Source organism: Notamacropus eugenii, chromosome 1, assembly GCF_028372415.1.
Source record: "Notamacropus eugenii isolate mMacEug1 chromosome 1, mMacEug1.pri_v2, whole genome shotgun sequence".
In the NCBI taxonomy this organism is placed as follows: Eukaryota; Metazoa; Chordata; class Mammalia; order Diprotodontia; family Macropodidae; genus Notamacropus; species Notamacropus eugenii.
Genome location: NC_092872.1, coordinates 48353209 through 48420549, shown reverse-complemented (window position 1 = coordinate 48420549; position 67341 = coordinate 48353209). Strand labels below are relative to the sequence as shown.

Below are 67341 nucleotides of genomic sequence, written 5' to 3'. Positions count from 1 at the left end.
TCATGTACCATAGTTTATTCAGCCATTCCCCAATTGATGGCCATCCCCTTGATTTCCAGTTTTTGACCACTACAAAGAGTGCTACTATAAATATTTTTGTACATGTAGGACCCTTTCCCATTTTTATGATCTCTTGGGGATACAGTCCTAGAAGCAATATTGCTGGGTCAAAGGGTATGCACATTTTTGTAGCCCTTTGGGCATAGTTCCAAATTGCTCTCCAGAATAGTTGGATGAGCTCACAGCTCCACCAACAATGAATTAGTGTTCCAACTCTCCCACATCCTCTCCAACATTTATCATTTTCCTCTTCTGTCATGTTTGCCAATCTAATAGGTGTGATGTGGCACCTCAGGGTTGTTTTGATTTGCATCTCTCTAATCAAAAGTGATTTAGAGCATTTTTTTTTAATTTTTTTATTTAACTTTTAACATTTATTTTCACAAAATTTGGGTTACAAATTTTCTCCCCTTTTATCCCCTCCCCCCCCAAACCCAAGCATTCTAATTGCCCCTGTGACCAATCTGCTCTCTCCTCTATCCTCCCTCCCTGCCCTTGTCTCCGTCTTCTCTTTTGTACTGTAGGGCCAGATTCTTAACCCCTTAACCTGTATTTCTTATTTCCCAGTGGTAAGAACATTACATTTGATCCTAACACTTTGAGTTCCAACTTCTTTAGCTCCCTCCCTCTCCACCCCTTCCCCTTGGAAGACAAGCAATTCAATATAGGCCAAATCTGTGTAGTTTTGCAAATGATTTCCATACTAGTTGTGTTGTATGGGACTAACTATATTTCCCTCCATCCTACCCAGTCCCCCATTACTTCTATTCTCTTAAGATCCTTTCCCTCCCCATGAGTGTCAACCTCGGATTGCATTCTCTTCCCCATGCCCTCCCCTCCATCCTCCCCCCCACCCTGCTTGTGCCCTTGTCCCCCACTCTCCTGTATTATGAGATAGGTTTTCCTATCAAAATGAGTGTGCATTTTATTCTTTCCTTTAGTGGAATGTGATGAGAGTAGACCTCATGTTTTTCTCTTGCCTCCCCTCTTTATCCCTCCACTAATAAGTCTTTTGCTTGCCTCTTTTATGAGAAATAATTTGCCCCATTCAACTTCTCCCTTTCTCCTCCCAATATTTCTCTCTCACTGCTTGATTTCATTTTTTTTTTTAAGATATGATCCCATCCTCTTCAAATCACTCTGTGCACTCTGTCTCTATGTATGTGTGCTTGTGTGCATGTGTGTGTATGTACTCCCACCCAGTACCCAGATACTGAAATGTTTCAAGAGTTACAAATATTGTCTTTCCATGTAGGAATGTAAACAGTTCAACTTTAGTAAGTCCCTTATGACTTCTCTTTGTTGTTCACCTTTTCATGGTTCTCTTCATTCTTGTGTTAGAAAGTCAAATTTTCTTTCCAGCTCTGGTCTTTTCATCAAGAAAATTTGAAAATCCTCTATTTCATTGAAAGACCATTTTTTCTCCTGAAGTATTATACTCAGTTTTGCTGGGTAGGTGATTCTTGGTTTTAGTCCTAGTTCCTTTGACTTCTGGAATATCCTATTCCATTCCCTTCAATCCCTTAATGTAGAGGGTGCTAGATCTTGTGTTATCCTGATTGTATTTCCACAATACTTGAATTGTTTCTTTCTAGCTGCTTGCAATATTTTCTCTTTCACCTGGGAATTCTGGAATTTGGCCACAATGTTCCTAGGAGTTTCTCTTTTTGGATCTCTTTCATGCGGTGTTCTGTGGATTCCTTGAATATTTATTTTGCCCTCTGGTTCTAGAATCTCAGGGCAGTTTTCCTTGATAATTTCATGGAAGATGATGTCTAGGCTCTTCTTTTGATCATGGTTTTCAGGTAGTCCAAGAATTTTTACATTGTCTCTCCTGATTCTATTTTCCAGGTCAGTTGTTTTTCCAATAAGATATTTCACATTATCTTCCATTTTTCGAATCTTCTCGCTATGTTCTGTGATATCTGTCTTTCTCATAAAGTCCTTAGCGTCCATCTGTACCATTCCAGTTTTGAAAGATCTGTTTTCTTCAGTGAGCTTTTGAATCTCCTTTTCCATTTGGCTAATTCTGCTTTTGAAAGCATTCTTCTCCTCATTGGCTTTTTGAACCTCTTTTGCCAGTTGAGTTAGGCTAGTTTTCAAGGTGTTAATTTCTTCAACATTTTTTTGGTTCTCCTTTAGCAGGGAGCTGATCTGCTTTTCATGCTTCTCTTTCATCCCTCTCATTTCTCTTCCCAGTTTTTCCTCCACCTCTCTAACTTGATTTTCAAAATTCTTTTTGAGCTCTTCCATGGCCTGAGCCCATTGGGTGGGCTGGGGCACAGAATCCTTGATTTCTGTGTCTTTGCCTGATGGTAAGCATTGTTCTTCCCCATCAGAAAGGAAGGGAGGAAGTGTCTTTTCTCCGAGAAAGTAGCCTTCAATAGTTTTATTTCTTTTCCCTTTTCTGGGCATTCTCCCCAGCCAGTGGCTTGACCTCTGAATATTCTCCTCACACCCACCTCGCCTCCTGGTCCTCCCAGCCAGCGTTTGGGGACTGAGATTCAAATGCTGCTTCCCGCCTTAGGGCTTTTGGCGGGGGCAGGGCTGCTATTCAGTGTGAGAATTAAGTTCAGATGGTCAGGTCGGGGCAGGGCTGGCTCTCAGGCTCAGTTCCCTCAGGGGGTTTATGCACAGACCTTCCACAATGGATCCAGGCTCCCGCCCACTTGGGGAGCCCCTGTCTGCAGCCGCCTCTCAGCTTCTATCTCCCGGGGGGGGCCCGAGCCATGGGGACACCCCACTCCCCTCTCGACCCGCCAAAGAGACTCTCTCACCGACCCTCGTCACCTGTGGGTGGGGGGGCTTGTGCCACCGCTGGATATCCCGTCCCTGAAGCCTGCTCGGATCTGTACCTCTCGGAGCCCCGGCTGCCGCAGGTCTGGACTGGGCTCCGTGTCTGCAGCGCGACGGACCTTTTGCGAGAGGTCCGCAGGTCCCTCTGTGGGTGGAGGGACCCGCGTGGCCGCTGGAAATCCCATCTCCACAGCCCGCCCGGATCCCTTCCCCACGGTGTCGCGGCCGCCGCAGGGCTGCACTCAGCTCCCAGTCCCGGCGCCCAGTCCACAGCGCGAAGGACCCCCCGCGAGAGGTTTGCAGGTCTCTCTGGAACAGAAATCTCCCTCGCTCCAATATTCCGTGGCCTCTGGGTGCAGAATTCACCGTGAGTTGGTCCCCTCTAGCTGTTCTGTGGGTTGTGGGTTCGGAGCTATGTGTATGTGTGTCTTTCTACTCCGCCATCTTGATTTAGAGCATTTTTTCATATGATTATAGATATCTTTAATTTCTTCCTCTGAAAATTGCCTGTTCATATCCTTTGACCCTTTATCAATTGGGGAATGACTTGTATTGTTGTACATTTGACTCAGTTCTCTATATATTCTAGAAATGAGGCCTTTATCCCCGAGATTAGCTATAAAATTTTTCCCTATATACTACATTCCTCTGAATTTTGGTTGTATTGGGTTTGGTTGTGCAAAAACTTTTCAGTTTAATGTAATCAAAATTATCCATCTTGCACTTCATAATGCTTTCTATCTCTTTAGTCAAAAATTCTTCCCTTCTCCATAAATGTGATAAATACACTATTCCTTACTCCTCCAGTTTGTCTATGGTATCAATCTTTATACCTAGATCATGCACCCATTTGGACTTTATTCTTGTGTACAGTGTCAGGCTTGGGTCTAAGCCTAGTTTCCACCACACTGTTATCCAGTTTTCCCAGCAATTTTTGTTGAACAGTGAGTTCTTGTCCCAGAAGCTGGGGTCCTTGGGTTTATCAAACAGGAGATTGCTATATTCATTGCCTACTGTCTTGAGTACCTAGCCTATTCCACTTGTCTACCCTTCCTTTTCTTAGCCAGTGCCAAGTGGTTTTGATAATGGCTGCTTTATAATACAATTTGAGATCTGGTAGCGCTAGGCCACCTTCCCTAGCATTTCTTTTCATTAGTCCCTTTGATATTCTGAACCTTTCATTCTTCCAGATGAATTTTGATATTATTTTATCCAGTTCTAGAAAATAATTATCTGATAGTTTAATTGGTATGGCACTAAATAAGTAAATTGATTTAAGTAGAATTGTCATTTTTATTATATTGGCTCGGCCTACCCATGAGCAACTGATATTTTTCCACTTACTTAGATCTGACTTTATTTGTTCAAAAAGTGTCTTATAACTATTCATATAGTCCCTGAGTTTGTTTTGGCAGGTAAACTCCCAAATATTTTATAGTGTCTACCCTAGTATTAAATGGGATTTCTCTTTCTATCTCTTGCTGTTGGACTTTGTTATTAATATATAGGAATGCAGAAGATTTGTGTGGGTTTATTTTGTATCCTGCAACTTTGCCAAAGTTGTTTATTATTTCAAGTAGTTTTTCACTTGAATCTCTGGGATTCTCTAAGTATATCATCATATCATCTGCAAAGAGTGTTAACTTAGTTTCTTCTTTGCCTATTCTTATTTCTTCAATTTCTTTATCTTGTCTAATTGCTGCAGCTAATATTTCTGGTACCATATTGAATAATAGTGGTGATAATGGACATCCTTGTTTCACTCCTGATCTTATTGGGAATGCATCTAGCTTATCTCCATTGCATATAATGCTTGCTGATGGTTTTAGATAGATACTGCTTATTATTTTATGGAAAGTTCCCTTTATTCCTGTGTTCTCCAGTGTTTTTAATAGGAATGGGTGTTGTATTTTGTCGAAAGCTTTTTCTGCATCTATTGAGATAATCATGTGATTTTTATTAGTTTTGTTGTTGATATGATTGATAATGCTAATAGTTTTCCTAATATTGAACCAGCCCTGCATTTCTGGTATGAATCCTACCTGATCATAATGTATTATTTTCATGATAAGATGCTGTATTCGTTTTGTTAAAATCTCATTTAAAGTTTTTGCATCTATATTCATTAGAGAAATTGGTCTATAATTTTCTTTCTCTGTTTTCTCTCTTCCTGGTTTGGGTATCAAAACCATATTTGTATCATGAAAAGAATTTGGGAGGACTCCTTCTTCCCCAATTTTTAAAAATAGTCTATATAGCATTGGAATTAACTGTTCTTTAAATGTTTGATAGAATTCACTTGTAAATCCATCTGGCCCTGGAGATTTTTTCCTAGGGAGTTCATTGATGACTTGTTCAATTTCTTTTTCCAATATGAGGTTGTTTAAGTATTCAGCTTCCTCTTCTGTTAATCTGGGCAATTTCTATTTTGTAAAATACTCATCCATCTCATTTAGATTGTCGAATTTGTGGGCATAAAGTTGGGCAAAATAATTTCTAATTATTGTTTTAATTTCCTCCTCATTGGAGGTGAGTTCACCCCTTTCATTTTTGATATTAGTAATTTGATTTTCTTCTTTCTTTTTTTTAATCAAATTGACCAAAGGTTTATCAATTTTATTGGTTTTTTCATAAAACCAACTATTAGTTTTATTAATTAATTCAATAGTTTTCTTAATTTCAATTTTATTAATCTCTCCTTTGGTTTTCAGTATTTCTAATTTGGTATTTACTTGGGGATTTTCAGTTTATTCTTTTTCTAGCTTTTTCAGCTCCATGCCCAGGTCATTGATCTCCTCTTTCTCTATTTTATTTATGTAGACATTCAAAGACCTAAAACTTCCCCTAAGAACTGCTTTTACAGTATCCCATAAGATTTGGTAGGTTGTCTCATTATTGTCATTCTCTTGAATGAAGTTGTTGATTGTTTCTATGATTTCTTCTTTAACCCATTCCTTCTTTAGGATTAGATTATTTAGTTTCCAATTGATTTTTGGTTTATCTTTCCATTGGCTTTCAATACATATAATTTTTATTGCACTATGATCTGAGAAGGATGCATTGATTATCTCTGCCTTTCTGTACTGGATTGTGAGATTTTTAGGTTCTAATACATGTTCAATTTTTGTAAATGTTCCATGTACTGCTGAGAAAAAGGTATATTCCTTTCTATTCCCATTCAATTTTCTTCAGAGATCTACCATATCTACCTTATCCAGAGTTTTATTTACCTCCTTAACCTCTTTCTTGTTTATTTTGAGGTTAGATTTATCAAGGTCAGAGAGGGGGAGGTTGAGGTCCCCCACTAGTATAATTTTGCTGTCAATTTCTTCCTTCATCTCCCCCAATCTCTCCTCTAAGAATCTGGATGCTATGCCACTTGGAGCATACATGTTTAGTAATGATATTGCTTCATTGTCTATGGTGCCTTTTAGCAGGATATGGTTTCCTTCCTTATCTCTTTTGATTAGATCTATTTCTGCTTTTGCATTGTCTGAGATTAGGATTGCTACTCCTGCCTTTCTTACATGAGCTGAAGCACAATATATTCTGCTCCATCCTTTGACCTTTGTCCTATGTGTATCCCCCCATTTCAAATGTGTTTCTTGTAAACAACATATTGTTGAATTATGGCTTTTAATCCATTCTGCTATCCATCTCCGTTTTATGGGAGAGTTCATTCCATTCACATTCACAGTTATGATTACAATCTGTGTATTTCCCTCCATCCTCTTTCCCACCATTTGTGCTTTTAGCTCTCCCATCTCCCTTCCCCTCCTCAACAGTTTTCACTTTTCACCACTACCTCCTGCAGCCTTTCCTTCCTTCTTTTAGCCCCCCTCCCTTTTACTCCCCTTTACCCTTACTGCTTCTTCCCTCCCTTTTAGCTTCCCCTCCCCTTTCTTCCCTCTTCTCCTCCTACTACCTATAGAGCTAGTTAGAATTATATACTTAAGTTTACTGTTCCCTCCTTGAACCAAATCAGATGAGAGTATCTCTCAAACAATGCTCATCTCCCTCCCCTCTTTCCCTTTACTATAATTTTTTACTTCTTCCTGTGATGCAATTTGCCATTTTTTGCTTCCTCTTTTTCACACCTCCTGTTACAATCCCTTCACATGTTTAAATCATATTTTTAACATGACATCATTTACTTTATACCCGTTCCCTCTATGTATATCCTTTTTATATTTTATAATAGATGTACAATTCTCAAGATTAACAGGTATCATCTTCACTTATAGGGAGGTAAACAGTTTGCCCAAATTGAATAACAAGTTTTCCTCCCCCCACCCCATTTACCTTTTTATGACTCTCTTGAGAACTGCATTTGAAGATCGAATTTTCTATTAGGTTCTGGCATTTTTGTCAGGAAGGTCTGGAAATCCCTTACTTCATTGACCATCCCTTTGCCTGAAATGTTATGCTGAACTGTACTGGGTAGTTGATCCTTGGTTGTAGTCCCATCTCCTTTGCCTTACGGAATATCAGATTCCAATTCCTTCAATCTTTTAATGTAGAAGTTGCAAGGTCCTGTGTGATCCTGACTGTTGCTCCTCGATATTTGAATGGTTTCTTTCTGGCTGCCTGTAGTATTTTCTCCTTCACTTGATAGTTCTGGAATTTGGCAACGATATTTCTTGGGGTTTTGAGTTTGGGATCCCTTTCAGGAGGTGAACAGTGGATTCTTTTGGTGATATTTTGCCCTCTGGATCTAGCACTTCTGGGCAGTTTTCCTTGATGATTTCCTGGAAGATATTGTCCAGACTCTTTTTTTCATTGTGGCTTTCTGGCAGGCCAATAATTCTTAAATTTTCTCTCCTGGACCTATTTTCCAGGTCATTTGTTTTTCAGTTAGATATTTTACATTTTCTTCTATCTTTTCATTCTTTAGATTTTGTTTGACTGATTCTTTCTGTCTCATAGAGTCATTAGTTTCTTCTTGCCCAATTCTAATTTTTTATCAAATTGTTTTCTTCAATTAACTTTTGCATCTCCTTTTCCATCTGTCCAATTTTTCCCTTTAAGGAGTTATTTTCTCCAGTTAATTTTTGTACTTCCTTTTCCATTTGTTCAATTTTCCTTTTTAAAGAGATGTTCTCATCAGTGAATTCTTTTCTTATACTTTTAAACTCATTGGCCAGTTTTCTTCTATTTCCTTCTTCAGCTGTTCCAAAAGAGCTGTTTGTGCATGTGAGCAGTTCATAGTCCCTTCTGAAGTTTCAGATGGAAGTACAGTCTCACTACTGACCTCTTTGGTATTTGTGTTTTGGTCCTTGGCCCCATAGAAAGATTCTTTGGTTTTTTCGCACTTGTTTTGCTTTTTCTTGTTCATGATGGGGATTGTGTGTTGTGACTTTTGGTTCTTTCAGTTAGAAGCTGCAGAACTTGGTGTTGAGCTGACTTGTGTGAAAAAGCTAAGAGCAAATGTCTTTTTATCTTTTTGCTTTGTGTTTCCCTGATCTGCCCTGGGATTAGCTTGTTAAGTGTGGGGGAGGGGTGGTCTGGTCACGGGAGATCTCCTCAGCTGAACTGAGACAAAGGCAAGCTCAGGGGATGGTGATCCCAGCAGCCCTATTGTCTTCCCATTTCCCCTGGAGTGCTGAGGCACAGCTAGATTCCAGTGCGAGTTTCCACTGCCCTGGGGCCCCTCTCCTTCCAGTTTGCCTCTGGAGTAGGCAGTAGGAGGAATCCCCTTAGGTATTTTCCTAGCCTCAGATGTTATGAGACTATTTGCCTCCTCTACAGTTCCCACTGATCCAGGATTTTTCTGGGGAAATATTTTATGGTTATTTCAAGGTCATCAAGCGGGGAGGAGAGAGCATTTACTGATCACTCCACCATCCTGGCTTCTGGAAGTTCAAGTAGGTGACTTACAGACATTTAATCTGCTGCTGCGGCTGATATCTAGTGCTCAGCGCTGTCACTCACTCAGCTCCACTGGTCTCTCACCCTGGGCTGCTGCGCCACCAGTTCTGCCTGCTACTGTCTCAGGTTTCCCCAGGGCCCTCCTACTCTGCTGCACTGGACATGCTACACTGTGCACTGTGGGCTCACCCCCGTGGAACAGATCCTTTCCATGGACCTTCCAGTCTGTCCTGGGCTTTGAATCTGTCACAGTCGGTCTCCTATTGGATTCTGCACCTCCAAAATTTGATCAGATTCTCTTTTTAGAGGTATCTGAAGAAGTTTGTCTAAGAGCTTAGGTGAGTCATTGCTCTCACTCTGCCATCTTGGCTCCACCCCTAAAGCCCTGCTTTTGCATTCAAGATAAAATAATAATCTTAAGGAAGAAACCCTTTTCAAAACCTGAGGGAAACAGTCCTGAGAGAAACAGAGTAGTGACTATTCTGGAAATGTTAACTCCAAATTGTATTTTAACATATTATGTTCTTTCCCTTGTTCATGATTCCCATAAATGTTACCTAAAATTGTCTTAGGCCAAAGAGACAAGTCAGAAGGCATAGTGTGGTTCATTTCATTCCCACAACTCCCTCAATAGGGAAACTGTGCCATTTTGTACATCTCTCTAAATTAGAAATGATTTGGAATTAAACTAATCTTAAATTAAAGTGTTTCCAGCAGACTGGTGCCTAAACACAGTAGAGTGTTGATGTTTTTTCTTGGACAACCTTTAGGGAAGTAAATGGGGACATGGAGAAAAAATTGGAACACCCCATCCAGGAACAATGGCAGAAGTTAATTTATCAAGGTTTATGGTTCCAGAAGGGGAAGGAAGAGAAAGGGCAAAAAAGAGGTTCTGAAATGAGGAGTTTGTGGAGATGGTAAAAGAGAAGGGAGATAGAATATTCCATTTACTTTTTCCTCACCTCATCCTACTTACCCTCTCTACAGTTTCTGATCCTAGATATTCTTCATTCTGGACTTCTTTTATTGTTTCGTTTTAAATTTTTATTGATGCTTTTTTTTTGGTTCTCACATCACGTTGATGTCACTTAACCTTGTTTGCCTCAGTTTCCTCATCTGTAAAATGAGCTGGTTAGAAGGAAATGGCAAGTCATTCCAGTATCTTTACGAAAAAACCCAAATAGGCTCATAAAGAGTCAGATACGACTTAAAAATAACTGAACAAGTAAAAAAGCCTAAAGAAATTGAATATGAAACTGGGCTTTAGAGGGCTATTTGGAAATTTGGAAGCTGACAGACAAAAAAGGGATTCTGGCAGATAATTAAGGACTTGGAGTGCCATCTGGTGTCTGATACAGAGATTGCACCCTGAGTAGCATTTTGAAATATGCTCTGTTTGTACCTTTACTCTAGTTAAAGGGGCCATGCCCTGGCTACTGCTAAAACAGGCCTATTCAATAAATGGCCATTGCCTCACCCTAAGTGAGTACCAAAGACCTTGACCTAAAGGGGCTCGAGGTCTCCCAGTGCATCCTGGGTCATCTCCAGTTATCCTGATGATGGCTCAGGAGGAAAAAGTGAGGCTGGTGACCTGCACAGCCCTCCCTCACTCAAAATAAAGTAAAGTGTAAGTCATGTCATCTTTTCTCTGATGGCATGGTCTTCTTCAGCAATGAAGGACGAACACAACCCTATTTAAACCTACCTGCTACACAGCTTATGTAGTTTGTCACCAGGGTGGTGGCAGTGTGAAAGGAGAGGAGGGAATATACAAGAGATGTCATGAAGATAAAATCAATAGGTCTTGGCAACAGATCGGATGTTGAGGTTGGGGGGAGGTGTGAGAGAGTAAGAGCTTCTGGTTGTGTGGAGGAGACTATAACACCAGTAAGATGATGCCATGACTTGCAGATGAATTGGATTTGAGGGAAGGAGGGCTGTGCAAAGTCACCAGCCTCACTTTCTCCTCCGGAGCCATCTGGGTTCAGTGGCCAGATACAGATTAGTAGATGGACCTGGAAGCAGTAGGAGACCTGGCCTTTTTAAGCTAAGGTCTTTCTGAGTTCTCTATTTGACTGAGGGAACACCCATTCAGTGATTAGGGTTGTTAAATAAAAGAGCCAAGGGATGACCCCTTTAGTAAAAAAAAAAAAAAGTCCAACTGAGAGGGGAGACCCTCAGAATGAAAGAATGAGGAATAATACCTAGTTTCCAAACCTGAGTGGTTAGGCAAATGAATAATGGTTCTCTTGATGGTAATAGGAAAGATAGGAAGCAGGTAGTTTTCAGGGGGAAATAAAATAAGTTCATTTCTGGACATGGTGAGCTTAAGATGTCTATAGGACATCAAATTTTAGATGTAATTATGCCTGTGTAGACAAGACTTCCTTGGCCACAGCATCTTTTCAGCTTTTCCCCCTTCAGTTCTACCCCACTTGGTTTAAGGAGTTACTTTAATTCCTAACAATAATTCATGATTTGTCAGATAGCCCTATTCCCAAACCCACAAGTTATTCATTCATCTATAGATAAATGGAAGCTTGACTACAGTATAAAAAGAGAGGTAAAAGAAAATATAATTTTTGAACATCAGTGCCTTTGTAACTGATCTGATAAGATCTGACATCCCAACTAATCCCACCTAATCTTCTGTGCTTGGTTTTCAACAAGAACAACCAAAGACCTTCATAGAGAAACGTTCCAAGTTTCCCCCAGTTTGAATATTCCAGGGGAAGGTAGACTACCTTTAACTACTAAAGCAGTTAGTGCTCATCTCCTAGCCACCAGTATCACCCTCAGGGAATGTAGTGTTTCTTCATGTCACCTTATGAGACAATAACAGCTACTACTTGAGAATTCCTCTCCAAGTACAAGTCCTTGAAGGTTATCTATTCCTTGATGTTTTCTCTCACTGGTCTCTAATATCTGTCATCTTTTTTGGGAAGAATGGTGACTCTATCTCTATTTATCTCTGTCTCTCAGTGTGTCTCTATGTCTATCTCTTGGTGTCTCTTTCTCTCTCATTGTAAAACATTAGGATAGCCTCAAGCACCTCCATTTATGTTACATACCTAGAGGCCATCCCAGTCTTGTATTTCTTCTTGTGTTTTTTCTGAGGTCTAAAATCTCTGGGTCCTTAAATTCATAACATAGGGGAACAGATTGATGAGACACTGGGAGTGGTGAGACCTAGGTGTGGGCATACAAATTCCTAGAATTCATTTCCTTTTCCATTGCTCTTGGGAGTTATTTCCTATTGACCATTCTGGGGACACGAAGCAGCTGAACTGGAGCTCCCTGCCTGCCATCAGTGGACTTTGGGATTGGCCTCCCAGCTGCAATCCACACTGCTGTGTGGGGGAACCACATTGTGGGTGACGGCAGCAATGGATTGTGGTTGCTGCTGTGGTCTGAGACAAGAACAGTTCAGCCCTTGAGAGAGACTTCCTGCCAGCTATGAATGTGGGGAGCAGGGAATCATTGATGATTCCCTGGTGGATGTGTAGAGGTAAAACAGACCCGTAGAGCAGAAGGAAAGAACCAGTGTCTTTCCTAAGACAATGAAGTCATTGTGGTCCTTCATCATTCCTGAATAGTTCATGTTTCCAACCTTTCCCCACAAGCCATTAAAATGTGGCAAATACATCAGAGATCCATTGGAGCATACACTCAAATTGGTAAAAATCCAGTTGGGAAAATGAAAACTGTCTTCTCTCTGTCTTCCTCTGTCCTCCAGAACTGAGAGCCTTGGGCTGCCAACCAAACAGTCCAGGACATCTTGAATTCTTGGCTCGGTGTATTTGTTCACTTTAGTTCTCTTGTTCAAAATCTACACACATTCATGTTTCCAAATTCTTCTGTACCACTACTCTTAAGTGATACACATGGATTGTTGGACTCAGATGATGCCAACAACCAACCATTACTCACACAAGATACTCTGTCTCCTGAGTATGGGCATTTGGGTTGGCTGTCTCCCATGCCTGAAATGCTCTCCCTCCTAATCTCTCCCTCCTGGCTTTTCTGGCTTCCTTTGAGTCCCAGATAAGAGCCTGTCTTCTACAAAAAGCCTTTCCTGATCCTCCTTAATGCTAGTGCTTTCCCTCTATTGATATACTCCTGTATATGTGTGTGTGTGTATGGACACATAAATATGTACATATGCATATGTATATATGTATAAATCTTGTCCAAAACTGTTTACCTATAGTATCCTCCATTAGACTATGAGCTACTTAAAGGCAGGGACTGTCTTTTGCTTTTCTTTAGATCTTTTGCACTTAGCAGAGTGTCTGGCACATAATAAATGCTTATTGACTGAATTCTTCCAAGTCTTTGGTGAGGTCTTCCATCACAGGCATATATATTATATATATTTATATATGTACATGCATGCATACATACACATATATATATACATGCACGTCCTCCATTTGGGCACATTGAGTATCGCACTCATGACTATCATTTTATAGATGAGAAAATTGACACAAATAGGGTTAAGTGACTTGCCCAGAGTCACACAACTAGTCAGTGTCTGAGGCCAGATATGAACTCAAGGATATGAGTCTTCCTGACTCCAGGCCCAGCACTCTACCCACTTTGCTATCTATCTGCTACTTCTTTCAAATCTTCATCATGTAGTTGTTCCCACCCGTAGCTATCCTAGAACAAGTAGGGTATGGAAGATTGGTCCAATGCTACAAAGTTTACATCTTTATAAGACATGTTTACATGTTTATAAGACCTGTTTCAGCAAGCTGGAAGAGTCTTCCCTTTCAATAATGTTAAGGCATCATAGGAATGAAAGTGGGAAACAGAATGACTTGGCTACCATAAGGATCAGGCTGGATGGACCAACCTTTGGAAAAGTATAAAATTATGTTTATGGGAGAAATCTTTCTTGCTAATTATCTTGCTATGATAGCTAATTTTATCTTTTACTTTGAGCTAACATCTGTCTTTTAGACAGCTGGTAAAAGAAATACATTGGTGAGAGCTTGTGAACTACAGTTTTGAGTGGATGCTAATTCATGTCCACAACTGTTCAAACTTACTTTGAATGTAAGAGTAGCGTTCAGCAGGCCCATGTGTAAAGGGTAGAAGGTGCACACTATACAAAGAAAATACTTATTGAATTTTTTCCAACAGCCTCCTTTATTGATGAGAAGCTTTCTCTGCTAGGGAAGAGACCATTAGGCCAAGATCCTACTCTGGATGCCTAGCTTTTTCTGCTTTATAGATCACCTGCTGCTGCTTCCGTCTTCTCCTTCTCAAGGTGTTTCTTCTGGGGACCCTGGAGCAAGAGGAAAGGAGAAGAGGAGGAGGAGAGAAAAAGAGAGAGAGAGATTGCTATTCTCAATGTCATCTAACTTTCTCACACATGTCCTCATGTGCACACACATGTGATATATTCAGTTACATAGGAGACATCATATACTTCTCTCATCATTCATTCAGTTGTGTTCATTCACTTTTTCATTGATTCATTCACTCATTGACTGTGCTTCATCATTCATTCCCTCACCATTACAGACTTGGAGGGCTCTTCAGCGCCTCCCTGCTGGAGATCCCAAGCTATAGGTACCCTGGGGAAGAACCCAAATCCCTTTTCTGCCTACCCTCCTCCCCCAGGGCTAGGTTAACAGCTTCTCTTTCCTTTTATAAAGCAGGGACATACAAACAAGGGTCTGTGTTTATGGGAGAAACTAGATCCCTTCCCCTACTGTTCTCTACCCTCCGTTTATCTCACTTGCTTGATTCAACTGAAAACTAATCTCCCTGGCCTTTGGTCAGAAGCTAATGTTAGGAGAATTCAGAAACTGAAAGGATTCTAGTCCTTAAAAGGTTTCAGGGGCTACAGAGAGTTTTCAGGTCAATGAGAAGTTAGAGATCTATTACTCGAGGGGTCAAGTTCTGAGAGATAGCTTACCATGAAGGCTCTCTTCTCCTGGGCTGTCTGGAATCTTCCATGTCCAAACTTTGAGGTGGTATCAATGAATTTTAGCTCAATGTTTTCCAGAGCCCTCCGGCTCTGAGGCACCAGGAGGGACTGAAGGAGATAGAGGTGGGAGACACATGAACTCAGACTACAAGGTAAAGAAGGTTAAGGTCACAGCCCCCAAGATCTAACTCTGAACTCTAATCTATGATATGAGAAATTGTCCCTGGACCTTTCTCCTGTTCCCATCCCCCTCCCAACCCTGACCCTGTCTTCAATAGTGGGTTTAAAATTTCCCTCCCTGCTGCCTAAATATCTTTACCAATCAAGGACCACCTCCTCCAGGAAATCTTCTCTGACCATTCTGGTTCTCACTTATCTCCCAGTTCTGAGCCCCTAAAGCCCTGAGTCTGAGCCTCTCAATTGTACCCTCTCCTGTCATGTTCTGTCACCCCTATCTCTGTGCCCACCTCACCCCGCCCCCCCACCACCTCAACCCTCAACTATGAGGTTGGGGCCTAGGTCTGCTTCTCCTCTGCCTCCCAAGTGTGAGGACTGGAGACCAGGTCCTGGTCTCCTCCTCCTCTATCTCCTTGTAAGCCTCAAACCTCGTAGAATGAGGTACATGAGGTTCTGATAAAGACAGACAGGACCAGCTCATGCAACCCCTCCCTGCCCCAAGGTGGGCGTTCTTGCTTTCCTGACCTTTCGGAGAGTGATGACACGCTTCTTAGTCCCAGCAATGCAACCTTTCAGCATCACGAAGTCATTATTCACTTCACCATAGTGTGGAAAGCCCCCCTAGGACAAATTGGGCACCAGAATTGGAGCCAGAAGTAAGAAGGGGGCAGTGTCCAGTTTGAGGAGAGGGGAGGCCATGGCTGCTCAACTTCCCATTTCCTACCCTCCCTCTACCCCTTGGAACACAGAGGCCACAGAGACCTGGGGGACAGGGCACAAAGGTTGGGCTTTTCAGACAACCCAAATACTTCTGCCTCCCACCTTCACCCTCCAATTGAAGATTCAGAAAGACAAAGATGCTGGTCAATGATCAGTGCCAAGATAGAGACAAAAGGTCTCAGTCACTATATGAAGCAGTAGATTGTCTCAGGATTTGGGGAGAGGGGTTTCCACCCATTCTGCCACTCACCAAGGGTGTGATGGATTTGTCTGTCACATCATAGCTGGTAGATGCATTGTTCTTAACCACTTTCCCATCCTTCACATGGATCCCTTGGCCAATTCGGTAGATCTAGACATGAGGGGAAGCTAGTCAGGCCCCCTCAGAAGTTAATCACTGGGCTTTTCTCCTCTACTTGTTCTTTAGAGGCTGGGAATACTGAATCCACAAATATGCACAATCACTGCTCAGAAGGGGATTATCAGTTCACTTTCGGTGTGTTGCTTACTAAATATGGACCTCCAGTCCAGTTTTTCCTTGCTCCATCTAGCTCTCTCTTGGACTCACTCTCTCTGAGATTGATTATTGAGTAAGGTGGTATTACAAATCCATTTAGTACCAATCTGAGCCAAAAACTCACAAAAGAATAAATAAATGAATGAGTGAATGAATAAGTGTCAATGAATGAGCTAATGTTAAAGAATAAATGAATGGGTGATTCAGTGAAGAAATGAATGGGTACATGAATAAATGAATGAATGTATAGAGGGGACAAGAGGAAAGCTACAGGAAATGGCTTAGAAGCTATGGACACCTTCTTATTGAGCTCTGTCCGGTGATGGTAACCTTTCTGACCAGCTCGAGCTATGGAGTAGCCCACCCTCGCAGGATGCCAAGCCCCAATACAGGCCACTTTACGAAGTCCCTTGTGTGTTTTTCGTGGGAGTTTCTTGGCATGCCAACGGCTGGTGACCCCTGGAAAGAGTAAGAGAAGGGGTCTTTTTTAGGAGCCCCTAGTGGGCCTGCTTCACTGACAGGATCAGTGGAAGCATCAATGTTACAACACCCACCCATCCAGTCAAGTGACTTCAAAGGAGCTAAGTTGTTCCTCAGGGGTCAGCTCAGGTCTCTCCTCCTCCAAGACATCTTCCCTAACCACTTCAGTTTACACTGATGTCCCATTTTAGCCACACATTCTGAGCCTCCCTGCTTTGTTCTATTTTTATTGTGTGAATTTTGCCTCCTATTTTGGGCCCCTTAGTGCAAAGTCTCAGTCTCCTCCTTCTCTGTCTGACTCCACTAACCCCATAAAGTAGGAATCAGGATCTCCTTTCCCTAGTTTAACAACTTCAGGTTAAGAAAGCATAGAGGCTCAGAAAGTACTGATTTACTATAAGACTGGCCTCCTTTCAGAAGCCTTTCTTGTTTCTTTCACTCTGCATCAACCTCATTTCCCCACAAACCAATAGTTGCGACATCACCTTTCATGCCACGGCCTTTTGTAACTGCAATCACATCGATCACCTCACTCTGGCTGAAGACTGTGTGCACAGACACCTGCTTCTCTAGCCGGGCTCGTGCCCATTCCACCTTCTCAGCTATGGTACCACCATTCAACTGGATCTCCATGATGTGAGCCTTCTTCTGCTGGAATGGCAGCAGCTTCATCTGTGCCAGATAAATCCCAGGTGGTGCCAACCTGATTATACAGTCACTTCCCATTCTCTATCATCCAAGGGCATCTTATACCCTGGGCATTGTAGGCAGGAGTCCCCTCCCCATATAAACAGCTAGATTTGCCCCAGCATACATTAGAGGGTGGTTACGAGTTTTAGAGAAGGATACTTCACTTCACAGAAGAATCCTGTTAAAGGGAAGATTTAAAATTGTAGTATTCAATTTATAGGCAACTTTCTAGGAAAAGCAAGACCTCTGCTGCAGCCAGAACCAGTGCTTAATTCCAAACTGATTTGTTCTGTTATGGCATCACACCCTTTGATGACTACCAGCCTGGAGTCAGAGGAAGTAATTTTATTTTAGCCTCAACCAAAGCACAACAGAATTCAGAAAGTACATCTGTTGCTTATTTTAAAAGTTATATCATATTGTGAAGGATTACTATTGTACTATAAGAAATGACAAGGGTGGTTATGGAAAAAAATGGCAAAACCTATAAGAACTGATGCAAAGTGAAGTGAGAAGAACCAAGAGATCATTGTAAACAGTAACAGAAATCCTGCAATGATGATCAACTGGGAAAGACTTGGCTCCTCTGATCAATACACTGATGCAAGACAGTTCCAAAAGATTCATGATGAAAAAAATACTATCTACCTCCAGAGACAAATAATGAACTCTAAGTGCAAACTGAAGTACAATTTTCTTGCTCTTTTATGAGATATAGCTAATAAAGAAATGTTTTGCATGTTTTCACATGTATAATTTATATTGTTTTTCTCAGTGTGTAGGGGAAGAGTGGGAGGCAGGAAAAGAACCTGGAACTCAAAATTGAAAAAGAAAAGATAAAGAAATAAAAACAAATATAAAAGAAATAAAAATATATTTTTATAAAGTTATATCATGCATATTCTGGGTCACAATGACTTCTAGATTCCTAAATTTTTCCAGCTGTCCCAACCAATTCTCTTGCTCCTACCCCTCTACCCCCACTCAGTGTGGATGATCTTGTGTTGCCCTGTTTCCACTCTCCTTTCCTAAGCTTTATAAACATTTTCACTTGGCCCTTAAACTCCACTTCCTTCTTTCCTTTCAAGGAATTGTATATCTGTTTTAGAAGTGGGGAAACTGAGGCTAAAAGCTATAAAAAGGACTTGTCCTAGGGTCCCTGCAGCTTAGCTATGGGCATAAAAACCCTAGCCCCAAAACAAAGTTTGTTTCTCATCTTAACCCACAGAACTACACAGCTTGGCAAACGCCTCCCTTGAGCTGAGACTCACTCACAGGCTATTTTTAGGCTGACATTTGAAACAAATGCTGAGCTGAGAAGGGCCCCACGGGGGCTCAACACCTGCCCAGAATGGGAACCTTCCAGAACTGCAGCCAGACTGACCTGGGTGTGGACAATGACACGGATGACCTTGCAATACTTTTTCATGGATGCAAAGTCTTTCTGCAGCCTCTTCTTCCCATCTTCATCTCGCCATTTCTGGCAGGCCTTGGTGAATGCCTTCTTCTTGCTCTTGTACCTAAGGTTAGGAAGGGTCCCACTCACCCCATCAATCCCATTCAGTGGTCACTTTAGTCCCCATGGTCAACTGAGCCCCAGTGTTCATTCAGGAGTGTATCCGTCCTACCTGATGGTTACGCCAGTTTCCATGGTCACTTGTCCTCATGGTCAACTGGGCCTCGATGTTCATTCTAAACTATAACCACCCTGCCTGATGGTCACTCCACTTCCCATGATCATTAGTTCCCATGGTCATTCTGGTCTTTTGAGGGAACACCAACTTCAGGATCCACTCTAACCTCACTGGTCCCTCCAACCAAGATTCATTCATTGTCCCCCTTCCCCAAGGTTGCTCTATCCCAAGGTCACTCTATCACAAGGGCACATTGGTTCCTAGTCATTCTGGCTTTGATGGTCCCACTCACCAGTTCTTGTAGAAGCGGCGCCGGCATTCATCACTAAGATGTTCTGCAAAGATGGTCTTGAAGCTTCGGAGGCCCCGAGGAGTGGCCACATAGCCTACTATTCCTACCACAATCACTGGTGGGGTCTCCACAATGGTTACAGCCTCTACCTCCTCCCTTTTGGACACCTCTGGGGGAGAGGGAAGGTCAGGTGATCTGAATGAGAGCCTGTAATCACAGCTCTAGAGGGTCACTATGAGTAGGTGAGAGGTATAGCATTGGAGGTAGAGGGGACTCCTGGCCCCAAAATGTATTCATCACCTGTAAAATATGGGTTATACTAGAAAATCTTTAAGCTATTCATATATCTCTAGGACTGCCACTCAATGGAAAGATGAGTTAGACTTGTTCTGATTAACCCTAGAAAAACCCCAGAAGGAAGAACTAAGACTGTGTAAAAATTACAGGGATACAGGTTTCAACTCAATATGAAAAAGAAATCCCTGACAAGCAGAATGGGCAACTGCAAGAAGTTGCCAGCTAATCACTGAAAGTTTTCAAACAGAGGTTAAATAGCCATTTTCAGGGACACTATAGAGGTGATTTCTACACCAAGTGGGAGATTATATCAGATAAAGGAAACATGAGGATGATTCCACCTTTCAGATGCTGAGTCTGATACAGAGCTGAACAAGCTTCTGGGGAAGCGAGAGCTAAAAGACTTATGGTACCTTCTAAATGAAACTGCAAAAGAATATTAGCATTTGTCAAAGCCACGTGAAACTTTTACATAAATTGATCATGCATTAGGGCACAAAGGTATTGTAAACAAATGTAAAAAGCAGAAATAGTAAATATTTACAGATCATAATGCAATGAAAATAGTCATTGGTTCAGATTCTGAGTCTGAAAGGCAAAGCCATAATGAGCCTTTAGTGAATAAGACTTTGTTTGCCCCAGGGTAACAATATCCAGGCTAGGTGTGAGGGCACATTTCCCCCTTCGTTGACCTCCATCATTTGTGTCTTGATTCACAGTCTTTTACTGATCATTGATACTGTAGGGTACCATCCCTTGGCCCCCATCCCTGGTGTTTCATTACCATAGTATCCCTCTCCTTGAGCCTATCTTCTCCCCCTGACGTGCCTCTAGGGGTGAAAATTGTACTCTAAGGGATAAGAGACTAGAGTACAGTCTTCCTTCCCAATGTTACTGCAATAAGACTAGCCTCTGGACCCACTAGTTACCCACCTATTTCTGTCCCTAAGCAGAATAATTTCCAGGCAGAATATAATTCCATGTTATAGCTCTACTACAAAAGTTTGACTATATCTCAGTTAAGTAATGATCCCTTGCTCTCCTACCCAAGCCCTCATTATTTACTCACTGAGGCCAGGTCGGTGAACTTCACGCAAAGTGTGAGTCATGCCAGCTTTGTAGCCCAGGAAGGCTGTGAGATGTACAGGTTTACTGGGGTCATCCCGAGGCCATGTCTTCACCTTCCCTCGGTGTCTCCGGCTCCTCTTTTGGGGCAGGAAGCCCAGGTGGCCATGACGAGGGGCTGAAAACTTTCTATGTGACTGGAGGGTCAATGAAGTGGGCAAAGAGTCATTATGGGAACTCTGTGAGAGGAAGGTTCACTTTCCTCCCCCCCCCCACCTTATCTCTGTATGCAGGGTACAACTGAGTGAGTAAGACACAGTTGCATCCTTTGGCAGGGAAGGGGAAGGGGGTAGGACAGTCCAAGGGTTCTTCAGCCAGAACAGAGAGGGACATTTTCAAGGTAGGGACTGGGGCTGGGACTAGTTGTGCCTAGACTAGATGTGTTTTGGAATCTCCAGAACTTTAAAAATCCTCATTTTCTTCTCCAGCTTCTTCAGACAATGAGGGAAAGAGATTAAAATGAAATGAAGTCTTCAAAAACAGAATCCATCACCCCATTATACACTGACACAATTGCATCCAAAGGCGGAAACATATACACAGAGACACAGAGATACCCACAGCCACTCACATACACAGATACCTACACACACAGAGGCAGTAAGATAGAGTAGGAAGAGCCTAAACTTAGAAGTTAAACTTGGACAAGTGACATCTTTTTAGGATTCAGTTTTCTCATATAAATGCGGGTATTACTAGGAGAAGGTTTTCGCATGAAGCAGTCATAACTACAGTGGGGTGGCTGGAACTTTTCCCCAGGACACTGAAATAGTGAGGGGGACTTTTCCCTACGGACAACTTCCTTCCAGCTACCACTGCATCGGTTCCCACTAGCCCTTCACAACACAGTGCAACTGTCCCCCTTTGCGGGCTCCTGGATGCCATCTTTCAAGGCTCCCATCCTTCTTATAGGAAGCCACTGGGTCCCAGCCAGACTTTCTGCCAGTCTAACCGCCCTCAATCAGAGCATGATTGCACTCAAATAGAATGGACTGTTCTCTGTACCACTGCCCCCACCCCAAGCCTATAGCAACATGTCTTTTTCTTTCATTTAATTTTCTTTTTTTTCTCAATTATATGTAGAGAAAAAATTTTAACATTCTTCTTTTAAGTTTTGAGTTCCAAATTCTCTTCCTTCTTCCCTCCCCTCCCCCCTCCATGAGAAGGCAAGCAATTAGTCATAGATTATACATGTGCAGCTATGGCAATGTTTCTAGTTAGAGTTCTGACATGGAAAGCCTAGACAGATATTCCCATCTACATCTATGTGTGACTGATTTCCTAAGCTTCATGAGGACAGCAATGATCTTGTTCCACCTTTATCTCATACAGTGCTTTGCACAAACGTCAATCTCCTAGGATCTATAAAGTCCTCCATGTTGGTACCCCCTCTGCTTCCCCAGTCAGAGGCAGTCCTCTGACAATAAATAGCTTTTGAGAGGGGAGTAGCTGAGACCTTCATCACCTTGTGACCACAGACAATTAGCTTTTTTGAATTGCCAGGTCCATCCATTAAAGTCTTTCCAGCTTTAAAACCTTTGGCTTTATGCCCAATGGCACAGTCTTTGAGAACCAGGGTAGTCTACATGCAGAGGAGGACATTTTTACTGGCACTTAATAAAGGTTTGTTGAATTAAATAAGCATTGGTAACATCCACACACATCCCACCCAGCCACTGTGCCTCAAAAGACTAGGAGTTTTTATTTAGGGCCTCAATCCCACCCAGATTGCTCCTGCCCTCCCTGTTGCAGTTAGTAAAACACCCACAAAGATCCTCAAAATCCTAGCCTCCTGGATCCCAGTCTTCTTCTGGGCTAACCAGGCAAAGGATCTCCTGAGGCAGCCCAGTAGCACCAGGTCCTATAGTTCCTCTACAGAGGACCTGCTTTGTCACTGCCCGCCCCCACTCTATCCCCACCATATGCCACTGCCCCAGCCTAAGTGCAAACTGACCATGGCCGCCTTGCAACTTCTTGCTGGGCAGAAGGGCACCTCCCCGACTGGCTGCTGACGGCTTCAGATGCCCCAGATCAGACACAGGCACAAATTTAGCTCCTGGCTCTGTTCTCGATGAATTCATTTCACCCATGATGGACAGAAGGGCAGGCCAGGGGCAGGGCACCTGATTGAGAGGCACGGCCTGGGCTATGGGGGGGGGGGGGGGTGCAGAGGGGAGGAGAGTTAGGAGCAGCAGGCCACTGTACCAGTCTTCAAGGCTTAGCCCAAGGCAGGAGGGGTTGTGGAGTGATGCTTTGGGGACAGGAGTTGAGGGGTACAGTGGGAGATCTAGGGATTCCTAGATCTTCCTCTAGCCCCTGCTTTCTGGCTCAAACACCTGCACTACAGACCATGCCAGGCAGATTTCATGCAGAGGAGCTCCACCTGACAGGCCTTGGCAACACTGCCCCAAAGCTATTAATAGGCTTTAAAGCTATAAGGGTGTTTAGAGATTATCTAGTTCAAATCCCTCATTTTTCATCTGAGGAAACAAAGTCCTGAGAGGTTAAAAATGACTTGCCCGTGGTGGTAAGAGGCAGAGCCAAGATTTAAAACCATTTCTTCCAGCTCCAAAGTCAGTGCTCCCTCTTTCTTTTTTCCCAACCAAAACGGAAGAAATGACTGATACATACAAGTGCCACAATGAGCCCCAAAGACTCTGCTCACACTCTGGTGCAGGTCCTCATCGCCTGGAACCCGGATTGTTGAACTACAATCACAAGTCTACCTGCCTCAAGTCTCTACTGTCTCCCTTCTATTCCTCTTTATCCTGTATGTAACTTGCTTTGTATATATTTGATTTCATGTTGTTTTCCCTATTAGATTTTAAGCTCCCTCAGAGCAGGAACTGTCTTTTACCTTTCTTGTATCCCCAGGGCCTAGCCCAGTACCTGGCACATGGTAGGTGCTTAATAAGCGTATATTTGTTGAAAAAAGCCAATTCATTTACCAACTATGTGCTATGCTGAGTCACAAAGAAACCAATTCACCTACTAGATGCCAGACACTGGGCTAAGTGCTTTACCAATATCATCCCATTTCATCCTTACAATAACCAGAAGGGGTAGGGGGTGTTACTGTACTCATTTTACATGTAACCCATGTCCCAAAGCCCATTGTCATGGGATTCACTCCATATGAGTACAGATGAATGCCCTGCCCTGCTTGAGGGACTGGACAGAGTTAGAGAGAGGTGAGGTCATCAGTTCTCAGTGAGTCCTTCTTTGGATGTTAATTCTCCAATTAAAAGTCTTCTGTGGAGTCTGCTTCCAGCTTTGAGAGTGATGGAATAGGTCAAGCCTATTTCATGTTGCTAAAGGAAAAGACTCTGGGAAGACACAAGAGGAGCCAACAGTCTCTATCATGTTTCTATTTCCAGATTGCTACTCTAGAGATTTTGAGGAATTTCCTCTTGAATGAGTTCTGGGATATTGTCTTTGGTTGAGCTAAGTTATCTTGCTCCCAATGGGGACATCTTCTCTGATTTCTGTTTTGCGATGATTTGGATAAATGGGCTTCCTTGCTATGATCTATGTGTGTTCACTGGGGAGCTGGTATTCTGTGGGAAAAGGGTACAGCCTTGGAAACAGAGCTTGGAATCACCTTGTCCTAAATGACAGTGATCAAAAGTTAAATGAATCCATTCGTATCCCCTAGATGAAGCAGACAGATGAACTTCTATCCTGGTTTCCACTCTCCCTGAGGAGATCAGAGTGGTGACCTCTGGTCCCAATATCCTGCTTCTTCTCCAGTCAGGAAAGTCTCACTTGGAGAGGGGGGAGGGGAGAGGCTAGAGCTGTCTATTCTATTTCTCTTCAAACCATACAAGGACAAGCTCCTGACATACATGGTCCTTCACCACACCACATTCATCACATACAGTTTTACAAACTGAGGCAAGCAAAAGTTAAGTCACTTGATCAGAGACACATCGCTAATAAATATCTGAGGTCAAATTTGAACTCAGGTCTTCCTGACTCCCAGGCCCAGCACTCTAACCACTGTATCATCTAGGGGCTTCTACAACTGTGAGCTGATATCAGACACAGAAGTCTTGCACTAAAAGATGGAATGACCTGGGAGGGGAGGAAAAAGGCGGATTAAAAGAGAGGTAAGAACCTTTAATCAGATAGTAGAAATAGCTCGGGATTGGGGAGGGTAGGAGAATGGGAGGGCTGGCCTAGTCCTGGGGAGCCAATGTTCTGGGCCAGAACTGAGTCAGGCTAGTCCAGTGGTTCAGGCTTGGGGTTAAAACAAAATGAGACAATTGTAGATCATTTAACATTTATCAAAAGAAGTTTTCTTAATAAAAACACAGAAAGGATATATAGCAAGGATGTTGCATTGATTCCACTAGACTCAGATCCCCTTCCCTCTGCCTTTTCTACAATGGAGTATGTTTTTATTCCCTCCATATCCAATACCCTCCCCCCATATCCAATCAATTATCAAGTCTTGTAGCTTCTACCACTACAACATTTCTTGCCTTCAAGCAACGTGAGCATTCCATCAGGAGTTCTTCCAGATGCCTTCAAGCCTTAGGGACCCTGATTCCCCACATGCTGGGCTATTATGTGTAGATGACCAGGAATCTACAGGAATGTTACAAGCCTTAATCTCTTGAACTAGTTAAGTCTGAAGACAGTGTAGGGCAAAACTAGCCTAGCCTGTCTGGTGCATCTATGGCTCCTACCACAGGGTGACATCTCTAAAGACTTCAGCCAAGTGTCACCAGAGGGTCTGGCATTCCTCATCTCTGCTCCCATATTGTCAGGCCAGCATGATCAGTCTATTTGGCCCTTTCTATGTTCCAGCCTGTGCATGTTTCTTCCTCCCGTTGGCTCTCATGGCGCTAAGTGCATTCGATGTCCTTTCTGCTACACTATTGCCACTGACCATGGCACCCCAAAAGACATCTACCCTCCTTCCCCATCCTACCAAAGGAAGGCAAACCCCCAACACTCTTTTTTTCCACATAGGCACTGCCCACCCTTGCTCTCAGTGACTTCCTTTTGGAGCCTCCCATAGACAGCTCTGAACCTGTGACTAGTCCTGGAGTATACAAATATAGAACACCTCACTTAGCTGGGTTTTCTTTTTCTCTGAACAGTTCCCCCCCTTTGAATGCATGTGGGGTTAAGTAGTCTCAGCAGATGAACATGAAGATAGTGCCAAAAATTATTCAGTTCACATTTAAAAGAGATTTGGTGTGCTTTATAGGAAACATTCTGGAGCTGCAATGGAGATACTGAGACTGAGTGAGCTGAAGGCAGGGGGTTGTTGATTGAGGAGACACCCCTCCCTACACACATACCTGGCAGTAACATAAGTTGATTCTGAAGACCAAGGTAAAAAGAAAGTGGAGATATGCACATGGCATGGCACCAAGCTGCAGACTCTGGGTGTGGACTTTTTTTGGGGGGTCAAGGGAGTGGTTAGTGTGCAGTGAAGGCATGTGAAAGAACTATTGATGGCACGCTAACATCACTTGAAGACAAGAAATGTAGTGGTAGAAGCTATAAGACTTGGCAGTTGATTGGATATGGGGGAAGGTGAGGTGATAAAGAAAGAAGTCTTCTTTCTCTAAACCCACAGAACTAGATGAGTGGACAGACACTGAGGAGCTTGCGATGGAGTCACAGGGCAAGAGGAAATGCTTCCAGCATGGCCAGGCTTGTCATCTCAGTTGCTTTTGTTTGTCCTTCTTTCTGGAAGAGGAACATGACATCAAGGAGGTGATGCCAAGACATGCAAGTGAATTGGATTTAAGTGAGGGAGGGCTGTGCAGTCACCAGCCTCACTTTCTCCTCTGGAGTCATCTGGGGCCAGTGGCCAGATACAGATCAAGACACCTGGATGTGGTGGAAGGTCTTGACCTTTTAAAGCTAAGGTCTTTAGCAGGTCTCCGTTTGACTGAGGCACCACCCATTCAGTGATTAAGGCTGGTAAAAAAAATGAGGCAAAGAATGATCTCTTTAACCTAGCCCAGAAAAAAAAAAATCAAACTAGGAGGGAAAGACCCTCCAGGTTTCTCGCCAAAACAGAAGAAACAAACAAATAAAGGAACAAAGGAATCTAGATCAAAAGACTGATGTGTAAGTATGGTAAGGATCTCAGGACACTGGTGTATTTTGCAAGATGAATCCCTGAGCACCACAGATAGCTGGGCTGAGGGTCATTCAAAGGGATAAAGATGGGGAGAGACCCTGTGTACACAAATTCCAATGGAAGACAAGGAAATTCCTGAACTTTGAACTCAACCCTGATGTCCCCTAGGTATCTGCAACTCAACAGGTCCAAAATAAAACTTATCTTTCCCCCAAGCCCTTTCGAACTTCACTGTTATTGTCCAAGACACGACCATCATTCCCTCAGGCTCACAACCTTGGTGTCCTCCTCAGCTTGTCACTCTCCCTCTTTCCACATATCTTATCATTTGTCAAATCTTGTAATTTCTTTCTATGAGATAACTTTCACATATCCCTTTCTCTCCACTGGCACAGCTCCCACTCTAGGTTAGACTCTCAACTGCATTATTGTAATAGCCTTCTCTGCCTCACATCTCTCCCATTCCAATTTGTCTTCAGCTGCCAAAATGGTTCCTCAGCTATGATATTCCATTTCTCATCTCTGTGCCCTTGCATCTCTGGGATACTTTTCCAACTAACCTTAAACTTTCAGAATCTCAAACTTCCTTTAAGATATAGCACCACCTCCTCTAAGAGGTCTTTCCTCATTCTTTCCCACCCCCAATTTTTTGTGCTGTCTCCTCTAAGGCCAACATGTATTCTGTTTTTATGACAGACATTCTAATTTATATACGTGATATCTCTCATGGGATAAACTTGAGGACAGGGAATGTTTTAGCTTTTTCTATGCATCCCCAAAGCTGGTATATTATAATAATTCTGGTTACTTGTTTGATTGATGGTTAATTGGTACTTTGCATCTTTCATGTAATAAGCCCATCCTTGGTCCATGATTTAGCCTAAACAAGCTTGCTTTTGGTTATTTTTTTTTAGGGGTGAAGTGTTCTCTTGTGATCAGACTCTCTGACACTCTCCCTACCCTCAATCCAATTCAACTGAATCCAACCAGAGCCATAAGTAGCACACAACAACTCAAACCTTGCTCCCACCTTTAGAGGTTGCTGATTGGACTTGAAGTCCCTTCAGCACTTTATTTTGCAAGAACTGTTCTCAGAAAGCTTCCCCCTTCCCTGACCCATGATGTCCCCAGATTCTCCGTTTCCTACCTCCTCTCAATTGAGTACCTGCTTTGCGTCCCCTGTTCTGGAGCAGTTTGTGGTACCTGGAAAGCCTGGGAAGACCTAGGGCCATGTCCTACTTCTCACCATACACTGTGTTACTTTGGATAAATTACTTAGGTGGTATAGTAGATAGCGTGGTGGGCCTGGAGTCAGAAAGGCACTGAGTTCAAACAGGAGCTCATATATTTATTAGCTATGTGACCCTAGGCAAGTCACCTAACCTCTCTGTGCCTCGGTTTCCTCATCTGTAAAATAGCACTTACCTCCTAGGGTTGTTGTAAGAACCAAATGAGATAATATTTATAAGGCTGTCCTAGAAGGCCACATGTGACCCTGAGGCTGCAGGTTCTCCACTCCTGGCTTATCCCATGTAAGATCTGCAGAAAAACAAGCTGGAGGAGAATACACACGGCAGCACTAGATGAAGTCGTGTCCATGAAAGTAGAATTTAAGTGGCTCTCTTGATTCCCACACAAACCAACTTCATTTTGTATCTAGCCTTCACTATCTCGTCAATTTCCCCCTGCCCATTCACGGGGGGGGGGGAGGGGGGGGTCACTTCTCTATAAGGTTTATCCTGCGCAGCTCTCAGAGCCTCTCCCTCCTCCCGTGATTCTCCCCAGTTTACTTTGTATCTATCTTGTCTGCACCTAGATGTCTGCACGTGGTCTTCCCCCAGGCTGTGAGTTCCCTGAGATCAGGGACTTTTCTGCCTTTCTTTGCATCCTCAGGGGTGACTTCAGGACCAGGTACTAACAGGCACTTGAAAACCCCGTCATCGTTGATGGATTACACCGGCTTTGTCCGCGGTCATCTGCGCGTTGTCTCAGCTCTCAGACTGTCAGCTCCTGGAGGGCAGGGACCGCAGTGGGGTTGGTGCATTTGTGCTTGTTTTGGTTTTTCAGGTGGTGCCTTTCTGTTCTTCGCACTAACACGGTGCTTGGCACATGGCTGTTTGATAGATGCTTGTTGATTTGACAATAAATTACAAGGAAGTTGCTGATGGGCATTGGCAGAGGGAGTCTCTTACAGCCACGATGAAATCATAGGCCTAATTCAGAAAAAACAACAAAATCAAGCTAAAATCCTCACCCGAAGACCAGAGCTTAAATCTCTCCGGTCTAGCGTTCTTACTATCTACCCAGGCTCCACCCATCAATCGCTGCCGAGGCGCACGGACTACGATTCCCATAATGCCTGCGCGGCGGGGTGGGCGGGACGATGGCCTCCAATGCGCAGGCGGGCTCGTGGCCCCGCCCCTTGTCCGGTCCCCTCTGACTGTCCTTTGCTCCGGACCTGCTAGGCCGCGCGCGGGTCCCGCGGAGGGAGAGCTGGGGGAGGGGACGCGGGGACGGTCTGGGCGTTCTGCGAACTAGCGAGCGAACCGGAAGCCGAGGCCTAGAGAACCCCCGCAGCGCCCCGTGACTGAGCCCGCAGCCGCGATGTCCAAGGACTGGGACAAGGATGTGTACCCGGAGCCGCCGCGCCGCACCCCGGCGCCCGACCCCATCACGTCGCTGCCCAACCCGGTCACCATCCTGACGGACGCCTTCAACTTCGTCGTAGACCTGCCCGTCACCCGCCTCCGAGGTAGGGCGCCCTCGCTCCCCCGGCCCCCAAAATGGGCCGCCCCTCCCCCACCTAGTGCCTCCTCTGCACGGTCAGGGGGGGCGGGGAACCCTCCTCACGCACGCGCTTGTACGCGTGTGCGCGCCTGGGGGGGGGAGGGGAAGGTGCTGGCTCTCGGAGAACCTGGAACAAGGTGAGCTAAAGGGCAGGATGAGGCCGGTAATGTGGGAGCAGGCCTGGAGCCGGAAAGACCCTCCAGGGCCGAGGTCGTGTCAGACGCCCCAGGCAGGGTTCTTTCCACCGGACCCCCAAACTGAGGCAGGTGGCAGAGAAGTGCCTTGGCCAGGGGTCACAAAATTATCCAGTGTCCGAACACCTTGACTCCAGATCCATCGAGTCCCCTAGCTGCCTCCGGCATATACCTGGGACACAGGATACCTGTTGGGGACCAGAGGGAGAGAAAACTGGTGATGCAGTGACCACATTCTGTCACTTCAAGAATTGGATGTGTTAGGGTCCTTTTCATCCTTACTGTCCTTTGGTGGCTCTGCCCTCGGGGTACCTTCATGCTTCCTGTGCTGTCTCCTAACCCAGGGACTCCCCAGTACAGAAGATGGGATTGTGTGGCGCCTGGGAGGTAGCTGCCCCAACCCTTCAGAGACACAGCTTCTTGTGGGACTCCATGTACTCTGTACAAAGAAAGCTCACAGCTGCTTGCATTTGAGGCCCTTTATAAATCTTCAAGAAGTGTTTTCTGGTAGGAGATAGAGATACAAAATAGATTTAGTGTAGGTCCTGCTCTTAAGGAGTTTTAAGTTTCATTGAATGTCGGGCAGAGTCAGCAATCTTAAGTGGCTACTATTTTCCAGGAGGTATAAAAAAGGCAAAAAAATGAACAAAAACGTCTCTGCCTTCAGGGAGTTCATAGTGTAATGGGATTGGGGGTGGAGGAAGGGCACACCAGCAGCAACATGTCAACACTATGTACAGGCAAGTTATGTATAGGAAAAATTGGAGATCCTCAACAGAGGGAACCACTAGCACTGAAGGGGATCAGGAAGGGCTTCTTGTAGAAAATGAGAATCTTGAAGTCAGGGAAGCCAAGAGGCAGAGATGAGGGAGGAAAGAATTCCAGGCATGGAGTGGAGGTAATTAATAGTAAAAGAGATGATGCCAGAATCGATATTTTATGCTTTATTCCATAGACAATGCAGAGCCGCTGATGAAGGCTTTTGAAATAGGAATGTCATGATGAGGCTGCAGTGTGAATGATGGTTTGGAGAGGCAGTGACTAGTGGTGAAAAGAACAGGTATTGGTGTAGTCTAGGTGAGAAGAGATATGTACAAACTTTGTGACATCAGTATGTCATCTTAGTGTCTGCTGTTCGCAGTGCCCCTGGGAATCTGAGGCTTAGTCACTGAAATAGTCTTTATTTGGTGATGGGGTTTACGAAGACCAGACCAAGACCTGTAGTCCCTGCTGCTTTGGAGAGGCTTGAGGTTGGGGGGGTTGGAGCTACAGTAGGGCTTAAGCTGAGCAGGTGTCTGAGCTCAGTCCTTCACTGCCATGGTGAACTCCTGGAAGGGGAAGACCACCAGGTTTTCTAAGGAGGAGTGAAGAGGCCTGAGTCAGAAAAATGGTGTAGGTTAAAGCTTCTCTACCTATCTGCATTGAGACTGGGGGTAGCCATTGCATTTCCAGGCCTGGTAAGGTAGAGAAAGCTAGCCCTAATAAATAAATTTTTAGAAATAAATTATATACAAAGAAAGTAAAAATCTTACTTAGAAGTCCCGTTTTCATAGACTTCAGGTTTAGTTGGGCAGTTATTCAAGAAATGTCCCCAGAGTAGCTTGGTTTGGGCTGCACCTGGCCCCATAAGACATAGCAGAACATTTGAGGCTTAGCCCATTAACTAGAAAGAAAAAGGATAAAGGAAACCTGGCATCTTAACTTCTCCAAAAGTAGGCTTTTTCTTTTTTTAACTCTAAGCTTCCTTTTACAGGTATTTTGACTCCTCTGTTTGAACAGTGGGATTTGAGTGATAATGCTAGGTGTGATGTAAGGAGAGGAAATCTTCTGCAAAGGCAGTACAAGAAGAATTTATTTATTCGACCCATTAAGGAGCTGTTCTTTGGAAGTGAATTTCCCATGTTACTAAAGAGCACCCCTTTTGAATGTTCAGAATTTTTTTGAACATTTGAACTATTGGCTTGGAAATTTTTCTAAATTAAGCGATATAGCACTGTGCATGGAGGGCTTCACCCAGAGTCAAAAAGAGCTGGACTCATCTCTCTTTTCACATCCAGCTTGGGATTATTGGCAGAGCACTTAACCTGAGCCTCAATTTTTCATCTGCAAAATCATGATAACAGTTACCTCACAGGGTTATTCGTTATAGGGCTCAAACCTATATAAAGTGCTTTGCAAACTTTAGAGCTGTGCAAATGTCTTTTTATTAAATTGCCAGTTTGCTGGGGGGGTTTTTTTACTGTTATTTTTTAAATATATTCATTTTATTTATTTTTAATGCTCTACAATCACTACCATAAAACTTAGATTTTTTTTTTCCCTCTACCTACCCCCCACGGCTCCCATCCCTCCCCAAGATGGCATACAATTCTATATAGGATCTACACATATGTTCTTGGTGAATACATTTTCATTATAATCATGCTGTGTAGAAGAACTGAAATAAATGGGAGAAATATCAAACCAAAACATAATACACATACACACACACACAAAATGATCTGCTGCATTCTGCGATTGACTTCCATAGTTCTTTCTCTGAATGTGGAAGGCATTTTGCCTTAGAAGACCATTGGGAATTTTTTTTTTTTAACGTCCTTGCATTGCTATGAAGATCCAAGTCTACCAGAAAAAACTCCCGCACACTGTGGTCGCTGCTGTGCCCAAAGTTCTGCTGGTTCTGCTCCTTTCGCTCAGCATCAGATCATATAAGTCTTTCCAGACCTCTCTGAAGTCTTCCTGTTCATCATTTCTTATAGCACAATAGTACTCCATTACATTCACATACCATAATTTATTCAGCCATTTCCCAATTGATGGACATCCCCTTGATTTCCAGTTTTTGGCCGCTCATTTGCTGTTTTCTTAAACAGATATCTTTGACAGTGCCTTGCTCAATATTTTAATCATTTTCTTTTTTTTTTATTACTAGGTCGTTGTTAAATATGTCACTGTCTGCGCCTGTAACTTTATCTGTGCATGGATTTCCTCTCCACTCCCAACTTCAACCCATTTGAATTGGCAACTTACAGTCTTAGTTGGTGGAGCCACTGACAGGTTCCAGGTGTTTGGGGCTATAGAGTTCAGTCATCCTCTCAGGTGCTATTGGGTCCTATAATGTGACCTAACTACTGTACTCCTTGAGAGTGCAAGTCATTTTATTGTAATCTGCCTTGCTTCCTTCCACTTTCAGACTTGCAGCTGTCACATCTTGCTTTTCTCAGCATCTGCCGGTAGCAGTCCTTCACATCCCTTTTATCTGTAGTTTGATCCACTGTAGGTCGGGAGATATGTAACCAAAATTGTTAGAAAGACCTTGTGAGACCTGACTGTGAGGAAAGTGCCACAATCTGTGTATGGAGTTAACAGCATTCATTTTTGTTGTTCAGGTTTTTTGTGTCATCCTTGTTTTGAGTGAGATATACCATGGTATAATACATTCCAAAGCAAACAGGAAGGACTTTTGGAATGTTTGTGGATCAGACTTATCCATTTGTTAAGATAATTGAGATTTGTCTGTACTTTCTTGGTTTTAGAGAGCGTGGGGCTTTTTGGTTGTGATATTCAGATCCATTAAAGTTAGGGATGGGGAAGAGGAGGAAGGGGAGCAGATGAGAAGGGGGGAGCAAACCGACTGCCTGCAGGATGAACACAGGCAATCTGATGGAATGGTATCCCACATCCCAATGTTCAGTTGAGATGTAAAGTAGGATTTGATGACTAGAGATAAGATATGGTCATCTTCAAGCCCACTCAGCTTAGTTTCTTCATAAAATGACAGATGTTCATGTGAACCCCCTTTGTTGTGGGGGCTTCTCAAGTGTTAATGCTGCACCCCCTGCTTACCCTAGATTAGTCTACAGAGTGGGGAAAGAGAAAAAAAATCATGTCATCTTCCACCCACCTAAAAAGCCAGAAAACTTCTAATCATTTCTGAGCTGGGATCCAAAGCAAATCCATTCAACATCTATGCTGTGCAGGGGAAATGGGGGGAAGCAGGGAAGAGGGAATAGGTAAGTAAAATACAAGGCATTATTTTACTTTATTAATAGAAATAGGGAACAATGGGGACAGCTGAGACAAATGCTCTAGGAGTATTTGAGAAGAGGGAAATACTATTAATTGAAAAGACATCAAGAGCCTCGGAATGATGAGAGCTTGACAGATGAGAGAATGAGAAAGTGCTAATCGGGCACTTGTAGGAACCAAGGGTGGGGGATGGCCTTTGGGAGGCCTAATAGTAATCACTGAGTAAAATAAGATTAGCAGCTGAAATGTCAGGCTAATATTTAATTACATATGTGTACGTAATTTAATAGCTAATATTTTATACTACACATTTAAGAGTACCTAGACTCCAGTGCTGCATGAGAATTTTCTGTAGAAACTGATTAAGGATTTAATGGACTTTTTCTCTTGCAGAATTTATCGAGCAACAACATGCCAAAAATAAGACCTATTACTATCATCGACAATACCGCCGAGTACCAGACATAACCGAGTGCAAGCAGGGGGATGTTGCGTGCATATTTGAAGCAGAAATGCAGTGGAAGAGAGACTAGTACGTATGCCACTTATTGTTTCTACAGTACCCCAGAATCACCCTTTACACCTTCATTATATTGTCCTAATCAGTCACAGCATGCTGCTTATAAAGATACCCTACAAATATGTAATTGGCCCTTTGCTCAGTAGGTTTCACTATCCTACCCTGGACAAGGTATATAGTTTGGGGAGGTGGATGAGTGAATGTTCCTTAGCTGCATGAGCCAAGAAAAGTAAGTCACCCATTTCTCCTTTTCTTTCAGCAAAGTTGATCAAGAAATTGTTAATATTGTTCAGGAAAGACTGAAGGCCTGTCAGCAGAGAGAAGGAGACAGCTATAAACAGAACTGTATGAAAGAACTCCAACAGTTCCATGAGGTTGCAAAAGCTTATCAGGATCGATGTGAGTGATGGGGTCCATATATATACACAAGCTACTCTTTGCCTCAGTGGTCTGTGGGTGGAAGTTAGCCAGCAGGAATGTGATTTGATGATACATCAAGTATGATGATTCACTGTTAGGAATCATAAGACTGGGTAGGTTTTAAGCCCTGGGTTTTGCCTGGTGTGGCACAACTTTTTACCTCTAACCTGCTTGACAAATCAAAATCCTGTGGTCCTAAATCCTATAAGCTTTTCTGCCTTCACAGATCATGAACTTGGAGCCAATTCATCTGCTCGGAAATGTCTTGCAAAGCAGAAGCACCGAATGCTTGCTGAGCGGAAAGCTGCCAAGGAAGCTGCAGCCGCCTGACTTAGCAAAATTTGACTGATCTCTATTCCCAATAATAAAAGTCTTTGCAGTTCTATCTGTGTAACGTATTTTTATCAAGCCCAAAAGATTGGCAAATGGGGGTGGGGTGTAAACCACTTCAGTCTGGCCTCCCTCTCCTCCCCAATCAATAATGACCACTACAAGTATCTAGTTCAATTTATGGTTCAATTTATTTGTTTACAAAAAACATCTATGTGGTTGCCACAGCAGCTGCCTGGGTCCTCTGGACAGACACTCGAGTGTGAGTCTTCACAAGATGGTCGGTGAATTCCTGCAATTTCAAAACAAGCTTCATTCACTGTACTTACTCCTGGGTACAACACAACCTCCAGTTTAGGCAAGTTAGTTGTCAAATCCCATAGAAACAGATAGACCACAGCAGGTCAAGCTGTTGTCAAAGGGAATTCTTGTTCTTTCTCCTGTGTACGACAGTCACACCATGCTTGGCCAAGTGCAACTGAGCAGAGCTAAGGAGATGGGGAATTATTTCCCAAATTGTCTCAGTTCTACTTCCCCCCCAAGTTCCCATCATATCATACCTGATAAGGAGACTTAGTGAACACAGTCTCCTTCCACAGGTCTGGGGTTAGATAGCTGTATGTTTTGGAGATGGCATCAAAAGTAGCTTTAGCTGTTGAAAGAAGTTACATGTAATTAACTAGCCACCTAACCCAACTCATTTTAGAAAATAAAAATCTTCCAAAGACTTCACATGCTCAGTGAACGGAACCACCTTCAGTTCACCTTTTCTGCTCTGAATTCACAAAAAGTTCTTTTCCAGTTCTCCAGAGCCATACTGTTTAAGTGCCCTTAGGGCTGTCAAGTCTCATCTCACTTTTGGCTTACCCATTTTGTAATCAATGATAACAATGGCATCAAACAACATTAACCTGACTCCTCACCACCCCTCCCCCCCATTTCCAAATCCCAATCCTACTCATGCACGTGTGCTAACATAGAAGTTTCAGCTTTGTTCACTGCTCAATTCACATGTTATCTACACAAAGTGTCTTGACACCCCCAAATTAGTCCTCCAATTTATGTATACGCCTCCTCTACCACAGAATGCAAGCTCCATTCTTCACTACAAAGAACACTAAAATCTCTCATTGGGTTTTAATAATCTCATCTTTGTTAGTGTAACTAAGGGCAGCTAAATGTTATTTTAAAAACCTAAATTCCTTTGCCAACCAGTGGTAAAGCTATACTGCCAGCATGAGTATTTTAAAAGCTCACTCACCAAAGTTGCCCAGAGTGGCAGTACATCCTCTTGCAGAAGTGTAGCAGTCATCAATTCCAGCCATCATCAGGAGCTTCTTGGGCACAGGAGCTGAGACAATGCCAGTGCCTCTAGGGGCGGGGATCAGGCGCACCAGAACTGATCCACATCGCCCAGTGACCTGAAGACCAAAGAGCAATTCAGTGATAACCCACCTCTCCTGTCATGTGGCAACAGGCTATACAGCCCTTTATTATACTCCTATTTCTTACCTTACAGGGCACCGTGTGAGGCTTGCCAATCTTGTTCCCCCAGTAGCCACGTCTCACAGGAACAATGGACAGCTTGGCCAGAATGATAGCACCACGAATAGCTGTGGCTACTTCCTTGGAGCATTTGACACCCAGACCAACATGGCCGTTGTAGTCACCGATGGCCACAAAAGCCTACAGAGAAACTGCTTTTAGAAGGACCTCTTAAAACTCCCTCCCATATATAAACATTAGCTGGGTGGCCAGATGCCCTGTATTTAGTTGACTATGACTGCTTAGTAAGGAAGAACACCAGGATGGCAGAGAACTTTCCCCCAAATAATTTGGAGATGGGGGTATGAATTTCACTGCAAAATCACAAATATAACAAATTTCAGCCAACTGTGAGGGCCCATAAAATGAAGCGTGGGTTGAATTAACCCAAGAAGACAAATTACCTTGAACCTGGTACGCTGCCCAGCTCTAGTTTGTTTCTGAACAGGCATGATCTTCAGAACCTCATCTTTCAATGAAGATCCCAGGAAGAAATCTATGATCTCAGACTCCTGTGGAAAATAAGATTAGGTTAGATTCCTAGTGGAGACAGTATCTAAGTTTTTATACACAATTCAAGTTTTAAATTGGATAAAGTGATTTACACACTGGCTCCATGAGATCCTTGGGAGTTGAATCCTACCCTCATTTTCAGGTTAAGAGGCTAGACCTCATGTAGATTCAGTGACTCAAATATATATATACGTACTATATGTAAATATGGACACCACCGTATTTTTAAGAAATAAGGTCTCTGAAAAACCAAGATTTCCTAAACAATTAGCGATTGAGGCAAATACACTTTCCCCCTTGTTAAAATGGGAGATGTCATTTATACGGTTAAAGTGAGGATAAGTAAATTGTCAGTCAAGGCAGGGCTAGTCCACTACCCCTTACATCTCCTGGCCACCAGGCTAGCACACCTGTGCTGTGGTTACCTTCCTTCCTTACTACAAGCGGCCTCTCTTGGTGAAAAGTGGTTGGAGGGACTATGAAAAATGTGTATTTGGGGAGGGGCGTTGGGGAGATTCCCTGGTAGAGACCCCCGGAAGGCCACTCCCCACCTCCCCTGTACCTTGATGGGAAGGGAGAACAGGTAGATCTCTTCCAAAGACTTGATCTTCATGTCCTTGACCAGCCGGCCCAGCTTGGTGACAGGCACCCACTAGACACACCAGGAGAGCCGTAGGTTACGGGGGGCGCTGGCCATCCCCCCTCCACCCCCGGCCCGGGGCTGCCCGGCGGCAGCCTAAGAGCTAGGCGCAGGCCCCGCAGCGCAGCAGGGACTCACCTCCTTGTCTTCGGCCTTTCCTCCCCGGGCCCCGCGGCCGCGGCCCCGGCCTCGACCGCGGCCCCGGCCCCGACCTCGGCCCCCGCTGCCGAAGCCACCGCGGAAGCCACCCCGGCCTCCGACTCCGGGGCCCCCGGGGCCCCCCGCACCTCCCGCGGCACCGGCGTCGTCCGCCATTTGCTGTGAGAAGACACCCTGGTCAGCGGAGCTGAGAGCGGGGGCTCGGAGATCCCCTTCCCCCCCACCCCAAGCAGAGGCTCGGGCCAGCATCGAAGGGCGCCCGAGCGCTGCGGACCAACACCCGCCGGCGGGGCCCGGACCAGGAAGGAGGCCCAACGGATGCCGGGCCGAGCCTCCGCGGGGCGCCCCACCGCACCCGACAGGCCCGGCCCCGGCCCGGCCCAAGCTGGGACGCGTCCCCCCAGGGAAGGGCGGCGGCGACCCCCGCGGAGTCCTCCCAGCCCTCTCCCCACCTCTCCTCTCCCCTCCCCCCCAAATACCGCAGCAAGAAAGAGCCACTCACGTGTTCCCTAGAAGTAGAAGGCCGAGTGAGACGCAACGTAACCTTTTATATGGAGCTAGTTCTCGCGATAACTTCTAGACGGAAACTCCGGTTCCTGAATTACTCAGATTAACGGAGAGGCTTCTGTGATTGGTTGAATCCGGCCCCCTCCAACTTTTCTGCCTAGGTGTGGCCTAGCACTCCTGCCGCCACTAAGGCTTCTGACCCGGAAGCAGATCCCTGGGACTCCGGAACCGCGTTGGTTAGCAGCATGGGTATAAATTTAGAGGAAGCGGGCTCTCCTGCTTCTTTCAATCCGAAGGTGTTCCTCCTAGCACGAGTGTGCTGTACCCGGGAGGGCCGTGGGGGAGCCGCGGCCCACGTGGCTCGTCTCCGGTAAGGAATACCCCGGCCAGGCGGGGAAGGGGGAGCTGAAGGCAGCTAGCTTCAGGGCTCCTGCCATCTCGCGCCCGGGCCTCCGCGGTGCGCTCGTCTGTCGGGAAGGGGGTTAAGCCGGCGTCGTCTGAAAATCACCCGCAGCCTGCTCCCATGGCCACGGGTGAGACCACGGCGCCCACAGCCACCGGGGGTCTTTAAGCTTATCCCCCATAGACTGAGTGTGGGGGATAAAACCCAGGCCCCGACAAATGCTGGCGCGTGATGGGGGGGGGTCGGGCGTGGGAGCAGCGGGACCTCTCCACTAACCCTCCTCTCCTCCTCAGGCCCAGCTCTTGGAACGGCCACCTCGGGGTCCCGGTACGAGCACGGAAAGCCCCTCTGTGGGGAGGCGCAGGGAGCCGGCCCGCAGCGAAGTGGACCGCCGCTGACACCGACCCCCTGCTGTCCCGTCCCCCGCCCCCCGCCCCCACCACGATCCACATACTGGAGAAGCGGAGTGAGGGGGTAGGGAAAGAGAGGTAGCTAAGATGGCAATGAGCCCCAAGTATCCAGTTCATGACAGATCTGGGGGGGCAGGGGTCAGACGAAAAGGAAGTGGATCCTGCTCTGTGGGCTCCACATACTCTGCAGGAGTCAGGAAGACCTGAGTTCAGATCCAACACTGGGCAGGTAACTTCGCCTCTGTGTCCTTAGGAGGCAGTTAGGGACTTGCTGGGTGTGGAGTCAGGAAGACCTGAGTTTAAATTTAACCTCAGATACTCAAAAGCTCTGTGCCCTTGGCAGACTTCCTTAATCCACTGGAGAAGAAAATGATGAACCACTCCAGTGTCTTTGCCAAGAAAATCCCTTGGACAGTATGGGTCCAGCAGGTGACAGGGTCACGCAACCGAACACAGATAGAAATGGGCTGGGAAGAGCACACGCTACTGGGTTCATCAGGAATCTAAGAAGTGGTGGGCAGTAACAACATTCCAAATGGAATGTTTTGTTTGGCCAGAATATGAAAGTGGGAATAAGCCAGGAGAGATAGAGTGGAAGTGAATTGTGAATTACTGAAAAGCCACACAGAAATCTTGTTTATTCTGGAGACACTAGGAAATTACTGAAGCTTCTTGAACTCAGGGAAGTGATGTGATATCTGTGTTTTGAGTAATATCAACTTGATACTTGTGTGTAAGGAAGAATTGAAGGGAGGCAGGGACATAATTTGGGCTTCTGAGTGAGAGTACCGAGAAGGGGATGGATGTGGAACAAGGTCAGATATGGATGTATGAACCAGAGGGTAATGGGAAAGTTAAGGCTATTTGGAGGAAATAATTCTTACTTGGCTATTTTAAGTTGAAGGTGCACATAGGGTATCCAGAGCTAATTAGATAACCAAAAATGAGTGTAGAGAAATTTGGTATAGAAACCCAGGATACTTGTACAGAAAGTCTGGCTTTCTTTGAGACTGGAGGAAAACGGAGAGGGGATGTATAATGGATTAAAGAGCTCACCTCAATCACTCCTATATGATTTCTAAAGTTCCGTTTTGCAGTAAATGTTTCCTTGAAATCCATGCGGGCAGGGATCAATCCTTTGGACGGTTTAGAGTACATCCCCAGTATAGTACAACTGTTTGTTTAATGGATAAATAAGGGGCCAGCCATTTGGATTGAGTTACATGGAAGGTGAACACTATAATTTTGTTTTTGTTTTTTTTGTTGTATTTTTTTTACCTAGGAGACTAATAAAGCTCAATTAACCAAGTGTCATTTTGTGTGTGTGGTATATGCAATTTGAAAAGCTTCCATCTCACTGGCTCTGGGTTCTTGTTATGATTGCTGCCATCTTAAGAGTAATTTGTAAGTGACAACCTTTTACATTTCCCCATTAGCAAAATGAGTTATTTCTCATGGCTCTCAGGAAACAAAAAGACACTTCATAAGTGCAAGTCTGACTGTCATGCCCCTATTCAATGAACTTCAGTAGTTCTCTATTGCCTCCCAGTTCAAATATATGATCCTCTACCTTATGTAGTCCTTCATAACCTGGCCACCTCCTGCCTTTCCATCTTAGACCTTATTTACCACCATGGACTACTGAAATCTTACTAACTATGCTCTTTTTTCTTTGTAGCTCTTAGACTTAGCAGTGTCTGGTACATAATAAGTGCTTAAATGCATGGAGGTTCCAGGCTCCTTTGGATCCTGAGTACAAATTGTAATTATCCCTTTATAGCCTGGCAGTGGGGATGGGGGAGGCCTAGAATTTTTAAAAATAGATTCCTAATGGGAAGGTTCCAAACACTGGAAATCTCCAGCAAAGGTCATTGATCCAAAACTTATTTTTACCAATGCCCAGAAAGGGGGAAGAACTCTGCAAAAAATCATAGGAAATTAGCAGATAGTTCTAGAACTCATTGTGTGCTTGTCATCCCCTGGCAGAATAACAGTCATTCATTTAGCAATTAACTTGGCTGTTCAGTGCTCCTAGACTTGGAGTTCAACAGCTTGTCATAAGTCTGCAGTGGGAAAAAGTCCTGAATTTCCAGGGCCTCAATTTCTCAGTAAAATTAAGGACTACATTGTCTCTTGGAAGAAACCTGAGTTCAGTTTTTTCATCAGTGAAAAAGGTTAAAAACCATCACGGTCCTCCGCCAAAGAGTATGAGAATCAAATGAAAGTATATACAGTGGAGAAGCAACTGATAACAGACCATGACTGCAGTCTGATCCTGTCCCCATTGTGGCCTTCTGGTACCTAGGGAGAAAAGACAGGAACACCCCTGACTGGGTCCTGATCAGCCTTTCTGGCCGGGCTCTGCCCCTAGGACTAGGCTGTGATTGGTTGATGGTAGACAATGAGACTGTGATGTCAACCTGAACTAGAGGTGTGAAATGGGGTCTGAGCCTGGCTTGGCTCAGTAGTGCGGCTGCCCAAGACCACGAGCATGGTGAGTTCATGCCTTCTCCTCCACTTCTGTTCTCTGTGAAGGGGTGACACACATATTTTTCAGTGTACATTACACCATAGTAAGGGCAAAAGAAGGGAGAATTGTTGCCTGGGGGCCTGTTCCTTTGGCTCCAGAGACCCTAAGTAGCACCTTCCTTAGGGGAGGTCACTAGAAGCTTAAACAGAGTGGTAGTGGGGGTCTATAAGCCCTGTTCAACCCATTAAAAGTCTCCCCAGATTCTTGTCTGCCTTAATTTGTCTCACCTTTCCCCAAAAAGACATCTGGGCTCTAGGCCTGGCTCAGTCTCAGGCAGCAAAGTGACCTCTGGTAAGTTATTTCTCCCTCCGAACTGGTTTCATTCTCTTTATTATGTTAATGTATATCCTTTGGGCTGTAGAAAAAGAAAAAGCATGATAATACTATAGTGCTGAGAATAAATGGGATGTACACTTAGGCAGCTAGATGGAGTTAGGGAGACCTGAGTTCAAAGGTAGCCTCAGACATTTGCTAACTGTGCGACTCTGGGCAAGTCATTTAACCCTGCTTGCCTCAATTTCCTCGTCTGTAAAATGAGCTGGAGAAGGAAATGGTAAACCACTCCAGAAAACCCCGAATGGGGTCACCAAGAGTCGGACACAACTGAACAATACTCCTTAGGAAGCCTGAATCTGGTGTTAAGAGAAACTTTACTAATTCAGTTGATGATCACTGCTAGTCTGTGTTTGAATGAATGGAGTGTATGAATGATCTGGCCCGAGGGTACAGGCTTCCAGAAACTCCAGATTGGCAATGTGACCATGACCTCAGCACTCAGTTCTGGAGCATGTGATTTGGGCTTATCCAGGCCCCCGTGGTGTGCTGGATGACTAAAGAACAGGTGGGGGGGTGGGGGTTGACCAGAAATCGAACACTCGTTCCAGTTTGTCCCATTTTCCTTCTTAGTAAACAATTGGTTATATGGCCAGAGTGCCTGTTTTTTAGTGAAGTTACTTAGCATGCCTTCAAAGATTATAGAGCACTCAAGGGCTGAGTTCCTTCTGGAAAAGGAGGGAGGACTCTTGTATTGACATCAGACAACCAGCCTCTTGCTGATGCCCCAGTGGGCAGGTTGGGGAGGGGAAGAGAAGCCAGGTGGGAGAGAGGATCCCATCTTCTCCTGGTCACTAATCCTATGTCTCTGTTCTGTTCTTTCTTGGGTTGAACTTACAGAGTGGTGGATATGATCTCAACCTCTTTGCCAGCCCCCCAGACTGTGCCTTGCTATGTTCTGTCTGCCACGGGGTCCTCAAGCGACCAGTGAAACTGCCATGTGGGCATATCTTCTGCAAGAAATGCATCTTAACCTGGCTGGCTAGGTAGGATATGCAATCTCGCTCCCAACTCAGTGGGAATGAGTGTAGGCATTTTTACCTGTGTCAGTATAGGTGAAAATAAGGCAAGGACATGATTAAAGATAAACTCCACTTTAAGAAAATCCATTATACAAAAAATCCTTTTTAGGAAGGTCCCAGACAATGACTACCTCTTCTCCCCGCCCCAGCCATTCCCAACTCATTTCCTTCACCCTCCTCTTCCCTTTCCTTCCAGTAGTGAGGAGATATTTGAGACCATTGCTCCCTCAATGAATTCTGCTAGCTAATAAGCTAACACATTACAAAGGGTCATGGGAACATTTGTCCAGAATACTCTGTAGTGGGTGGGTATGGATTATTTCCTAAGGAACATGCCTGGTAAGCTGGTCTGTTGACTCTCTATCTCTTCCCCAGACAAAAGACATGTCCTTGCTGTAGGAAAGAAGTGAAGAGGAAACTGATGGTCCAGGTGCACAGACTCAGAAAAACCATTGGCCGCCTGCAAGTCAAGGTATGGCAGTACCCATCAAACAAAGCAGGAAGCAACTTCACTTTTCAAGAGGTTGGGAAGGGGAAGAACCAATGTAACTGTTGATGTCAGTCCCTTGATCATCCACACTGGGAAAGGACTGAGGGCATAGATCATTCAAAACCACTACTTTCCATCCAGTATTTGGAGGCAGATTGGTTTGGTCCAGGAGAGGATATTATCAATAAGAAGTGGCTGAACTTAAATTTAAGCTTCCCAGAGCTACTTACTGATCTTTTCCATCTTTTGTCTCTTGTTTTTCTTCTTTCTTGTCACTCTGTTTCCCTCTTCTATTTTCCTCTCTCCCCTGTCCTCTCTATTTCTCTCCCCTGCCCCCATCTCTACCTTTCTCTTCTCTGTCTTTCTTTGTGTCCCCTTACTCTGTCTCTGTGTCTGTGCAGTGCAAGAATTCCCAGGCTGGCTGCTGTGTCACCTGTCCCCTATCTCAGCGTAGGATCCACCTGGATTCCTGTCCTTTTGAGCTCACCCCTTGCCCTAATGCAGGCTGCATGGCTAGGGTGCAGCGGGCAGCCTTAGCAGAACATGGCCGGAGTTGTGGACACAGGCAACAGCAGCGCTGTCCCCTCGGCTGTGGGACCACACTCACAGCTGTTGAAAGGGAGAGCCACAACTGCTACCGTGAGCTCCGAGAGGCATGGGGCCGCCGGAGAGCACAAGGCCGGGCCATAGTCTCTCGCCTTCAACATCGAATGAGGCGGATCCACCGGGCCACCAGCCTCATCCGAAGGCAGCTGACCCGGCTGGAGACCTTCCTGGAAGAGGAGGAAGAGGAGGAAAGCATGGATGTATCCAACATCAACACCGAGACACCTAGGGCTGCTGTGTAACGCCTGCCCAGCTGGATGGTCAGGACTCCTGCCCAGATCCCCTCCCTTGGGGTTGACCTTCTCCAGGGAAAACTGGGGAAGACCAGGCTACTATGACTGTAAATAGAGAAGGATGAATAAAGGTGAAGCCCAAGGGGTCCCAAGCCTTGTTCCTCAGCCTTGCGATGCGCCCTACACACACACAGGGTATCCCAAGTTACATTTCCCTCCAAGGACTCCCATCTCCTCTGAGAAAACTACTTCATCCCCATATCTTGCAGCCTTGAGCAGTACCCCTCTTCCCCAGGAAACTGTCTATGCTGCCCAGAGGATACCCCAACAATATTATCTATAGCTGTCATTTACTCTCCCATTTAAGTTTTACAAAGTGTTTTGCTTCATTCTCACTCAGCCTTGTTAAGTAGATGACATCATCCTCCTCATTTTACAGATGAAAAAAACAAGTTCAGAAAGATTAATTTGCCCTTGATCACATAGTTATTAAGTGTTAAAGCTGAGGTTTGAACCTAGGTCTTATAGTTCAGTAGCCCTGAAACAGCTTTTCCTTCTTCCACTGCCCAGTCTACACTGCTGAGAGAGTCCTCTGTGGTCTAAAAATTGTCCTTGAAGCTCCAACACTACTCTGAGGCACTACCCTGTCTACACACTGTGCCCCCCCCCCCCCCCCAAACTCTTCTGGAGCATGTGTCTCTTTGAGATAATCCCCAAACTCCATATATTACTAGGACCTCCATGGCCCAGTCTCCACTGCAGCCTATTTCTGTTGCCATGAGATCCCCCTTCTCTACAAGGGCTCCTCCCCATGTAGATTGCCCTAAAATAAGGACCCTAAGAGCAGACTAGCTGGACAGTGCAGATAACCTCCAAATTTAGAGATTAACAGAAGAGTATAGTAAGAAACGTCAGGGGCAGGGGTGTGTGAGAGATTCTAGTATGACATGACAGTAATTGAATTAATGAAGTAGAACCAGGGTCTACACTGGATATGAAGGAAGAAGATCTGACCTGTCAAACAATATTTGAAGTATTGTTAATGGCATGTTTTAGAGCTGAGCTGGGAGAGAATGGGCACCACCCCTCCACGCCCACCCCCAGGAGCATGGTTGGGGTTTGGAGGAATATTAAGAGCTGGGGTCTGATAGAGTCTAAGAAGGAAGACATTAATAAGCTGGAACACATTCTGGAAAGGGTGACTCATAACGCTGGGCGAAACCATAAAGCCAGGGGTTAGCCTTTTTTTTCCATGGATCCCTTTGGCAGTCTGGTGAAGTCTATAATCTCAACGTCATGGTCTTCTTCAAAAATGAAGGACAAACGCTGATTGTGAGCAGGCACAGCTACCTGAGTGGGAACCCAGCTCATTTTCTCCCTTCTATCTGTCTGACCCTCCTTTGGGGATTTGGAGTTTACTAGCTAGATTTCCCTTCCTTCCTTCCTTCCTTCTTTTCCTTCTCGTTCCCAAAACCTTAAAGCCAGTACACTCTGAAGCCCATGGGCTGGACAACAATGATTATCACTAGCAACAGTTTCTGTTGATTTAGTTATTTTTCTTTTGTTCATTAAAAGGGTCATTCCCTGACTACTTCTTAAAGAGGCCTATTCACTCAAGGTGCTACCTCCCTCTGAGTACCTGAAAAGGCCAGCCTAAAAAGGCCAAGGTCTCCCATTGCATCCTGGGCCATCTCCAGTCATCCTGATGGACCGGGTCACTGGACCCAGATGGTTCAGGAGGAGAAAGTGAGGCTGGTGACCTTGCACAGCCCTCCCTTACTTAAAGTCAAATGCAAGTCACATCATCATTTCTCTGATGTCGTGGTCTTCTTCAAAAATGAAGAACGAACACAGACAGAATCTCATTGTTTTTAAATGCATAAAATAAAATACGTACGACTAAAAAGGAAACTAATTATATTGAAAATGGTTCTCCAAATATTTTTAATAAGTTCACTGAAACTAGACTGAGGGGGTGGAGCCAAGATGGCAGAGTAGAAAGATACATACACTCTAGCGCTTCCCCCACAGCCCACAAAACACCTGTAAAAATAACTCAACAAATTCTAGAGCAGCAGAAGCCACAGAACGACAGAATGAAGGAGATTTCCAGCCGAAAGTAACCTGGAAGGCCAACAGGAAAGGTCTATCCCACAGGACACTGAGTGGAGTGGAGCCCAGCCCTGGCAGCACAGCATGGGGAGGAACAGGACCAGAACAGGCCTCCAGGGCAGAATCCCCAGCAGGGAGGGTCCCAGATCCCTTAACCCACAAGCAACAAAGAAAGCTTCAAAAGTCAGTGTGGGAGGGCTTTCCCACCTGGGCAAGAGGGGAGCAGGTCCCCCCAGCACTGGCCTCAGGAGGTGGCAGAGGCAGTGGCGGCAGCAGCAGCTGGCAGCAGGAGGTTTTATGGTGGCTGCAGAAGCAGCCTGAGTCCATTGTCCAAGCAGCTCAGCTTAAAGCCTCTGGGGAAATTGAGTAGAGGATCTGAATCTCAGGCCTGAGCATGGTCCTGGGAGAAGGAGGAGCACTAGGACCCTCCTCTTGACAAAGGATTCAGAAGTCAAGTAACTGGCTGGGAAAATGCCCAAAAAAAGGGGAAAAAAAAAAGACAATAGAAGGTTACTTTCTTGGTGAACAGGTATCTCCTTCCATCCTTTCAGATGAGGAAGAATAATGCATACTGTCAGAGGTAGTCAAGGCTTCTGCCTCCAGTATCTCCAAAATGAATATGAAATGGGCTTAGGCCATAGAAGAGCTTTTTCGAGTCAGCAGCTTGCTAAAAGACAACCAAAAAAATGCTGAGGAAAGTTACATCTTTAAAAATAGGCTAACTCAATTGGAAAAAGAGGTTCAAAAAGCCAATGAGGAGAAGAAGACTTTAGAAGGCAGAATTAGCTTCATGGAAAAGGAGGTTCAAAAGCTCACTGAAGAAAATAGTGCTTTAGAAATGAGAGTGGAGCTGAGGAAAGCTAACGACTGTATGATAAACCAACAAATTACATAACAAAACCAAGAGAAAGAAAAAATGGAAGATAATGTGAAATAACTCATTGGAAGAACAACTGACCTGGAAAATAGATTTAGGAGAGACAATTTAAAAATTATGGGACTACCTGAAAGTCATGATCAAAAAAAGAGCCTAGACATTATCTTTCATGAAATTATCAAGGAAAACTGCCTTGATATTCTAGAATCAGAGGGCAAAATAAATACTGAAAGAATCCACCAATCACCTCCTGAAAGAGACCTAAAAAGAGAAACTCCTAGGAACATTATGGCCAAATTTCAGAGTTCCCAGGTCAAGGAGAAAATATTACAAACAGATAGAAAGAAACAATTTGAGTATTGTGGAAATACAATCAAGATCAAAAAGCATGTATCCCCAGCGTTTGGAAAATCTCACCTATATCCACAATATTCTTCAGAGACTGGCTCAATAATCTACAGGAGTTGATTTCTCAGTGAGTAAATAGGAAGAGGAAATCTTTTATATAATACACATTTTACATATCATACATTTACGTAGCACCATTTTATATAATATATAATTACTAAGTGTTTTACTTCATTCTCCCTCAGCCCTGTTAAGTAGACGACAGCATCCTCATTTTACTTATTAAAAAAAAACAAGTTTATTAACATAAAGCTTAAAATAATCATTACTGTCAGTAACAAGCATGCACCCTGTCAGGAGGCGTGGGGAGCACGTTTCTCCCAGAATTCTCTGGGATCAGCCCTGAAGTTGCAACAGTAACTCTCCCTGGTCCTGCCCGGGACGTCAGGGCTGACTGCGAGCCAAGGCTTGCGCAGGCTTCTGTCCTAGACGAGCTGTCCTGAAGTCCCGGCACGGCTGAGACTGCGACTGCTGGCCACAAGGGGGAGACGGGACGCCTGGGGAAGGGTTCGGGCCCAGGACGGGACCGTGCTAGCCCTGGGGGCTCCTACTATCATCTTCATTTTACAGGAGAAAACTGAAGCTCGGAGAGGGTAGGCTTTGCCCGGGATCACACAGTCCGAACACCATCAGTCCCAACACTTATTAAGCGCCTACTCTGTACCAGGCACGTGCTAACTAAGTAGTTAGTAGAATTCGCACCCCGGGTCTTCCGGAGTCCAAATCCAGCGCTCCAGCGCCCCCTAGCGGCGCAGTGAAGAGCGGAAGGTTGTGGGCAGAGAGGGCTTTCCGAGATCAGGCCCTGAGAGGGAGAAGTGGGGGTTTGTGGGTTCGGAGCCCGTCTCCACAGTCATCCATGCTTCTCCGAGAATCCTCCCAGCCGTCATACACTTACAATTCTGTCTACACCGCCTCCACCCTTTGCCCCAGAGTCTCTCAAAAGCAGCCCCTCCCAGCACCCACCAGACCACGTGCAGAAAGAACCTGGCCCGCCTGCGGTGACGTCACTGGGCGACGTCATCATGGCGCGCCGGAAAGCAGTGTCCCCGCGATCCGCTCCCCCGCCGCACGTGCCGGCGCTGGCGTTGCGTCGTCGGACAGCCGCAGCCGGGGCCGGCACCGGGACCGGGACCGGACCGGGATGGCGGAGACGGCCGGGACTGGGGCTCGCGGTCTGCGCTTCAAGACCAAGTAAGGCGTGGGCCGATCAGGGCCCACGGAGGGCGGGGAAGGGTGTCCAAGGGGCCGGGGTCGGGGGGCGGCGGGGCCCTCCGGGCCTGCCGTCCCCAGCGGGGCCTTTCCTGTCCCCGCAGCTACGCGGTGCAGCAGCGGATCGAGCCTTTCTACAAAGGAGGCAAAGTCCAGGTGCGGGCCCTGGGGCGCGGGCGGCGGGAGGTGGGGGGCGGCCCCGGGCGGGGGGGGCGGGGCTCCGGGCCGGGCGGGGGAGGGGGGCCCTCCCCCACTCACCGCCCTCCCCCTCCTCCCTCAGGCGTCCGCAGATGGACAGCTCCTGTTCTGCGTCTGCGGGTCCGCGGTCAATGTCGTGGACGCCACTTCCGGACACCTCGTGAGGACCCTGCAGCAGGTGAGCCGGGGGAGAGGCCGCTAGGGGCCGCCCGGCCCTCCCGCTCAGCCTCCGGGCCCTCATCTGCAAAGTCGGGGTGATCGCAGCCCCTCCTGCACAGCGTTCTAGCTGGCAAAGTGCCCTTCAGCCCTCACCCTGCAATGGTTTCTTTGTTGCCACGCACGACTTGTGACCCCCTGTGGGGTTTTCTGGGCGAAGATACTGGAGTGGTTTGCCAGTTCCTTCTCCAGCTTATTTTACAGATGAGGAAATGGAGGCAAGCAGGGTGAAGTGACTTGCCCAGGGTATCTGAGGCCATGTTTGAACTCAAGCTTTTCTGACTCCAGGCCGGGCACTTTATCCACTGCACCACCTCGCTGCCCAGAGTTCACCATGAATGTTAATACTACTTTTACCATGTACATTCCTCTTCTTTCCTACATCTCCTTTCAACTTGCCTCTTTTCCCCAGGAAGACCAGGAGAACATCACAGCATTTGACCTCAGCCCCAACAACGAGGTGTGTGTGTGGTGGGGGAGAGGGTGATGGGGGAATTACTTTCCGGACCCCTGATCCTAACCCCTATCCCTTTTCCTTCTTCCCCAGATCTTAGTAACTGGGAGCCGTGCATTATTACTAGCTCAGTGGGCCTGGCGTGAAGGCAATGTCATACGTGTTTGGAAGGCCGTACACACAGCACCCGTGGCCTCCATGGCTTTTGACCCAACATCCACACTGCTGGCCACAGGTAGTCAGTCAACACACATTTATCAAACACCTGCTGTATGGTAGGTCCTGTAATAGGTGCTAGGGATACGAAGACTAAAGCCCTGTTTTCAAAGAGTGTACAGTCCAACCAGGGAAGGCAGTATGTACAGATATGCAAAAGAGATATAAGATAATTTTGGAGAGAAGATGCTTGCAGCTGGAGAGATCAAGAAAGGTTTCATGGAGAGGATGGAAGCTTTGAAAGTAAATCGGGATGAGTGCATTTGGGGCCTAGGAGGTAACTAGGACAAAGGCAAAGAAACAAGAGATAAGGTGTCCTGTTCAAGGAACACCCAGAACTCCAGGTTAACTGAGTCTTAGAGTTCGCCAATGAGAAAGTAATGTAAAACAAAGGTGGGAAGGTAGGTTGAGGTCAGGTTGTGAAAGGTCACCTAGAAAATGACAAATGGAGGTTTTAATAGTTGGTCTTGGAAGTAGTGGGGACTAACTGGAGTTATTATTGAGAAGAGGTATAATATCAAATCTGTACTTAAGGAAAATATTTTGGAAGCTATTTAGAGGATAGGTGCAGGAGAGGAAATGCAGAAAGACCAATTATGGGGTGGTTGTAATCGTGGAGGGGAAATGTGATGATTCCTTGAAGTAGGTTAGGGGCTTGCATGAGTTAGAGAAAAGATGAATGTCAGGTGTGTTTTGGAGGTAGAATCAACAAGCTTTAGCATTGTTGAGTGAGGGAGAATGAGGAGTTGAGGTGTACACTGAAAAGATGGACTCCTTAGCCAAAGTAAGGGAATTCAGAAGAGACAAGAACAGGGCTTACAGAGATTGTTAGTTCTCTTTTGGACTTGGTGAGTTTAAGGTGCCCACTAGCCAACAGTTTGAAATGTCTAATAGAAAGACAGTTGGTGATGTGTTGCCAGCTTCAGAAGAGAGGCTGGAATTGGAGACATAGATCTTAGAGTCTTGAGCAAGTAAGCCAGTGAGGTCACAGAGGAAAAGATGCCAGGTCGTAGGCTGGAGCCTTGGGGAACACTCACCTTCATGGGGTGTGGTATAAATGATGAGCCAACAGAGGAGACTTGAGAAGGGAAAATCCAACAAGATAGGTGGTGAACCAAATGAGAATAGTCTCATGAATCCAGAGAAGGGACAATATTCCGGAAGAAAAGGTTGTCATCAGTGTCTTGCTGTAGAGGTCAGAAAGGTGAGCACTGGGGAGGGTAATAGGGGGAGGCTTTCGGATTTGGATATTGGAAGACTTGGTGACTTTGGAGAAAGCCTTTTCATTTGATTGATGAGCTTGGAAACCAGATTTCAAAGGGATGAAAAATATGTAAGAGGGGAGGGAGGGAGTTTGATTTAAAAAAAGAACAGATATAGAATAATAGCTTGAGGGGATGGTAGAGTCTGGAGAGAGTCTTTTAAAATTAGGAAGGATTTGGGGGATGTTTGGAGGCATCAAGGAAGGAGCCAGTAGATAAAAGATTGAAGCAGGGAAGGGTTATGCTGAAGGAGATGGGAAAGGATGAGATCAAAGGTATGTATTTGAAATAGGAGGTTGGCCTCGGTGGGGAACAGTGCCCCTTTTCATCAGAAGAGAATGAGGGATGGTGTTAGGACTGTGAGATGCAGGTGTGAGGGGTGGGGGAGGGGAGTGCAGGGGGCTGAAGGAGAGAAGAAGTTTGGAAAAGCCAGTGTATTAATTAGAGAGGATACAAGGGTTACCTTGCTGCAGCGAAGTCCCAGCTGAGATTTGGTAACAAGTTTGTACTGGATCTTGTCCAGGCAGTTATGTGATTTTTCTAGCTCCATCCCCCTGAGTGAGTAAGAATGGATAGGGAGATGATGGAAGTCATCCAGGATCAGGGTTTGATAAGGCTTGAATGGCAGTAAAACAAGATGTACACCCAGGAATTTAGGGGCGAGACTGAGTTCCAAGGCTGTATATCCCTTCTCATTTTGTCCCATGTTACTCTCTCTTTCTCTCTCTGCAGGTGGCTGTGATGGAGCAGTGCGTGTCTGGGACTTGGAACGAAGATACGGGACTCACCACTTACGTGGCTCCCCTGGAGTTGTCCAGTAAGTCTTGGGTTCAACCCATTTTACAAATGGGATCACCAGAGTTGGGAATTGAGGCTGTGACCCAGGGATCTGGAAGGAGCCAGAGTTAGGTGACCCCTGTCTCTAATCATCCCCAGCCTTGTGGCCTTCCATCCAGACCCTGAGCAGCTCCTGCTTTTCTCTTCTGCCATGGACTGCACCATTCGTGTCTGGGGTCTTCAGGCTGGGACCTGCCTGGCCATGCTAAACAGTCACTACAGTGCGGTCACTTCACTGGCCTTCAGCGATGATGGCCACACCATGGTCAGGTCAGTGGCTCTAGAGAAGCCTTATATTTGGATCCTGGGTTTGGGGAGAGGAGATTCCTCTTTTGGGGTCCCAGGGGATGGAATGGGTACTGAGTGTGCTCAGGGATTGACTGGGTTCACATTCCCCTGGCAGCTCTGGCCGGGACAAGATCTGTACTGTGTGGGACTTGAAGATGCGGACATCAGTGAAGACAGTCCCTGTTTTTGAGGTGAGTCTGGGGTGGTGGGAGGGAAGAGAGACCTGGGATCAGGTCCAGAGTAACTGACTGACTGACCCTCCTGATCCTCTTTCTTCTAGAGTGTGGAGTCTGTGGTGCTGCTTCCAAAAGGGGAGGCTCCTGCCCTGGGTGTGAGCACCCCAGGGCTGCATTTACTCACAGCTGGAGATCGAGGCGAGTAGGGGTTTCTGGTGGGGAGGGGAGAGGCTCCTGGCCATATCTCAGGATTGGTGGTGCCCTACTTTTATCTCCAACATGCTCCAACTGTTTCCAGTTCTCCATCTCTGATCTGTTTCTCCCCATGTCTGAAATATCTTTTGTGTGTGTCCGGTCTAGGAGTGCTTCGGGTATGGGAGGTTGAATCTGGGAACTGTGTTCATACCCAGAAACCTATCCTTGGTGAAGGTGGCCCTGGGCGGGAGATCACACACTGTGCCCTGGTCCCATCTGCTGGACTGATCATGGCTGTCACAGCTGAGCACAACATCCTCCTCTATGAGGCCCACACCCTTCGCCTTCACAAACAGGTGGGTGCTGTCATGGCCATCACCTTCAGTTCCCATATTCCAGAGGTAGGTAGTGGAATAGGGGGTGGTATTCCTGGCATTCATTTGCTTCTCTCCTTATCCAGTTTGCTGGCTACAATGAGGATGTGTTGGATGTGAGGTTCCTGGGTCCTGAAGATTCCCACATTGTTGTTGCCACAAATAGCCCCCGACTGAAAGTGTTTGAGCTGGAAACATCTGATTGCCAGATCCTGTGTGGGCATACAGGTAAGTCTTGGTCTCCCTCTAGTTCTTCTGAGTCACCTCTTTGATCCTCTGATTTCCTCTGGATTATAATTCCTGACCCAGGACTCCAGAGGTTTCTCCAGTCCTTGAAATTTCCCTTACTAAACAGAAGTGGGGATGCCTCATTGAAGTTTGGGAATACACCCTGGGAGCCTTTTAGTGCTGAAAAGAGCACTGAATCTGATCTGAGTTCAAATCTCAACTTTTCTGCTTGCCATGTGTGCAACCCTTGGGCAAGTCGTTTCTCCATTGTAAGCCTCAGTTTCCTCGTCTGTAAAATGAAGTGGTTGAACCAGATCCCTAAGGTACTATCTAAGTCTAAGCCTCTGATTTTCAGTTCCTTTTCTCCCCACAGACATAATCATGGCTTTGGATGTTTTCCGGAAAGGCCGGCTCTTTTCCAGCTGCGCCAAGGTGAGGACTTCCCTATGGAGACAGGGAGATTGTGGCTGGGGGGCGGGGGTAAGGAGAACAGGCCATATCTCACCATATTAACCACTCTTCACTTCCTCTATTTCCCCTGTCCCAGGACCAGAGTGTGCGCATATGGAGAATGAATGTGTCTGGGAAAGTGCATTGCATAGCCCATGGTTCTGGCCATACCCATGGCATAGGCACCATCAGCTGCTCCAGGTGCTGCACCTGAGGCCCGGGACCACTTCCATCAGGCTCAGAGAGCAAAGCCAAGCTCTTCTCCCTCCCCATGTTGAAGGAGCTCCCGGTCTGAAAAGGGGCCCACCCTGAAGGCCTTTGGAAGCTCATGGTTTGAGGAGGCAGAAGCAGCAAGCAGACGCTGCCCTGCCCTCCCGGAGCTCACTGCCTTTAGGGAGACAAAACTTAGACCTAGGAGAATGAGAAAACAGGGCATGTTGGGCTGTGCACAAGGTCTGGGAATGTGGGACTTGGGGACTCAAGAGTAAAGCCACTGTGGCCTGGTGCAGTCAGGGAAGACTTCCCAGAGGGAGTGAGGGCAGAGGGGGCTAGTGCTGAGTTTCAAAAGACAGACAGACAAAGAGGGAGGGCATGAAGGAGTGTAGCATCTTAAGAAAGAAAAAACTATTCAAACACAGGTACGGAGCCAGGGAAATGCAGCTTTATTCAGAAGTAGAGAATTGTCAGGCTTGTCTAGAATGCAGGAATCTGAAGCAGGAGCTTCCAATGAGATGAGGTGGGTTGAGGCCACACTAAGCAGTAGATAAGAGAGCTAGACCTTGACTCAGGAAGACCTGAATTCAAATCCTGCCTCAGACACTTACCAGCTGTGTGATCTTGATCAAGCCATTTAACCTCTATCCTGCCTGTGTTATCAGGAGGCTAAAATGAGATCATATTTGTAAAATCCTTTACAAAGGCCACCTACTATTGTTATTATCCTTTAAAGAATAGGGAACCACTCCCATCAGAGCATCGTAAGACAGACTCAAGGCAGGGACATGACTTAGGAACCTTGCAGTAGTTCTGGGGTGAGAATATGTGACCTGGGTTAGGGTGGAGGCTACATCATGAATTCTGCATCTCTTTCATCTCCTGGTGTCAGGCTGAAGGAGGCCTTCCTGGTGACAGGGAGCCAGGACTGTACCTTAAAACTGTGGCCCCTTCCTGAGGTAGTGACATCCAAGAAACTGAGCCGAGACCCCAACTGTGACCCTATTGCTCTCCAGGCTCAAGCCACCCAGCGGGCCCATGACAAGGTAACACCAAGACAGGAGATTGTCATCTAGAGACTGGGAGGAGCCAGAGTCACTATCCTCTCCCCAATCACAGCTTCCCTTCTCCCTTCTCTAGGACATTAACAGCGTGGCTGTGTCTCCAAACGACAAGCTGTTAGCATCAGGTTCCCAGGACCGAACAGCCAAGCTCTGGTCCCTGCCGGATTTCTCCCTACTCGGTGTCTTCTCCGGCCATCGGCGAGGTGTGTGGTGTGTTCAGTTTTCCCCTATGGACCAGGTGCTGGCCACAGCCTCAGCCGATGGCTCCCTGAAGCTTTGGGGTCTTCAGGACTTCAGTTGCCTCAAGGTAATCCTCCTTACCTTGTCCCCTACTGGTCCAGAGTGAGGGAGGCTGGGCCTCTGCCCTGCCTGTGCTGCACATTCCATTCCCTTTTTCTCATCCCCAGACATTTGAAGGTCATGATGCGTCAGTGCTGAGAGTGACCTTTGTGAGCCGAGGGACACAGCTGCTGTCCAGGTCAGTGGGGGCTGGGGACCGGGGCAGGGATTCTGATGTGGGAGGTCTGACCTGGGGCTCTGATATTGCTTCCTTTCTGGTCATTGCAGTGGCTCAGATGGCCTGCTCAAACTCTGGACTATCAAAACCAACGAGTGTGTGCGGACACTGGATGGGCACGAGGACAAGGTGTGGGGGCTGCATTGCAACCGGCAGGATGAAGCAGTTGTGAGTGGAGCAAGTGATGCTCGCATCCTCCTGTGGAAGGTGAGTGAGAGCCCAGCTGCCTGGGGCGGGAGCTGTCTCTTCTTGGCCTCCCCTACCCTAAGCTAAATGACTCTGTTTCCAGGATGTGACTGAGACAGAGCAGGCAGAAGAGCAGGCCCGGCAGGAGGAACAAATCTTGAAGTAAGTCCCAGGGATAACACCTGCAGCATCCCCCCCAACCCATCCCAGAGGCTTCCTGGGCTCTCATCCCTCTCCTGGCCCTTCCCCACTGACTCTCCACCTCCCCTTAGGCAGCAGGAGCTCTCTAACCTGCTCCAAGAAAAGCAGTACCTTCGGGCCCTGGGCCTGGCCATCTCTCTGGACAGGCCACACACTGTGTTGACAGTTGTCAAAGGTCAGTGACTTCAAAGGGCTGGAAGTACCAGAAGGGAAGGGATGGAATTGCCTGGGGAGTGATTGAGGTTGAGCTGGATATAAATCCCCAGCTTTCTCTTCTTTTCCCCGGACTTGCCCTCCCTTCCTCCACATAGCCATCTTGAAAGATGTCGAGGGTCCTAAGAAGCTGGAGGAAAAGGTGCTAAGGCTCCGGAAGGACCAGAAAGGTCAGTGCCCATCAGGGACTTTGGGGAGTGTGGAGGGAGGGAGGCTGAGCTGGACCCTGACCTCTTCCCTGGCCTATTCCCAGAGGCCCTTTTGAGATTCTCTGTCACATGGAACACAAATTCCCGACACTGCCATGAAGCCCAAGCTGTGCTGGGCGTCCTGCTGCGGCACGAGAGTCCTGAAAAGCTGCTGGCCTATGAGGGAGTCCGGGTTGCGTTAGAGGCACTGCTGCCCTACACGGGTGAGTGACCACTAGGCCCTGTGCTAGGGATGGCCCCTGTGGGGAGAAGGGAGGGGCTCAATCTGGAGCCTGGCAGAGTGAAGTGGGTCCAGAATCTGCCCTCACCTCTCCCTTCACCTGCCTCCCCCCTTCCTCAGAGAGACACTTCCAACGGATCAGCCGGACACTGCAGGCTGCCATGTTCTTGGACTTCTTATGGCAGACAATGAAGCTACCAGAGACCTCAGCCTCCCCAGCCCTACAGCCTTTGTAACAACATTTTGTATAAAAGTTTATCAAAACTCACAAGCATTTCCCTTATCTGGGACTCAACCCTCCTTTGTCTGGTCAAAGGGAGCAGCTTTCACAAATCTTCCCGGGTACACTCACAGGATTCCTGTCCCAGATGCCCCTGAAACATGGGTCTGAACTCCCTGAACCCAGTGGGTGATGAGGTGTGTGTCTGCCTGTTTTTCTTCATTTCCTGAGGCCTGCTCTGGGCCCTGCCCCAAGGGAGCTCACAGCTGGGGAGAAGGGAGAGTGGTTGTTGTATTGGAGTATTTCCAGTGTGACTTTAAACAAATGAGATCCAGGATGTCTGGGTATTCTACAGGAGATAAAAGATGGACTGGGAAACCTGCCTGAGTGTTCAGGAGCTCAGTTAGAGGCACCAGATCAAGGGTCTAAGAAACCCTCTGATACAGACCTCTCAGATAACTCAGGCCCAGGAGGACCAGTGATTTTTGACTAAGGTTATAAGGGCAGAAAGCGACAGCAGAATTTGAACTCAGGTCTTTTCTGTGGAGGCAGTTGGTGAACCCAAAGTCACATAGGTCAGAAACACAAGGTTGGGGTCTGGGGACCTTCACTTTGGAGGTGGTGAGGGAGAAAGCAGGCAGGCTCTGCTGGCCCACTCCTGGAAAGGGTCCTTTATTTACACACGTACAAATTAAAAACAAAACCATTCAGGACTAAATCCCACAGGGACAAGGCCTCTAATATAAAGGCAGACATCCTGCCACTGGAGAAGCAGAACTTCATAACCTGGTATCCGAAGGATTTATCTGGGAGTCTAGGCCAGGCTGGCTGGGGGGATGGGGTGAAGCAGGTGTGGCTGGGAGTGGCTTGGCCGAGGGTGGGCCAGGTGCAGGAGGCGCTGGCCCAGGAGGCTTCCGTGCCTCTGGACTGAAAAGGGCCTTGCGGGTCAGCGTGCAGCACCTCCGCAGGATGTCCCCTCGCCTGGGCCGGGGGGGTACGACAGGTGTGGGGCCGGTGCCCGCCATGGCACTGCAGTCCTCCCCCTCGTCGCTGCCCGAGCCCGAGTCTGAGCTTGAGTTGGGGCTGGTGGGAGGGGCGGGCTGGGGGTGCGGGGGCAGGCGGCCTTCGTCGGGCTCGGCTTCAGCTCCGCCGGAGGGTCCTGGGGCCAGGTTGGCCGGGGCCGCGTTCAGGAGCACGCCCAGTCCGCTGGTGTTCATGGGGTCCGGGCACAGGAGCACGGCTGGTAGCAGCCCCAGGCGGTCGCGGTACCTGAGGTGGGGGGAGCCGTCACACACACGCCCGGAGCTTGGGGAGGGCAGAGCCGCACCTCCTCCTCCCCTCCTCCCCTTCCCACCGCCGTGCGCAGCCAGCCTGCACCCTTACACACCGGCACTGCCACCAGCCGCACTCGGACTCCTGTAGCACGGTGACTCTGGCCCCCGTGGGCACGGACAGCTCGTCCTCCCGGCTGCTCTTGTAAGCTTCGGTGGTGCAGAACGTCAGCCCTGGATGGGGTGGAAAGGGGCGATCCAGGATGCTGTTTCCTCCTGGGGTGGTCCCCAGGAATATCGGGAGACTAAGGTAAGCCTGACCAGGAGGATGTCTTATCCTACCCAGCCATGCAGGGTCATAGGGTTCAGAGCTGGGAGGAGCTCTAAAGATCATCTGTTTTACAGATGGGGAACATAGCTGGGCACAGATCCCAGCGCGAGACTGGCCACTTTCCTTCCCCCTCCCTTGGTTGGATCACAGAAAGGAGGGGTCCAGACCAAGATCAGGGGCACTTACCACTGCAGGGTATCTGGGGCATCTCCTTGCATCCCTGTCTTGGAGATGCCTCCTCCAGGTAGGGTGCAGGAAACCAAGCTATCTGTTTGTCCTCATTTTCCACCAACCACCAGCCTGGGGAGTGGGGAAGGAAGATTATACTGGGATGTAGACAACCCGACCCCTAAAACTCAGCAAGTAAGAGGGAACAGGTTTTACTTACATGGGTTAGGAAGGAAATAGGGAGGTAACTACTTATTGATACTGACATGTATGCATGGGCACACATGGACATACTCTCCCTATCAAATATGAATTCCCAACATTTGAAGGATCTTGCTCCGCTGTCAGATTAAAGAACCTATCCTTGCCCCCTGGATCCCCATCTAAGAGTTCCCATTCCTTCCCAAAGGCTCAGACTCTCCTGCCCCTGGGGTCCCCCAGGAATAAAAGTATTTCCCCTGAATGTCCCTATCCCCTCAAGCTAATACTTCCATTTCCTTGGGGTTCCTGTCCTCTTTCCCCCAAAAAACAGGGACACAAGGATAGGATATTTAGGCTAAGACCCCCTGTCTCTCTAGGATCTCCATCAACTGAAAGTCTCCCTCCCCCAGGATCCAGGGCTGAGGCCCCCATCTTTACATCTTTTCCATGTCCTCCCCCTTCCACAGTCCCCCAAGCCCTCCCACCTGTGGGTTCTTTAAGCAACACATCCAGCTCTTCTCCAGCTTTAGCTTTAAAGGACCTGCCCCTGGTGTCCTGAGTACTGAAGCTATCAAGACACCGGAAAGTCTGGGCCTCCAGGGTGTGGATGTCTGGTTCTAGGACTGGGGGCTTCTTTGGACTCCTTTCTGGTCTCTCCCAAGGAGAGGGCACGATCACCAAGCTTTAAGAAAAGACCCAAGATAAGCAAGGTAAGACATAGATGACAGTTGAGATGAGTTAGCTTTAACCCTCTGGAATTGGGACTTTTCTACACCCTGTACAAGATTTTCTGCCGGTGGAAGTTCCTCCCCACTTCTTAGACTGACATTTGAACTTTCCATCTAGCAACACCTCTTTTTCATACCTTGCCATCCTTGAGGATGTCAGATTCATTTCCACATCCGGACCTTTGCTCAGTCTTTGGCTCCTATCTGGAATGCCTTCCTATTACACCTCCCCTTTCTCTTAGCCTGGCCCTACCCATTCCTGAGAAACTAGCCCTAATCCACCTCCCAGTCATTTCTGACTTCCTTCTGGTCTGCTGTTCCCCAGACTGACAGCGTAATTAACACCTGCAAATACTAGAAGAGTTGTTCAGTGGAAGAGGATAGGGGACAAGTCAAGGATCTGCGATTTCATTGACATAAAGGGGAATTCCTGTTACTAATAGAGGTCAACAGCTTATAGTGTCAGAGAGCCTTACCCAGTATGTGTCAGGGCATGACTTGAACCCAGGCCTTCTGGGTTTCAAAGCTAGCTCTCTGTCCACCATACCACACTGCCCCATGCTAGACTTGTTCTGCTTGGTCTCATATGGCAGAATTTGGTTGGACCAATGCTCGAGAGTGGGAGAGTCGTTACTAGGAGGTCAATTCCCACCAATTGTAAGGAAGAACTTAACAGGATTGTTTAGACATGGAACAGGAGGCAGTGAATGTCCTGTCACTGGGAGCCTTGTCAAGCAGAGGCTGTACAATTACAGGGGAATGTAGAGGGAATTCTACACTGGGCCTCTTAGGAATGGAAAATAATTCTGAGGCCTTTTAAATCCCATCGCTTCCAATAAACCTTTCCTGATGCAGCCCATGCAGAGCTTTTCTTCCCTTCTCTCAGCTTCCCCAGTCAGTCCCATTTTCTGTGTCCTTATATGAGTCTGCTTTTCTCAGTCATTGTGATCTCACCCACCCCTAAACCTTCACAGGGTGGACAGTGAAAGCTTGATCTGATTAGGAAGACTGAGCATATGGGGACTCACAAATACCTGTTGTGGGGCAGGACAGGCTCCAGGTCCCCAGGCTGGGGCTGGAAAAAGTCAGTGACCACCTTACTTTGAGATACCATCTCTGTGACCTCCAGAAGTTTCTGAGAATAGGCTTCTAGCAGCCGTAACCTGGTCAGTCCCCTTCGTGTCCTTCCACTGGGGAGTACTGAGGCATCTATAGGAAAAGCAGAGATTCCTGTGAAATCCCAGGCCCCCCACTCCCCTCAGCCCTGAGCCCTAGAGCTCCCTTTTTCTTTCCTATGGGATCCCACACCCTGAGGTCCCAGGACCCTTTCTCAGGCTGGCCCAGTGCCTAGTGGTCCACTCAGCCCAGAGATCCCCCACCCACCTATCCCATTCTTTTCACCAGTCCCCTAACCTTGAAACTTGGGGAGGACACAGTCTGAATTCTTCAGCAAACCTGCCTCCAAGGGAAAGGAGTTCTTCAGTCTTTTCTGAGAAGATAGAATCAGGGTCATGGGGGGGCTTTAAATAAGGGAGTTAGGTGATGAAGGGGTAACAGATGGGCTGGGAGGGAGCCCCTAGGTTCAAGGCAGTCATTAGGTAGCCCCCAGAATGCAACCTAAGTATACATCCCAGGATCAGGCAGGGTAAAGGGGTTGATTCTTGAGGATCCCATGGGGCTGTGGCTAGGATGGTGTCTCACATGGAATTGGCGGAACTCCTGGAAGGTCCTGTAGATGAGGCTGTCACTGCCATCAGACCAAAGCACGGAGAGGATGAACATCTAAGGGGCAGAAGGTTGAGGGAAGGGGATTCAGTGGATTCTGGTCTTACCACAGCCCTATCCTCCTTTATCTAGCTCAAGAAACATCCTTCCTGCCCTATAACAGGGCTGGGTACAGAGGGCTGACCCCCACCCAATTGCACACACGTATACACAGCTTCATTTTCTGTCACATACCCAAACATGTTCCTAGCCCAAGTCTAGAAAAGAGAAACCATGACAGAAAAGGAAGAGACAAAGACTTGGGGGGGGTTAGGTGGGGGAAGAAAAAGAGATAAGGGTCACGGAGGAGTCAAAGGGACTGTCGAGACAAGGTGATGAGTATGATGAGAAAGGAGAGTCAGTTCAATGGGTAAAACAGAGATGGGAGCAACAAAGAGGGAAGGCAGAGAGTGAAGGATGGGAGAATGTGGAGATGCACATGGGAAGATCAGGAGAAGAGCCAGGTTTGGGGAGAAAGTGGAAGGGAGAGTAGAGGAATGAGGAGAATACATGTGAGAATGAATCAGGAAAGTGAGAGTCAGAGAAGGAGACATGCGGAGATGGAGGGACAGGGGAGACCAGGATACAGAAAAGCAGGAAAACAGGGAGTCCCAGCTGGGGGAGATGAAAGGAGGGTGGAGGTAGAGGAGAAGAAACAGAGGAACTAGAGAATAAACAGATCTAAGGGAAACAAAAACTGCTCTGAAAGGAATAGGTACCAGGAAACTAGTTGAGCAGTACCTGAGGACGCCTGCCCAGCACAAGTCCCACCCCTCGAACCCACTTCAGCTGCTGGGTACCAGTCATCTTGTTCTGTGTGATTCCCTATGCCCTCATCACCTTCTTAAATGGATGGAGAGAGAGGGCGGAACCAGATTCAGGAGAACCACCTCCTGGCAGCCTGCCAGGCAGCTTCTAATTTGATTGTCTCCTCCCTATTACCAGGAAGATCTCCCCAAGGTTGGAGGCAAAAATTCCCCAGGAGTCTCCAGGATTTCTAACTCTTGACCTCTCCTGTAGGTCATCAGAGCCTCAGAAGCAGGGGACTGTTCTAGGTGTGGTTTGGCAGGAGAGACAAATCCCCTCTCTCAGTTTTCGGACACCTGGGCCCAGGACAGCTGTGGTAGAGTAGAAAGCATATTGGAATATCAAAGTCAAAGCACAGTAGGAAGAACATAGAGTAATTATCTCAACCTACATTTTTTGGAACAAACAATCCATGCAATAGAATTAGTCAAACAAAAAGCCATGACGATATTAATGAAACACATCGCCCATCGTGGGAAGGTAGCGTGACATGGGTTTTATAGAGCATATGCCCCTCTCCTCATCCTGCTCCTGGCTGACCCTGTGAGGCCTGCTTCTGGCCATTCATCACTCAGGGGTTCACACTGTGATACGATGAGTAGTCCCTTAAGTGGCTGCATAGCCAGAATTGCTGCAAGCTCAGGAGATAGGCAAAAGGGATGACCTACACCCCCCCCCCCCCCAGTACCTCTCTTCATTTCTCTCTATGAATTATATTCTCTGTTTTGAACTGTGTCCAGAGACACAATAGGGCAATTGTTCCTATCTCATACTCACCCCCACAGTAAGCAAACGAGCTCAGGTTGGGTTACCTGATTTTCTGTTTCTTCTTTTTTTGTATAGGGGACCTTGTGAGTTTTAAGAATCCAGATGTCTATTAGTTGGAATAGTGATAGGGACAGCACAGTGACAAGAAAAACTTCTGCGTTGGAGACAGAGGCTAGTATAAAGCAGACTGACTCAAGCTTGGTCATTTGATTGGACAGTGCCCAATTAATCAATCAATAAACGTTTATTAAGGTCCTACTATGCGTGGACTCACTGAGGATATAAAAGGAGACAAATGACAAGCAAATCAGATCAAAAGACACTGGCAATCAAATGAGGATCTTTTGCTGTTTTTGTTTTACTAAAAGGGCCTCTGACTGCATTAATGTGATTGGAGAGAAACTTTCCCACCCATTGATGCCCATAGTTCAAAGCTTAATTAGGGAGTTTGTTTTGTAGGAGCGTCCCAAGTATTTTTTGTTTTTTCTATGGAGGCACTGGGTCAGAGTTATGCCCTCTGGTTCTAAAAAGTGTATAAATACTCTGAGGGTGAGATTTAACTTTGGCGGCTTAGTGATCGACTTCTTGAAAATCCAGATGTTGATGCTTCCCTCTCTAGTAAAGATGTATGTATGTTAGTGGTCAGGCAGTTTGGAAGGGCTGTCTGTTGAATTTTCTTTTCTCTGAAATTTTGAACCTGATTTTCTCTGATACCTGTGCTTAATTAAAGTGATTGTTAACCCCTTGAAAGTTGCTTTTCTTTTATGAATGTAGATCTAAGAACCTGTGGTAGGAGGCCCCCCTGTGCATGTTGAGGTGCTTACTGTTACATCATTTAAAAGGGGAAACAAGATGCAAACCAATATACACAAAGCGAGCTACTTACAGAATAAATAATAAACAAAGAAACCACACTAGAATTAAGAGGGATTGGGAAAGATTTCGTGTAGAATGTGGGATTTCAGTTGGGACTTACAGGAAGCCAGGGAGGTCAGTAGTCCAAGTAGAGGAGGGACAGAGTTCCAGGCATGGGGAACTGCCAGAAAAAATGACCAGAGATGTGTGATTGAGTGTCTGTTTTTGTAGAACGGTCAGGAAGCCATTGTCACTGCATCAAACACCACGTATTGGAAGTAAGGCATAAGGTGACTGAAAAGGTAAGGGGTGCCTAGGTTATGAAGAGCTCTGAATGCCAAACAGAGGGTTTTGTATTTGCTCCTGGAGGCAATAGGGAGCCACTGGAGTTGATTGAGTGAGGGGTAGGGGTGAAGGTAGGGGAACATGGTTGAACCTGCACTCTAGGAAAAATCACAGTGAGAGCTAATTGGAGGATAGATTGGAGTGAGGGGAGACTTGAGATAGGCAGTCCCACCAACGGACTATTGTAATATTCCCAATCTGAGGTGGTGAGGATCTGTACTAGAATGGTGCCAGTGCCAGAGGAGAGAAGGGATTATATTGGGAAAATGTTGCAAAGATGAAATTGATAGGCCTTGGCAATCGATTGGATATGGGAAGTGAGAGATAGTGAGGAATCTAGGATGACTCCAAGTTTACAAGCCAGAGAGACTGGAAGGATCTATTGCCCTATGTGGTAATAAAGGTGGTAGGAATTGGAGAGGGGGAAAGATAATGACTTCTATTTTGGACATTGAAGGTATCTACTGGACAAATAATCTGAGATATCCCAAAGGCAGTTGGAGATGCAAGATTAGAGGAAATAGAGAGTTTGGGGCACCTCAGGTAGATCTGGGAATCATCAGCATAGTAATTGAATTCACGGGAGCTGATGAGATCACCAAGTAAAATAATATAGAGGGAGAAGAGAAGAGGGCCCAGGACAGGGTTCTGAGGGACACTTATGGGGAGAGGGTGTGACCTGGAAGAGGATCCAGAAAAGAAGACAGTGAAGGAGGAGTTGTATGGGTAGAAGGATGGCCAGGAAAGAGTGGTGTCCTGAAAACCTAGAGAGAAGAGCGTATCAAGGAGGAGACAATGATCCACAGAGTCAAACTCTGCAGAGAGGTGGAGGAGAATGGAGGACAGAGAAAGGGCCATTGGATCTGGCAGCTGAGATACCACTGCTAACTTTGGAGAGAGTAGTTTCAGTGGAATAAGGTCAGAAGCCAGACTGTAAGGGGTTAAGAAGGGGAGAGGAGAGAAAGTAGAAACACTTAGCCTAGACGGCCTGTTTGAAGAATTTAGTTACAAAGGGCAGAAGAGATATAGGATGATAGTTATCAGGGACAGAAGGCCAAGCTAGAATGAAATGGAGAATGGCTAATTAGCAGTCCTGCAAACTGTTATATATCTTGATAAGGTTTAAATATCAGTAGGTTTACTGAATCCTACTAATCTCACTGTGATTTTTCCATGCTTAGCATTTCTTTCTGTGTAGGAATAAACTACCTGTCCCATACCCCGATTCATACTGTGCATTAAGAACCTCTTTTACTTCTGCCCCGTTGGGGGACCCCTAGACTTGCGAGTTGTTATCTAATTTGCTATAATTAAAAATTATCTCTGAATGGCTGGCATTGGGAAACTTAATAAGCCAATGAGTGTGAGAGGGGAGAGCCCCCTCTCACCAGAGGCTAGAATTCCCCTGACTGGGGAATTGATGGCATGGCTGGGCATAGGATAAGGAGGAGTGAGTCTGCCCTAGCCCCAGTGAACCCAGCCAAATGGTCTCTCTATTTTAGAGTATCTCTAGAAATATTAACACTTCCTTGTCAAAAGGGAGGAAGAGGATTGATGGAAGTTCCCAGATTATATCACAATCAGGATCATCAGTTACAGATAATTACAGATACTTCTGGAACAAATACCACTTCTCAGAGCAGCAGTAAAGGCTGATGATGAGTAAACGTCACTGGATTTCTTGAATGAAAGTAACACTGGTTTTATTTCTTTACAATGGACAATCTAATGGCTTAGGTTCCAAGACTGTAACCAAAAGGCCTTCCATGAATAATAGTCCATGTGAACTCAACTGCCAAGTAGATAAAGACACAGTAAACAAATGACTGAGTCATTCAGATTTGACATCAGAAACTGAGGGCTTTATGACAGAGGTAAGAAGCGAGGTTATTGTTACCAGGAATTACTGAGAGGTTATTTTATTATATAGCCTGGATTTATTATTAGGGTATTTTTGCAGTCACAAACATTTAACACCTATCAAATGCCTAAAAATACACAATCAGGTAGCCAGTATTATACACCATAAAATCACTATCCTTCATAAACTAACAGAAAACAAACCCATAAACTACCAAAGGAGATCCTAAGATATATTGAGAATTCAACAAATTAATCCTACTGGACCTGGAGAGTTATAAAAGACAGAACCATTGCCCACAATTGCCCAGATATAATCTTGATCCATAAAAATTTAAGAACAGCATTTGTAATAGATATCACCAAACTCAATAGTCAAAAAAAAAAAATCTCCAAACTTCATGGAAAGAAAAACTTTCAAAATATAGACATCTGAAAGGAGAAATCCAATCCTCAAGATATATGTCATTTCTGGAGCAGTGAGTGGGTAGAGTGCTGGAGTCAAGAAACCTGAATTCAAAGTCAGCCTCAGACACTTACTCGCTGTGTGATCCTGGACAAGTCACTTAACCCTGTTTGCCTCAGTTTCTTCATGTGTAAAATGAAATATCAAGTCACTCCAGTATCTTTGCCAAGAAAGCCCCACATGGGGTCACAAAGAGTCAGACATGACTGAAACAAATGAACAACATGGACTATATCATCCCCATCATCCTGTCTGCAATGGGGATTGTACAGAAGATATTTTATGTAAGCAGAGAAAAAGATAAGTCTATATTCTGATAGTTTTATTCATTTATGAAAAGCAGTTGTTTTACCTGCCTTTATAGTCTGGAGAACATTAAAAATAAAAGAATAATTGCAGGATAGTGACTTCTCTCAGACCCTTTCTATCTTTCCGTACTCCATTAAAGAAGTTAAGAAGAAAATATGGTCTTTATTATTACAACAATAATGATCATTAGCATCGTGCCTTCAGCATTTAGCACTATTTGGCACATTATAAGCACTTATAAAATACTTATTGACTTAATAATAACACACCTTTGTATAGTCCTATCACACCTTGCAATCTCCCCTTACAAAAAAAAAAAATCAACCTATGATCTAGGTGGGGTAACTTGTTACTATCCCCATTTTATAGAGTACAAAACTGAAACCCAGAGAAGGGATGTGACTTGCCTTTGTCATGTGAGTCTCTGACTCCTAGGTCTGGGTCTTTTATAAAGACAGCTTGCATGTTCTACGGAGGTTACCTGGATTTTGGACCAGAAAGGGGAACATCCAGTGTTTGCAGGAGGATTCCCTCTGCCAGGGAGCTCA

At 46.0% G+C, this 67341-nt stretch overlaps 6 protein-coding genes and 2 non-coding genes across 9 annotated transcripts; 4 read left to right on the top strand and 4 right to left on the bottom strand.

Moving 5' to 3' along the window:
- Nucleotides 1-13862: 13862 nt before the first annotated feature.
- Nucleotides 13863-29011, bottom strand: RPL3L (ribosomal protein L3 like). 2 transcript variants are annotated; one of them, XM_072599566.1, is made up of 10 exons: nt 28132-29011; nt 20545-20737; nt 19179-19347; nt 18637-18772; nt 17048-17234; nt 16381-16541; nt 15816-15917; nt 15371-15466; nt 14657-14776; nt 13863-14020 (listed from the first exon to the last, which is right to left on the bottom strand). In XM_072599566.1, exons 2-10 carry the CDS (start codon nt 20582-20584, stop codon nt 13961-13963), a joined length of 1071 nt encoding a protein of 356 aa, XP_072455667.1. In that variant the 5' UTR covers nt 20585-20737; nt 28132-29011; the 3' UTR covers nt 13863-13960. The 2 variants fall into 2 exon arrangements, with proteins under 2 accessions (XP_072455667.1, XP_072455663.1); XM_072599562.1 differs by lacking the exon at nt 28132-29011 and adding an exon at nt 22555-22638.
- Nucleotides 28569-35039, top strand: NDUFB10 (NADH:ubiquinone oxidoreductase subunit B10). The gene is made up of 4 exons (XM_072599570.1): nt 28569-29458; nt 34110-34248; nt 34496-34635; nt 34883-35039. Exons 1-4 carry the CDS (start codon nt 29311-29313, stop codon nt 34984-34986), a joined length of 531 nt encoding a protein of 176 aa, XP_072455671.1. The 5' UTR covers nt 28569-29310; the 3' UTR covers nt 34987-35039.
- Nucleotides 35040-35158: 119 nt separating this feature from the next.
- On the bottom strand, nt 35159-38360 carry RPS2 (ribosomal protein S2). Its single transcript, XM_072599568.1, has 8 exons — nt 38346-38360; nt 37823-38002; nt 37607-37696; nt 36936-37043; nt 36499-36672; nt 36248-36407; nt 35547-35638; nt 35159-35278 (listed from the first exon to the last, which is right to left on the bottom strand). Exons 2-8 carry the CDS (start codon nt 37997-37999, stop codon nt 35198-35200), a joined length of 882 nt encoding a protein of 293 aa, XP_072455669.1. The 5' UTR covers nt 38000-38002; nt 38346-38360; the 3' UTR covers nt 35159-35197.
- On the bottom strand, nt 35352-35484 carry LOC140521844 (small nucleolar RNA SNORA64/SNORA10 family). Its single transcript, XR_011973124.1, has one exon. It is a non-coding gene; the product is annotated as a small nucleolar RNA SNORA64/SNORA10 family (small nucleolar RNA).
- A 482-nt stretch (nt 38361-38842) lies between the features above and the next one.
- Nucleotides 38843-38973, top strand: LOC140521917 (small nucleolar RNA ACA64). Its single transcript, XR_011973184.1, has one exon. It is a non-coding gene; the product is annotated as a small nucleolar RNA ACA64 (small nucleolar RNA).
- Nucleotides 38974-41570: 2597 nt separating this feature from the next.
- On the top strand, nt 41571-44523 carry RNF151 (ring finger protein 151). Its single transcript, XM_072599569.1, has 4 exons — nt 41571-41657; nt 42867-43012; nt 43424-43520; nt 43940-44523. Exons 1-4 carry the CDS (start codon nt 41655-41657, stop codon nt 44384-44386), a joined length of 693 nt encoding a protein of 230 aa, XP_072455670.1. The 5' UTR covers nt 41571-41654; the 3' UTR covers nt 44387-44523.
- Nucleotides 44524-47870: 3347 nt separating this feature from the next.
- Nucleotides 47871-56968, top strand: TBL3 (transducin beta like 3). Its single transcript, XM_072599556.1, has 22 exons — nt 47871-48965; nt 49088-49139; nt 49264-49359; nt 49810-49857; nt 49945-50086; nt 52062-52146; nt 52266-52436; nt 52570-52645; nt 52735-52828; nt 52991-53181; nt 53286-53427; nt 53801-53859; nt 53975-54078; nt 54983-55136; nt 55231-55461; nt 55562-55632; nt 55722-55878; nt 55961-56019; nt 56130-56233; nt 56370-56441; nt 56525-56683; nt 56821-56968. The coding sequence occupies exons 1-22, from the start codon at nt 48631-48633 to the stop codon at nt 56934-56936; spliced, it is 2718 nt and encodes a 905-aa protein (XP_072455657.1). The 5' UTR covers nt 47871-48630; the 3' UTR covers nt 56937-56968.
- Nucleotides 56969-57576: 608 nt separating this feature from the next.
- On the bottom strand, nt 57577-62190 carry NOXO1 (NADPH oxidase organizer 1). Its single transcript, XM_072603697.1, has 8 exons — nt 62125-62190; nt 61321-61401; nt 61033-61108; nt 60654-60828; nt 59377-59573; nt 58709-58822; nt 58308-58425; nt 57577-58189 (listed from the first exon to the last, which is right to left on the bottom strand). The coding sequence occupies exons 1-8, from the start codon at nt 62188-62190 to the stop codon at nt 57700-57702; spliced, it is 1317 nt and encodes a 438-aa protein (XP_072459798.1). The 3' UTR covers nt 57577-57699.
- Between the last annotated feature and the right edge of the window lie 5151 nt (nt 62191-67341).

Bases quoted from the DNA above. Each gene is read 5' to 3' on its own strand.
- RPL3L (XM_072599562.1), bottom strand. The intron at 16,542-17,047 runs GTGATGTCGCAA...TACTCTTTCCAG, and splicing joins AAAAGGCCGTGGCATGAAAG to GGGTCACCAGCCGTTGGCAT. The intron at 15,467-15,815 runs GTGAGTGGCAGA...AATTTGTCCTAG, and splicing joins ACAAATCCATCACACCCTTG to GGGGGCTTTCCACACTATGG.
- NDUFB10 (XM_072599570.1), top strand. From the start codon at position 29,311: ATGTCCAAGGACTGGGACAAGGATGTGTACCCGGAGCCGCCGCGCCGC. The intron at 29,459-34,109 runs GTAGGGCGCCCT...TTTCTCTTGCAG, and splicing joins GCCCGTCACCCGCCTCCGAG to AATTTATCGAGCAACAACAT. The intron at 34,249-34,495 runs GTACGTATGCCA...CTTTTCTTTCAG, and splicing joins ATGCAGTGGAAGAGAGACTA to CAAAGTTGATCAAGAAATTG.
- RPS2 (XM_072599568.1), bottom strand. From the start codon at position 37,999: ATGGCGGACGACGCCGGTGCCGCGGGAGGTGCGGGGGGCCCCGGGGGC. The intron at 37,044-37,606 runs GTACAGGGGAGG...TATTTTCCACAG, and splicing joins TGTTCTCCCTTCCCATCAAG to GAGTCTGAGATCATAGATTT. The intron at 36,408-36,498 runs GTAAGAAATAGG...TTTGGTCTTCAG, and splicing joins CTCACACGGTGCCCTGTAAG to GTCACTGGGCGATGTGGATC.
- RNF151 (XM_072599569.1), top strand. The intron at 43,013-43,423 runs GTAGGATATGCA...TCTCTTCCCCAG, and splicing joins ATCTTAACCTGGCTGGCTAG to ACAAAAGACATGTCCTTGCT. The intron at 43,521-43,939 runs GTATGGCAGTAC...GTGTCTGTGCAG, and splicing joins TTGGCCGCCTGCAAGTCAAG to TGCAAGAATTCCCAGGCTGG.
- TBL3 (XM_072599556.1), top strand. From the start codon at position 48,631: ATGCTTCTCCGAGAATCCTCCCAGCCGTCATACACTTACAATTCTGTC. The intron at 52,437-52,569 runs GTCAGTGGCTCT...TTCCCCTGGCAG, and splicing joins GATGGCCACACCATGGTCAG to CTCTGGCCGGGACAAGATCT. The intron at 56,234-56,369 runs GTCAGTGACTTC...TCCTCCACATAG, and splicing joins TGTGTTGACAGTTGTCAAAG to CCATCTTGAAAGATGTCGAG.
- NOXO1 (XM_072603697.1), bottom strand. From the start codon at position 62,190: ATGACTGGTACCCAGCAGCTGAAGTGGGTTCGAGGGGTGGGACTTGTG. The intron at 59,574-60,653 runs GTATTTGTGAGT...CTTTTCTTAAAG, and splicing joins CCTGTCCTGCCCCACAACAG to CTTGGTGATCGTGCCCTCTC. The intron at 58,823-59,376 runs GTGGGAGGGCTT...CCCACTCCCCAG, and splicing joins GTTGCTTAAAGAACCCACAG to GCTGGTGGTTGGTGGAAAAT.